The sequence below is a fragment of the Ochotona princeps genome, chromosome X (assembly GCF_030435755.1).
Source record: "Ochotona princeps isolate mOchPri1 chromosome X, mOchPri1.hap1, whole genome shotgun sequence".
NCBI classification, from domain to species: domain Eukaryota; kingdom Metazoa; phylum Chordata; class Mammalia; order Lagomorpha; family Ochotonidae; genus Ochotona; species Ochotona princeps.
The window spans coordinates 48835694-48907782 of NC_080865.1; the positions used below are offsets into that span (position 1 = coordinate 48835694).

The following is a 72089-nucleotide window of genomic DNA, read 5'->3' on the forward strand; positions in this document are numbered from 1 at the left end:
TAGGAACAGGGCGGATTTGGAATTAGGGATGCATATTGCGTTGTATCTTCACATCTGAATATGATAGTCTCTATTAACCCAACACTATACATTGATGCCTCAAATGAAAAGCCACAAAACAAAGTCAATAACATGTATGAAGTTAAAACAAAAAATTCAGAGCACCATGGAGTCTACAAATGCGCCACTGAACTATCATCGCATGGGTGAAGAAATGAAAGAAAACGCAAAAGCCTCTTGGGTAAAATGATACCACTGTGAAATCTATGAGCCAGAGATGAATTCGAGAAGTCAAAAGTTTTTTTGTAACCTGTTTTCAGAAATGATATCTCGGAGCCAGTGCGTAGTGTAGTAGGCTAATCCTCCACTGGCAGTGTCGGCATCTAATATGGATGCCAGTTTGAGTCCTGGTTGCTTCCTGCTTAGGGCTTGGGAAAGCAGCAGAGGAAGGCACAAGTCCTTCGACCCCTGAATCCACTTAGGATACCAGGAAAAAGCACCTGGCTCCTGGGTCCTGGCTTAGGACTGGCTCAGCTCTGGCAGCTATTTGGGAAGTAAACTAGTGGACAGAATCTCTCATCTCTCTCTCTCTCTCTCTCTCTCTCTCTCTCTCTCTCTGTCTCTCCATCCCTCCCTTTCCAACCAAAATAAAATAAACCTTACAAAAAAGAAGTGACATCCATTGCATTTTCTGTATTTTGTTAGAAGGAACAGAGGCCCTATGATCACAGTTTTTCTTGAATTCTATCATTCTAAAGGAGAAAGACAAACATTTTTAAAATGCTTAACCACCACAAATTTATCATAGTGAATTCTAGTATATCCAGAGTAGTTGGAAGTTAGTGTATTCTGATTAACCAGAAAAATAATTTTTTCTTCTGTATTCACATACAGTTTGTCTAGATGGTTAAAATGAAATGTTAACACTTCCAGTTAAGGCCAAGATAAAGTAGCACAAACCCTGACTAGATTTTTACTTTATAAGTGAAAATCCCTGGACGTCATATGCCAAACACATAATAAAAGTGAGAGAAGAATGAACTAGGGTCCTTGGAACTTGAGGAATGACCGGCAGTGAGTTCAGTGGTATTTAAGCGTTTTAGGGATAGTATATGAACAGCAGACTTCATGAATAGGATATAGAAATTTGGAATGTGGGGCTGGCATGCTGGCTTATCTGGTAAAGCCCTTATCTGTGATGCCTGAATCCCGTGTGGATTCTGGTTTGAAATCTTGCAGCTCCACTTTAGATCCAGCTCCCTGATAATACGCCTGGGAAGGCAGCTGGAGATGGCACAAGTCGTTTGGCAGCTGCCACCGACATGGGAGACCTGAACCAAGTTCCTGGTTTGGGGTTTTGTCTTATCTAGACAGTGAACCCATGGAACTTTCTCTTTTCTCCTCCTCCCTCTTTCCATCCCTCCTTCCATCTCTGTAACTCTTTTAAGTAAATAAGCAAAACTTAAAGGCAAAGAAATTTACAACGTGTCACTCTAACAATCTAAATGACATTTATTGGAAAACAACTTTTTTTTTCTTTTTGAAAAACATAACTCTGGGAGGATGTTTGTGTGTGGCCCAGCAAAAGCAACTCTTGAAGGAGCTGAGTGCATCAGAGGAAGAGAGCTTATCACAAGCCAGGGACACCTGGTAACCTTGGAACACCAAGCAGCAGACCAAGTACGGGTGCTATCTCTCTCCTTCCTGCCTCCTTCTGGCCGCAAACAACAGAAGAGTGCTTCACTAGCTTCAGTGCTATCTTTGCCAAGGTCAAGCAGATACTCCCATACAAAACTGTTTCAAAAGCCGAGTCTGCCCATATCAACGCCCGCCATGATGACACGTCACAAGCGTGTGCACACTGAGGAGCTGCTGCCTTCCCCCATGCCCCACACCTTAGATGCTTAAAAGTCCAGTGCTGTGTACTCTGGGTGGCCATTTCCCTCATGGGTGCCCTGCCTTGCGGAAGTGGTCCCAGGCTGTCTCCCACCAGGGAGCAGTCCGTAAGACTCCCTCTTTCTTTCTCTCTCATGATTAATAAAACCCTTTACTTCAACTAAATAGCTCTTTGTCTTTTTCTCAGTTGCCTTGATATCACTTTCATCCTCTACCAGGAAGCTGCTGTACTCTTCCACTCCGAAAGACAACCTTGTTGGTGGGCCCTGGATACTGATAGTAAATCCTCTGTACATTTTTCTAGCATCTGTGGTTTGGGTTTGTGGCTCAAAAAGCTAATAGTTTGATTCAGTAGCTAAGCTTCCGCATAGGCTGCATGTAGCTCATATTAAAGTTATTGGGTTTGGGCCCGGCGGCGTGGCCTAGCGGCTAAAGTCCTCGCCTTGAAAGCCCCGGGATCCCATATGGGCGCCGGTTCTAATCCCGGCAGCTCCACTTCTCATCCAGCTCCCTGCTTGTGGCCTGGGAAAGCAGTCGAGGACGGCCCAAAGCCTTGGGACACTGCACCCGCGTGGGAGACCTGGAAGAGGTTCCAGGTTCCTGGCATCGGATCGGCGCAGCACCGGCCCGTTGCGGCTCACTTGGGGAGTGAATCATCGGATGGAAGATCTTCCTCTCTGTCTCTCCTTCTCTGTATATCCGACTTTCCAATAATAATAAATCTTTAAAAAAAAAGTTATTGGGTTCAAGTCACATGTGCGTGCACACGCACACACACATTGTGTTTTCTTTATCCATCAGTTGCTGGACACTTAGTTGTTTCCATTTTTGGCTATTGTAAATAGTGGTTTTTTTTTTTGAAGATTATTTTTTTTTTATTTTCATTACAAAGTCAGATATACAGAGAGGAGGAGAGACAGAGAGCAAGATCTTCCTTCTGATGATTCACTCCCCAAGTGAGCCGCAATAGCTGGTGCTGCGCCGATCTGAAGCCAGGAGCCAGGAACTTCCTCCAGGTCTCCCATGTGGGTGCAGGGTCCCAAGGCTTTGGGCCATTCTCCACTGCCTTCCCAGGCCACAGGCAGGGAGCTGGATGGGAAGTCGAGTTGCCAGGATTAGAACCAACACCCATATAGGATCCTGGTGCGTTTCAAGGTGAGGACTTTAGCTGCTAGGCAATGGCGCTGGGCCCTATTGTAAATAGTTTTGCAATAAATATGAGGAGGCTGATTTCACTTTGACAGACTGCTTTCTTTTTCCTTGGATATATATCCATTAGTAGGAGTCCTGAATCATGTAATCCTTCTATTTTTAATTGGGGGGGCATCTTTATACTACTTTACACAATAGACATACTAATTTGCATTCTCACCGATTGAGTGCAAGTATTTCCTTTTTACCAGAATCTTGACAGCACTTGTTATGTTTTGTCTTCTAGCCTATGTATCTGGAGTGAGGGGCTATCTCACTGTGGTTAAGATTTGCATTTCCATGGCAATTAGGGATGTTATACATTTGTTCATGTACTTGTTGGCCATTTGTATGTTTTCCTTTGAGAAATGTCTGTTTGAATCTGCTGCCCATTTTAAATTGAATTATTTTTTCTGCTCCTGAATTTTTCGAGTTCCTTATGTATTCTGAGCATTACCCCCTTGCCAGATACACAGCTTGCAAATCTTTTTCCCCTCTGTATGTTATAGCTTAACTGTCTTTCCTTTGCAGAGCAGAAATTCTTTAGTGGGGGCCTGCATAGTGGTATAGCAAATTGATCTTCCACCTGTGCCACCGATATCTCATATGGGTGCCAGTTTGTGTCACAGCTGCTCCACTTCTCATCAGATTGCCTGCTTGTGGCCTGGGAAAGCAGTGGAGGATGGCCCAAGGCCTTGGGACCCTAGGCTATGTGGGAGACCTGGAAGAAGTTCTTGGCTCCCAACTTTAGCCTGGCCCAGCCCTGGTGATTTCATCCAGCCGAAGAGTTGAACCAGCAGATTTCTATGTCTCTCCACCACCCATCACTGCCTGTAACTGTTTCAATGAAAAGTAAATAAATCTTTAAAAAGTGAAAATATTTAGTGTGGTGACATTCCATTTGTCTGTTTTTAATTTATTTATTGTGCTTTGTAGGTCTGATCCCAAACTTGCTTATCCAATCCAGGTGTCTCCCCCTACGTTTTCTTCAAGTAGTTTTTTACTTTCAAGCATTGAACTTAGGTCTATATTCCATTTTGAGTTGATCTTTGTACATTGTGCAAAGCATAGTTGTGTACATGTTGATATTCAGAATATTGAATTTTCTCATCTACGAACATGAAAATGTCTATTTTCAGTTATTTTCATTAGTGCTTATTGTTTCATTATAGATATTTTCACCTATTTGGCTAAATTTACCCTGAGATCACATTCAAAAAAGATTTATTTGGGGCCAGCTCGGTGCCTTATCAAGTCAAGCCTCTGCCTGTAGCATTGGCATCCGATATGGGTGCTAGTTCAAGTCCCGGCTGTTCCACTTCCCATGCAGCTGCCTGCCTATGGTATAGGAAGGCAGTGTGGGATGGCTCAAGTCCTTGGGCCTCTGCATCTATGTGGGAGACCCAGAGGAGGCTCCTGGTTTTTGGCTTAAGATTGGCGCAGCTCTGGCCGTTGCAACCATTTGGGGAGTGAAGTAGTAAATGGAAGATTCTTTCTCTCTCTCTTTAAATTTGCGTTTCAGATAAAAACAAATTGTTTCAAAGGCAGAGGGGGCAGAGAAAGAGAGGGAGAGACAGACAAAGACATTTTCCAACTGCTGGTTCCCTCCTCAAATGGCTACAAGCCAGGAGATGGGAACTACATCTTAGTCTTCCATGTGGGTGACTTACAGAGAAGCTGAAACTGGAACTCTGATGTGGGATTCCAGCTATCACAGGCAGCAGTTTAACCCACTGTACCTTAGCACTGGCCCAGCTTAGTAATTTGTTGTTGTGGTTATCTTGTAAATAGAATTGCATTCTTGATTTCTTTTTCAGATACTATATTATTGATACATAATAATACTATTGAGTTCTGTACATTGACTTGTTATCTTGCAACTTTGCTGAATTGATTATTTCCGGGCCTGGCATTGAGGTACAATGGATTGAATGACTGACTGCAGGGGCTGTTGCTGTGCCCTAGTGTGTTAAGCTACCACTTGTAGCATCAGCATCTTATATGGACACGAGTTAGAGTCTTGTTGCCCCACTGCTGATCCAGCTCACTGCTGATCCAGGTCCCTGCTGATGTGCCTAGGAAAGCAGCAGAAGATGGTACAGGTACTTGGATCTCTGCCACATATGTGGGAGGCCTAGGAAAAGTGCTAAGACCTTGGCTTTGGCCTGGCATAGCCACAGCTGTTATGGTCATTTGGGGTGTGAACCAATGGATGGAAGACCTCTTTCTCTCTTTCTGTCTTTTAAAAAAGATTTATTTATTTTTTATTGCAAAGTCATATACAGAGAGGAGGAGAGACAGAGAGGAAGATCTTCCATCTGATGATTCACTCCCCAAGTGAGCCGCAACGGGCCGATGCGCGCCGATCCAAAGCCGGGAACCTGGAACCTCTTCCGGGTCTCCCACGCGGGTGCAGTGTTCCAATGCATTGGGCCGTCCTCAACTGCTTTCCCAGGCCACAAGCAGGGAGCTGGATGGGAAGTGGAGCTGCCGGGATTAGAACCAGGGCCCATGTGGGATCCCGGGGCTTTCAAGGCGAGGACTTTAGCCGCTAGGCCACACCGCCGGCCCTACTATATTTGATCTTTATTGTATCATTCCCTTCTATACCTAATTTGTTCAGGTTTTAGTATACAAGCTATTAGATTTTATCGAATCTCTTTTCTGCGTCTATTCAAATGATCATCTGATCTTTATCTTCCCTTCTGTTGATGTAGCATATCATATTTACTCATTCGTGTATATTGGAACATTATTGCATTTTCAAAAATTAATTATTTTTCTTTTTGATGATTTTTACATAGTTGATTAGGGTGATAGGACTACAGGAAGGTGGGTGAGATCACCATTTCCACATTCTCTTTTTTTCCTTCCTGTACCTTGGGGAAGGGGGAGACAAGGAGAGAAGCCACACCCAGCCTCCCAAAAGCCTCTGCACCCTGGGATGAAGGACAGCCACCCGACACCATGCTCTGTGGGGCATGCTCTGAGAATCTTGCTCACAGAGTTTTGATAGTTCAACAGTTCCAAATTACTGCTGATTCTGGCACTCCAAGCACGATGAAATCTCTCAGCATCCACTGGTTGACATAGTTCACCTTAGAGTCTCTGTATGCCCAGATTTTCACTGCCGATGACTGGCTGGGGTAGTTGATCAATGTGTTCTGTCCTCCGTCCTCTGTTGTGGTGCTAGATGTCCTCTGCAGGCTCCAATGTACTGCCCTATCCTCCATGTGCACCTGAATATGCTGTCCATTGTTCCGTCTAAGCCCCTGAGAAGGCCCAGCTCTGACATATTCACTCCATGATCAGACCACGGAACCTGCAACTCTCTCCATGGTTGGGGTTCTGAGTCCAGCAGTTCAGTTGGGGAGAACACCAAAGAAACTTCATCTGAGGTGATCACAGGTGTGATTCTTGTTTGTGCTTGCCAATACAGCATCCAGCACAGTCCTCGCTCCAATCAACTTATGCATATGCTTGTGGTTGCAATTGCTGGGTCGGTTCTCTTTTCAGCCCTGCCTTCCACTGGAACCAATGGGTGTTGCAGTTCAGCCTGATTCTGCCCAGCACACACTTGGCCCTCACATAAACCAGTGGGAGCTGCAGCCTAGTCAGAGCAAACCACAATAAACCCCACCAGGCCCGCCCCCTACCCTGGTTTGCCAGTATGTGCAGGAGACTAGTCCAGTCTGTCGCACATCCCATTCAGCTCTCATACATGTCAATGGCCATTGAAGCCTAGTTCAACCCAACCAGCCCCATTATCCAACCCACACATGTGTTGGCGGGTGCCACTCTCTACCTAGTCATGCCTGTCCCAATCCTGGTTCTTATACTCACCAGTCAGAGTGTCAACCCAAAAGGCAGGTGCCCACTATTTCCCTACTGGGCCCACTCCCACTCCTGGATCTTGCACTGTCCAGGTGGTTGTGCAGTTTAACTTGCCCCCTGTGCCATCATCTGCCAGCTGATGCTGTGGCAAAGCCCAACCAACCCACACTCATTCTGACTTGTGCATGCACCAGTACGAAAAGTCAACCCAGCTTGACTTTCCCCTGATGCAGCTCACATGAGGCCCACAGGTGTTGTAGCCCTGCCTGGCCTTGTCTGCCCTCATTACAACTCACATTCTCCAGGGTGAGTGGAGGTCCAGCAGGGGAGCCCACCACAGCTCCCAATGGCTTCGCACCCTCCCCTACCAGGTCTCACATGTGTTGGTTGGGTGCTGCTGCCTGACAGCCCAGTTTGGCATGGCCCACATCTCCTCAGCACTTGCCAGTGGGTGCTGTAGCCTGGCTGGGCCCGGCCCACCCCCAGTTCCAGCTCATGCTGTTGGGAGCTACAGCCTTGCCCAGCCGATCCTGGCCCTCATGTGAACTGGCTTGTGTTGTGAACCAATCTGGCCCAATCCACACTCCATTCTTGCACTCAGATTTGACAGCAGGTGATATGAACTGGCCCAACCTGGCTCACCCTAGATCTGAGCCACTTGTATGCTGGTGGGTTCCATTACCTGGCCAGACCCAGGCTGCTTCCTATTGTGGTACTTGCGCTCACCTGCAGCGACTGTGTCCTGACAGAGGAGTTTCCCAAGCACTTCCATCAGAACCTTTCCCAATGCCAGTTCTCGTGCATACTGGCGGGTCCATGGGCCAGCCCTGCTTAGTCCACCTCTTGTCCTAGCAGGAAAAGTGGCCTTTCCTGGCCATCCTTTACCCATTCTGTTTTTTACTGTTGGGTGTTACAGCTCAGCCAACCTGATCCACACCCAGACACAGCTCACATATGGCTCAGCAGGGGCAGAGACCTAGGCCAATCCATCCTACACCTATCTTGGTTTTCACGAGCACCAGTGGGTGCGAGAGTCTAGCCCTGTCAGGTGCACCCCAGACTCAGCCCACACTTCTGCCGAGGGACAGTGAGTGCAGCCATACCCAGACTAGACAATAGTCTCCACTCTGGCCTTTGCACTCATCAGTGGGAATCACAACCTAGCCACAGCATCCCCTTTGCTCCCCAACCAGATCTGTTTCCAGTCACAGATCTCACACGTACCAGTGCTTGCTCTGACCCAGCTTGGCATCTCTCCTGTCTTGGTCTTTGCCTTTGGATGCTGTAGTTTGGCCTGACCCAGCCTGCCCCCGAGTCCCAACTCTCGCTGGTAGGTATTGCACCCTGGCCCTGCTCAGTCTGTTCCCATTCCTGGCTCATGCAAACCTGTACGTGTAATAGCCTAGCTAGGCATGACCTGTGTTCCAGCCTGGTTTCTGCATTTGCCAGTGAGTTAAGGTTTGCTTGGCCCTGCCTGATCCACCCCCCTCCAAAACCAACCCACACATTAGCCAACATTTGGAGCTACCTTGCCCAGCCTGCCTGATTCCTAGGCCCGAACCACGTGCTCACCAGCGGGAACTGTGACCCACTAAGGGAGTTTCCCAAGTTCCCCTACTCGGCCCACTCTCAGACCCAGATCTCACACATTCCAGCGGGTGCTAGGCCTTTGCCTGGCTTAGCTTGCCCCTCCATCTTGGCCTAGTTTGAGCTGGTGAATGTAGCGCCCCAGCCTATACCACACCCTCTTTTCGGATACACATGCAGGTGTTGCAGCCTGAACCTGCCCAGACTATGCTTGGTCCCTGTACTCATGAGTGTTGGCAGGTTCCATGATCACACCTAGCTCAGCGCATCACTACGACAACTCTTGAGTTAACCTGTGGGACTTGCATTTGCACAGGGCTTGGCCCACATATCCCCCACAGAATCTATGCCCTGGACCTGGTTCTTTTGCATGCTGGTTAGTGTCGTGACCCTGCTTAATGTGAGCTGTTCCCTGTTCCGACATTCAGTCATGTTCTGAGATTGAGTCCTGCTAGACAGGCCCCCAGCCCTACCTTTCACGTATAGTGGTGTGTGGTGGTCAGCAATGTTCCATGCTAACAAGCCCAACTCAGGACTCCTATGTAGGCTGGTGCATGAGTCTGACCCATATAGATCTTCCAGTCTCTCTCCTCCTAACCATCAGGTCTCAGTCTCCTCGCTTATCTGCAAGTACAGTGGCCCTGTTGTTGAGTGTCACTCAGGATTCATTCCTCACCTACATGTATTGTGGCCTTATTCAAGCATGTTCCTAAGCAGTAATTCCAGTTCCATAAGACCCCAGAGCTTGCCACCTGCCAGCCAGTGAGTGAAGCTCTGCTCCATTGTCACTCTGGCTGACACAATCCCAGGATTTGCCTGCCACTTGGCAGTGTGGACAAGGAGCTAGGATACCTAGCAAGAAGCCTGGTTTGACACAGTTTTCCCAGCCACAGCCATGTGGCTGGGAGATTCAACACCTGCACCTCTGATCAGACTTACCTGGACTTACTGCATTTATGAGATGAATCCTGATCATAATAAATAATAATTCTAATAAACTGTAGGGTTCCATTTGCTGCTATTTTGCTGAAGATTTTTGTACCTATGTGCACCAAGTATATCATTTAGGTCTTTATTTTGTTGTTGCTTTGTCCTTATCTGGTTTTTGTATTAAGGCAATGTTGACTTTGTAAAATTAGTTTGAAAGAATTCCCTCCTTTTATATTTTGGAGTAATATAATAAGAATTGGTGTTTATAGTTCTTTAATTATTTGGTAGAACTAAGCAGTGCAGCCATCTAGTTCTGGGCTTTCCCTTGGTGGGAAACTATTAATGACTCAATCTAGTCACATACTACTAGCTTGTTTAGGTCTTACACTTATTGATGATTCAATGTAGAAAAGGCTTATTTGTGCAGGAAATTGTTTATTCTAGATGATCAAATCTACTGCTGTATGCTTTTCAGCTTAGTCTTTAATAAACTTTTTGTTTCAGTGCTGTCACTTTTTTCAGGGCTGTTTATTTGCTTGATTCTTAGTCTGTTTAAAATGTTTGTCAGTTTTTTGTCTCAAAAGAGCCATTTTGTTTCATTTTATCTAAAAGGCAGGGTTACTAAGATAGAAGGAGATACAGAGAAAAAGAGAGATCTAGTCACTAGTTGTCTCCCTGAATGGCCACAATGGCTGGATCTGACCTGTTCTGAAGCCAGGATACAGGAGATTCTTCCACATCTCCCTTGTAGCTATAGGGGCCCAAGGACTTGGGCCATCCTCCACTGCTTTCCCAGGCTACAAGCTGGGAGCTGCTTCGGAAGTGGAGCAGCTGGGATACACACCAGTGTTCATATGAGATGTGGGCCCCACAGTCAGAGGGCTAGCCTACTATACCATGGCACTGGTCCCATCAAAGAACCATTTTTTAGAGGTTGTTTATTTCTTTTTATTTATTTGCAACATCAAGCATGAAGAAAAGAGGAGAGAGATCGAGAGATTGTGTATCTACTGTTCAATCTCCAGTGGGGCTAGGCCAGGTAGCAACTCCATCTGAACCTATCATTTGAGTGCAGAGCCCCAAGTATTTGAGCCAACCTGGGCTGGAAACACAGAAAGGGCTTCTACCCAAGCACTGTGGTATGGTACGCCGGCACACCAAGTGGTAACTTAGACTGTTGTACCACAACAACTGCCCCCAAAAGATCAGTTCTTCATTGATTTTTTTTATATAGATTTTTGATCTGTATTTCTGGTCTTACTTTTGTTATCCTTTCTGTTATGAATTTGGGAATTTACTTTGCTCTTTTTCTATTTTTTTTGATATTCAATGGCAAATTATTTGATACCTTTATGAATTTTCATGTATAAACTGATTTTTAAAGATTCATTATTTTTATTGGAAAGCAGATTTTACAGAGAAGGACATAAAAAGAGAAAGATCTTGTCTGTGCTGGTTCACTCCCCAAGTGAATGCAACAGCTGGAGTTGAGCCGTTCCAAAGCCAGGAGCCAGAAGCGCCTTCCGGGTCTCCCACATGGGTGCAGGGTCCCAAGGCTTTGGGCCGTCCTCGACTGCTTTCCCAGGCCACAAGCAGGGAGCTGGATGGGAAGTGGAGCTGCTGGGACAAGAACCCATGCCCTTATAGGCTTCCGGGCAAGTGCATGGCAAGGATTTAGCCACTAAGCCACCACACCAGCCTAGAATTGATTGTTTTAAACTTCCCTCTTAGTGCTGTTTGTATCATATCCCATGAGTTTTAGTACATTACGTTTCATTGCCTTCATTTCATGAAATGTGTAAACATATTCTTTAATTTCATCTTTGTCCTGTTACTGTTTAAATTTTACTTTATTATTATTACTATCATTTTATGATAGAGTTCCATAGGTCCTGGGATTTCCCTTATCCCCTCCCCCTCCCCAAGATTCCCTATATTATTACTATAGTACAGTTCTACATACACAGTCATATGTCCATCATTGTGGGCATGGACAATGGCAGAGTCCAGCATTCTATTGTCAAGATATAGTAAACAGTTTCATTGGGAGTCCATCTTTGTCGAAGTAGAGATGCATACTGCATTGTATCCTCACATCTGGATATGACAGTTACTTTTTAAGGAGTAACTTATTGAACTTCCAATGATTTATATAGTTTCAATTTTTTTCTTGTTGTTGATTTCTACCTTTCTTACATTGTGGTCAGGAAAGATTCTAAATGTGATTTAAAACAATTTGTTGAGACTTTTTTTTTTTTTTTTGGTCAATCCACTGCTTTTTTTTTTTTTTTTTTTTTTTTTAAATCGTGGTGGGCCTAGTACTGAATTTCAAATCTAAAGTTTGATTTAATTCACTCTCCTACTCGGAAGCAGCGGAGATATTATTTCTCTATGCTGCATTACTCAGATCTGAGGAAATGGTGACGTGGGGTAAGACTTTTCTGCTTGCTTCAATGTGTGTTTTCCTATTGTACTAAAACCCTGCAGTTTGGTTTCCCATTTGCCCTTCCCGGCGCTTGTCAAAGTTACTTGCTGCATTAACAGCTGTTCAGATTGATTTCTCTGTGGAGAGGTGATCATCCACGTGCATTAGCTGTCATCTTGTTTCTCTATACTGTGCGCTGTTTCTACAACAGGTATTTGATAAATTGCTCATGCTTTGGCTAAGAAATGGTTAGAAGGCTCTTTGCTTGTTTGTTCACTTAACTGCTCGATTTCTGGCTGACTGCACGCCTTGTAAAACGTTCCCATCATTCACGCTTATTCTCCAGAAGGTTTTTATATATATATATATTAGATCTCCAGAGTTTGTAGAAAATTTTTTCTCCAAGTACACTAGTTCTTTATTTATTCATAAAAGAAGAAGATACTATGACACAAGCAAAATGTAAATACAAACTGGAAAAATCTTTTTAAAAATCTGGATATTGATAAACATGCGGACATTTAATACTCTTTAGCCAAGCAGGGGTTTGAGTTTTTCAGTTTCCAACCAGATGCTTGGAAATATGCCCATGTACCTGACGCTGAACAGGTTTAGAATTTTTAGTGTTCTCTGCTCTAATTTCAGACCGGAGAGTTTAAATTAGAATAATTCAGAAGATTGTCCTTTCTGCTTAATTATCTGCTGGATTTTGTTTTCTTCCAAATTAAAATGAAAATCATTATCAGCCCAGTCCTGTTTCTTTTACTAAACTCTTTTTTTAAAAATATTTATTATTTTTATTGCAAAGGCGGATATATATAGAGGAAGAGGAGAGACAGAGAGGAAGAGCTTCCATCCAATTATTCACTCCCCAAGTGAGCTCAACGGCCGGTGCTGTGCCGATCCGAAGCCAGGAACCTGGAACCTCCTCCAGGTCTCCCACACGGGTGCAGGAACCCAAGGCTTTGGGCCGTCCTCGACTGCTTTCCCAGGCCACAAGCAGGGAGCTGGATGGGAAGCAGGGCTGCTAAGATTAGAACCGGCGCCCATATGGGATCCCGGCGTGTTCAGGGCGAGGACTTTTAGCTGCTAGGCCACGGCGCCGGGCCCCTCTTCTACTAAATTCTTTTTTTTTTTTTTAAAGATTTATTTTTTTATTTTTATTACAAAGTCAGATATACTGAGAGGAGGAGAGATAGAGAGGAAGTGGAGCTGCCGGGACCAGAACCAGCGGCCACATGGGATCAAGGCGAGGACCTTAGCCACTAGGCCACGCTGCCGAGCCCTTCTACTAAACTCTTATAGATAAAAACATGTCTAGTCTATGAAGAACCACTTTACTTCATCAGTTTTTAAAAACATTTATTTTATTTATTGGAAAATCAGATTTACGGAGAAAAGGAGGGAGAGGGAGAGTGAGTACGAGAGAGATTGAGATCTTCCCTCCACTGGTCCACTCTGCAAATGACCACAACAGCTAGAGCTGTTGTCTGAAGCCAGGAGCCAGGAGCTTCTTCTGGGTCTACATGTGGTTGCAAGGGTCCAAGGCCTTGAGTCATCCTCTACTGGTTTCCCAGGCCACAAGCAAAGAGCTGGAAGGGAAGCAGAGCAGTTAGGATTCAAACTGTTTTTCAGAAATCAGCATTAATTGTATAATTGCTAAAGAAAAACAGCAATATTATATTTCTATGTAAGAACACTGCATCTACTTAATATTTTCAAATTACAGATAGTATCATGACGTGAAAATATAGCATATTTACATGCTATAAAACTTTATAGCTACAAAATTTTAGCACCTGCTGTAAATAAATGTCGTACAAATGATTTGTTATATAAATTATTTAAATAAAATCAGTATCTGCAAAAAGACTGTTGATAGTATACTATCAAATTGTGGGACATATGTGCAAAACACAATGCAAGCAATATTAATTATGAACATACTCTTATTACTACTCAATATTAATATACTGTTGGTGAATTAAAATACTAAACTTCATGAAAATTATAAAAGAATTCCTGTCCTTAGCAGTAAAAATAAAATTTAGTAACTGCTTAATCTGAAGATAGTTTAATTAATAAATGAATGCTACAAAATTATTTGCAGCATAGTCAATTAGTTCTTCTTAATTATGGCAGTCATAAGAGTACTTTATTTTTATAAATTTATGCCACTTATGACATAAACACACACAATCAATGAATATTGTAACCTATATAAAAGGAAGTCAAATAAAGGGGAAGCCTTTCAGATTAAGGGGAAGATAAGGCTGCCCTCTGAAATAAAACCTAAATAATTTTTTTTAAAGATTCATTTATTTTTATTACAAAATCAGATGTACAGAGGGGAGGAGAGACAGAGAGGAAAATCCTCCGTCCAATTATTCACTCCCCAAGTGAGCTCAACGGCCGGTGCTGAGCTGATCTGAAGCCAGGAGCCAGGAGCTTCCTCCAGGTCTCCCACGCGGGTGCAGGGTCCCAAGGCTTTGGGCCATCCTCAACTGCTTTCCCAGGCCACAAGCAGGGAGCTGGGTGGGAAGTGGAGCTGCTGTGATCAGAACTGACGCCCATATGGGATCCTGGCATTTTCAAGGTGAGTACTTTAGCCGCTAGGCCACGCCGCTGGGCCCAAGATAAAACCTAAATAATTAAAAATCAGAATGCAAATATCAGTAGCCATCTGAGGAAGTACTTTATACCAAAATGTGGTATGTAAAAATAGCTTTGTGGGGGCTTGGAAAATACTTCAGTTCAACCATAGCACATTCTTAAAACTGCAGTGTTACTTTAAAATTACTTCTTAACCAAACTGCTTAAAGACTAGAAATCTTCTTTTGTTTTGAAGATTTGTTTATTTTTATTGGAAAAGCAAATTTATAGGGAGAAAGAAAGAAAGATCATCCATCTGCTGGTTCATACCCCAGAATGGCTACAACAACCAGAGCTGACCAAAGCCAGGAGCCAGGAGAGTAAAGACTAGAAATCTTAAAAGAAGAATGGACCTTGTCTCTAACAATCTACCCTATGACAAGTGTTCTCATTAACAGTTTGCCTTATTTTGGCTTCTTTTTAGCCCTTCCCTCCAAAAACCATGCATAGTAATAGCCATATGTAAATGTATCAGATTAGATAATCAGAACATTACTATCAGATCATCAAAACATGTAGAGAAAGCTCTAACTAACTCGTTTAAATAATTGTAAATTAAGATACTGAATCAATTTGTTTTAAAAGCTTTATTCTTATTTATTTGAAAGGCACAGTGAAAGAGCAAGAGTAAGAGCGAGGCAGAGCAAGAACGAGAGCGGGACATATATTTTCCATTTTCTGGTTCACTCTCTAAACAATCTCAATGGCTAGTGCTGTATCAGGCTGAAGCCAGGATCCAGGAGCTTTTTCTGCATCTTCCGCATGATTCGAGGGGTCAAAGAACTTGGGACATCTGCTGCTGCTGCTTTCCAGATGCATCATCAGGGAGCTGGATCGAAAGTAGGGCGGCTGGAACTCAAAGTGGCGCACACATAAGGAAGGCCGGCATCTCAGGTGGCATGTTGAACTGCACAACACATCAAAACCTGTGGTATACAATAAAAAAAAAAAAAAGAATTAAGAGGGAAGTTTATAACTAAGTTCACACACTAAAAAGAGAAAGTTTTCAAATAAAAAGAAAACGTGATGCATGGTGAGAACTCAGAAAATCAAGAACAGACGAACCCCCAAATCAGTAGTCAACAAGAAACAATAGGGGCCCTGGAACTACCACACGAATTGTTAAACCATTGTTGGCAATGGCATCCCACACTGGTGTGCTGGTTCAAGCACTGGTTGCTCTGTTTCAATCCATCTCCCCGTTAATGTTCCTGGGAAGACAGTGGATGACAGCCCAATTGTTCCCTAATAACCACATCAGAGACCTCAATGGATTTTCTGATTCTTGGCTGGCTTTGGTCTGGCAAAGCTCTGTTTATTGCAGCCATTGAGGAGTGAACCAACAGCTGGAATCTCTCTCTCTTTTCTTTTCAAATCAATGACTAATTAAAGCTTTAAAAATAAAAAGCAGTAAGAATGAGGGCAAAAATAAATGAAATTGAAAGAAGAAAATTACAAAAGATAAAATGAAAGGCTGGCCTTTTTGAATTGAAAAGATAAACAAAACAGACGATCTTCAGCCAGATTTACAAACAATAAAAATGAAAAATTGAGATTAAAAAAAAAACAGGGATGAAAAAGGGGACATTATAGCTTATACAAGAAAAATACAAAGGACCATAAGAAATTATTATGAAAAATTACATGCTAACAATTTTGAAAACTTCAAATCCACAAATTCCTTTTTTTTTCATTTTTGAAATAGACAAATTCTAAGATACAAAGAGCCTACCAAGATAATGCAGAAGATAATTAAGATAATACAGAAAATCTAAACACAGCAGCCTGAAGGAAACAGCAATTAGTCCAACACCAAAGAACAATCCAGAACGTGAATGTTTTTCAACAGAATTGTACAAAACATTTAAAAGGAAAATGGAGAGGGAGCAAGGCAAAGGAAAGGGGAGGTCCCTATACCTACAAAACTATATCATGGAAAATAACAAAAACAATTAAAAAGTTAAGCAGCAGAAAGCAAAAAAAGGTGGGATTAGTGCCAATACTTTTCAACTATTTCCAAATACTGAAAAGAACGGAACCGAGCCAAACACTTCCAGAATTATGCTGATATCAGTATCAAAGCACAACACAAAGAGAGCTATAGATCAATATCCTTTATATACATATGTAATACAATGTATAATATATAATACAACCAAGTATTAGCAAATCAAATCCAACAATACACCAGAATGATCATCACGATCAAGTAGAATTTAACCCAGATACACAATAGTTCAACACCAAAAAATAAGTGAGAATAATCTGTCCAACAATAGAATGAAGAACCAAAACCATATGATCATCTCAGTTGATGAGAAAAAGCATTCAGTAATATTCAAATTCACTTCATGGTGAAAAGTGTTAACAAATTACATATAGAACGGACATATCTCAAAATTAAAGGTTTATAAGATAAACACATGCCCAACATTATCCTGAATGTGGAAAAGCTGAAAGTATTCATTTCCCTTGAGATCTGGAACAAGACAGAGATGTCCACTTTCACCACTCTTTCTTAGAATGATATTGTATTAGAAAGAGCAATTAGGGAAGAGGAAAAATAAAAGGCATTGAAATTAGAAAGGAGGAAGTCAAAATAGGCATTTCTGCGGATAACATGATTTTGTACATAGAATGCCCTTAACATTATACCAAAAAGCTATTAGAACAAATAAACCAAGTCCATAAAATTGCAGGATATAAAATCAACATACAAAAGCAGTAGCATTTTTATACCAATAATTATCTTACTGAAAGGGAAATCAATAAACAAATCCCAATCACAGTAGCTATAAAAAGAGTTTTTGTGCATATGTTTAGCCCAAGATGTGAAAGATCCCTACAATGAAAGTTATAAAACACCAATGAAACAAATCAAGGACACAAAAAAGCAAAAATATATTCCTCCTTCATGAATCATAATAATTAATTAATTAATTAAAATGTTGATACTACCTAAAGCAATCTACAGATTCAATATGATCCCTATCAAAATACCAATGACATTATTTGTAAAAATAGAAAAATGAATCCTAAGATTCATAGAAAACCACAAAAGATCCAGAATACACAAAGTGATCCTAAAGAGATAGTGGGGGGGGGAAGTAGGGGGAGAGGGCGGGGGGGCAGCAAAAGGCATCACAATACCTATTTTCAAAGCATATGACAAAGCTATACACACAAAGAATACTATGCAACAATAAAAACATAAAAGTCTTGTCATTTGCACCAAAATGGACGTAACTTGAGGCTATTTCTGTTTAGTGAAATAATCCTGTTATAGAAGAGCAAATATCTCATGTTTTCATTTATATGTGCAAAATAAAAAAGAACCTATCTGAAGACAAGAAGGCGATTACTAGAGTCTGGGGAGGGTTAGGTGAGCATAGGAGTTTGGATGATGGGTACTAAATCAGAGTCAGATGAAGGAATATACTCCTAGTGCTTCACAGCTTAGCGGAGAAATTGTAATTCACAATATCCCAGTGTATTTTATATAAATAACTGGAAGAAAGACGCTCCAAGACTCACCAGTGAGTGCAGCAGCAGGGCCCAGCCTGGCCCACTCCCAGACCCAGCTCTCATGTGAACTGGTGGATGTTGAGGTCCAACCCTGCCTGGCCTGCACCCTTCCTGGCTCTCACTGATGCCAATATGTGCTATGGATTGACCCTGCCCAATCTACTCCCTGACCAGGCTCACAGATATGCCAACAGGTGCTGCACCCCAGCCTGGTCTGGCCTGCTGCAAGCTCTGGCTCTTTTCAGCAGGAGGAGCTACGGCCCAGCAGGGGAGTTACCCAAGTTCCCCTACCAGGCCTACTCCCAACAATAGATATTGTGTGAGCTCCCTTGCTACCTGCAAGTGCAGTGGCAGGGGCCATGGGAGCCACAGAAGTCATTCCTCCCCTGTCCAACGTGCACTCAGCTGATCTCACTCCAACACACCCGCGGATTCCCTTCCCCAGGCTATCTGCAGCTTCTCCCGCCACGGGCTGCTTTCCCCCAGCAGTATAACACATGCCTACGTACAAGGCAACCAGTTGCCTGTAGCTGGGGAGAAGTCATATTGACTCAGATTTTCCTATTGGTTAACATTTATCCTATTAAGAAGAGTCTTGATATAATGCATTCTTTAATATTTTTCTATTGCAGCCTTATCTACTACAGATTTCTGAGGTCATATTCTAATTCATCATTTTGGTTTTCACTGTCTAAATATTTCTTTAACCTTTCTCAACAACCATAAGCTAATAAATATTGTCTGCAGGACAGACTTCAGACATTTTGGAATGTTTAAAAATCAGAAAAGTTTTATTGATGTAAATTACTCAAATCATATACAATGACGATTTTTTTTTTGAGTGGAAATACTTTTCTTAATTTTGTAGCCAAGAAAAGAATGCAAATGTAATTTTTATTAGCAATGTCTTTTTAAAATTTGCAATCCTTTTTCACAGAAGACATCTCAATCTTTTTAAAATGTAATTTAACAAAAGAGAATTGAAACAATCTTTAATTTCAAGATATTTTTCATGGTTTTAAAGCATCTATATAGAGAAAATGACAGAATACTGACCATATAAACAAGAACCAACATAACATTTCAGGATGGGAGCGTGTTGCTATGGTAACAAAATAATTTACTTTTAAAATGAGCCATGTATCTCAAAGCCAGAAAAACTGCTGCGGACTTCTACTATTATGATAAACACAAGGCATTTAATAGTCTTGACTTATTTGCTAGAATGGCACCTTTAGCCTCACAATTGAAGCTAAATCATAACAACCTAAAGAAGCTTGCAACACAATTTTTGCCATTTCACCGGGTTCTCAAAAATTTGTCCTCCTTTATTGTGAAAATGCCATAGAACATAAAAACGTACCATGATAACAATTTTTAAGTGTATAATTCAGTGATAAATCTATCCATACTGCTGTGAATTAAGCCTCCAGAATGCTACATCTGAAACTACCAATTGAACAACTCCACTCTCCAATTTTGCTAAACACAATTCTGATGATTTCTGTGACTTTTACAATTTTAGATTGCTCATTCAAGTGAATTCGTATAGTATTTTCTTTCTGAGACTGACTTGTTTAATTTAGCCTAATAGTCTCAAGGTTCATCCATTCCTTCCTTTGAAAGAACAAATAATATTCCATTGTGTGCATACATCACATCTTCTCTATCCATTCTTCAATGGACATTTACGCTGCTTCCGCCTTGGGTCACTGTGAATCATGCTGCTATGAATATGGGACTCCAAATGTCTCCTTGAGACACATTTAAAAAATAATACATGTAAAAGTGAAACTGCTGGATCAAATGATCACTCTATTTTTAATTTTTAGAGAAACCTTCACAGTGATTTCCATAGCCATTTCACAGTCCTACCAAAAGCATCCAGGAGGTTCAAATTCCACAATCCTCATCAAACATATTATTTTGTTTTTCTAAATAGTAGAGGTCCTAGTAGGTATAAAGTAATATTTCTTGTGATATTGATTTCTGTTTCTCAGGTGATTAGCAACCTTGATCATCTTTTCCTAAGATTTTTGGACACTTATGTATCATTTTTGGAGAAAGGTCTACTTAAGTACATTGTCCATTCTCAAATTGTTTTATTTGTTTTGTTATCTTGTTATAGGAACAATTAATATTCTTTTAAAAATATTATTCATCTAATTGAAAGTCATTGAGAGAAAGAGAGAAGGACAGGGAGGGAGAGAGAGTGAAAGAGAGAGCATGAGAACCTTTCCATTCTCTGGTTTCAAAAGTCATTTGGCTTGGGCCCGTCGCGATAGCATAGTGGTTAACGTCCTCGCCTCACAAGCGCCGGTATCCCCCATGGGCACTGGTTCCAATCCCAGCGGCCCTGCTTCCCATCCAGCTCCCTGCCTGTGGCCTGGGAAAACTGTCAAGCATGGCCCAAAGCCTTGGGACCCAGTACCCGCATGGGAGACTGGGAGCAAGTTCCTGGCTCCTGACTTTGGATTGGCTCAGCTCCGCCCATTGTAGTCACTTGGGGAGTGAACCACCAGACAGGTCTTCCTCTTTGTCTCTCCTCCTCTCTGTATATCTAATTTTGCAACAAAAATAAATAAAATCCGGTGGGGAGAACCCAAGTATCTATGTAATTGTGTCACATAATACAATGTAATTACTGAAGTTAAATAATAAATAATTTAAAAAAAAGTCATTTGGCGTTAGATATATTTTGTTGTTGGAAGATTTTTGAATGTTCATACAATTTCATTTTTCAAAAGATTTATTTTACTTATTTGAAAAGCAGTGTTAGAGAGGAGAGAGGGAGGAAGGGATGTTCTATTCACTGGTTCACTCCCCAAGTGGACACAACGGCTGGGGCTGGGCCAGGCTGAAGCCAGGAGCAAGGAGCTTCTTCTGGGTCTCCCAAAAGGGAGCAGGGGCTCAAGCCCTTTAGCCATCTTCTGCTGATTTCCTAGGCCATTAGCAGGGAACTGGACTGGAATGGAGTATTCAAAACAGCCCTACAGGTAGCAGCGTAACCCTCTATGCCACAATGCAGCCCCGTGTGTATTATACGCATTATATTCAGATTGTTTTATTTACTGTGATTCAGTGTTGGTACATAATGTGCTTCTAGGAATTTACCTCACCTTTCTAAATTATATAATTGGTTGGCATGAGGATGTTTTGATTCTGTGACAACACTTGTAATTTCCTTCATTTCTGATTACAGCTGAGTCTTTTTTCCTGTTTCATCAAATGAAGGTTTTGTCAATGTTGTTTTTAGTTGTGTTTTGTTTTTGTTGTTGTTTTTAAATCCAACTCAGTTTTGTTGATTTTTTTCTATAGTTTTTCCTGTTCTTTGTGTTATTTACCTATGCATTTTTTTTTATCTCATTACAATTTCCAACAGTCGGCTAAGTTTGGGTTTACTTTTCTATCGGTCCCGATGCAGTAGCCTAGTGACTGGGGTACTCATGTTGCACGCACTGGGATCCTGTGTGGGTCCCAGTTTTGATTGCAGCAGCCCCGCTTCCCATCCAGCTCCCTGCTTGTGGCCTGGGAAAGCAATCGAGGACAGCCCAAAGCCTTGGGACCCTGCACCCATGTGGGAGGTTGGGAGGAGGCTCTGGGCTCCTGGCTCCTGGCTTCGGATTGGCTCAGCTTCGCCCATTGTAGCCACTTGGGGAGTGAATCAGCAGATGGAGGATCTTCCTTTTTGTCTCTCCTCTCTGTGGATCTGACTTCACAATAAAAATAAATCTCTGGAAGAAAAATATATCTACCTATCAATAAGTTAGAGTTATAGAGAAAGAAGGAGAGACAGAGACCTCTCCCATTCACTGGTTCATCTGCCAAATGGTCACAACAGTCAGAGCTGGGCTGGTCCAAAGCCAGTAGCCGGGAGCTTCCTTTGGAGTTTCCCACATGGGTGCAGGGACCGAAGGGCTTCAGTAATCCTTTTATTGTTCTCCCAGGCACAGCAGCAGGGAGCTGGATAGGAAGTGGAACAGCCAAGACTCACACTGGTGTCCATAGGGGATACTTGCACTGCAGGTGGAAACCTAGCTTCCTAAGCCATGGCATCAACCCTGAAGATCTTTATTTTTTTTAACTCATGCATTTCCAGCTATAAAGTATACTTTTCAGTGTATCCCATAAATGTTGTTTTGTTGTCTTTTCAGTTTCATAAGTCTCAAAGTATTTTCTATTTTTCCTTTGTCTGTTATGACCTCTTGGTTGTATAGTAGTGTGTTGTTCCAATTCCACATTTGTTCCATACACTCTGATTTTCGTTGTATTATTTATTTCTAGTTCCATTTGATCGTGATCAGAAAAAATAATTTGCGTTATTTCAATCTTCTTGGACTAATGATTTGTTCTTCCACCTAACAGAAGATCTTTCCTGGGGAGTTATCCATGCACATTTGATAAGAATGCATATTCTGCTGTTTGGAGGCTGGGGTGTTTTATGTATGTCTGTTCAGTCCAAGAGTGTTATTCAAGTCCTGGTTTTTAGTCATCTTTTGTCTTGCTCGGCTACCCACTATCGTTACTGTGATACAGGGGTCTTCCACTATTATGTTACGGTTTATTTTTCCCTTCATTTCTGTCAAAGTGTTCTTAATATATAATTAGTATCTCTGACTTTGGTGCATAAGCATTTCTAATGTTATATTTATACAGATTTATAATCTTGGCATATTGACACTTTTATCATCATTTAATAACTTTGTTTTGTCTTGGAACAGCTGTGATTTAAAGTTTACTGTGTCTGATATTAAAACTGTCATTCTTTGTGTTTTAGCTGCTATTTATATAGGATATATTTTTTCATTCTTTCACATTTAGATTATGTGTGTCCTTGGGTGTAACATGAGTCTTTCACAGAAAACACGTAGCTAAATCTTGCTTCCTAAAAGTTATTTAATTTGAAAGATATATTTAAAAAGAGAAACAGACATCCTATTAGCTAGTTCACTCCCCAAATGCCTGAAACTGCCAAAAAGGAGCCTGCCGAAACCCAGGAGTTGAGAACTCAACTAGGGAACCTCTCATGGGATCTGACTTGAGGTGCCACACGCTACTTTTTGTGTTGGTATTAATATGAAAGTGAAACCAGTAACAGAGGCCAGTCTTGAATCCAGGCCTTACAATACGGCATGCAGGCATCCACACTAACACCAAATGCCCACCGTGGGTCCTTTTATTTTAGTCTAATAAATTAATTTTTGATAAAGGAGATTAATCCATTTCTGTTTAAAGTAGTCATTACTGATTAGGAAGCCTCATTATTGTATTATTGTCACTGTATAGTTAGCTTTTCTGCTCTCTTTCTCTCTCCTATTGCCTTATTTTTGTCCTTAATATTTTTGCTGGTGTCCCAGGCAGCAGCTTCATCTGGTTGTGGTACAGTGCCGCCCTCAGGTTTTCCAGTTTTACGGCATATAATTGTAGACAACAGTATCTAATGATTCTTTGTGTTTCTGTGTTGTCAGTTGTAATATCTCCTTCTTATCTCTGATTTCATTTATTTGAAAGAAAAAAACTAAGAATCTAGAAAACTTATATGGAAAGATAAGAAACTTTAACAGCTTCATGTCTATGTAAGAAATTGAGTCAATTAAAAAATTTCCTCCAGAGATAACTAAAAGCCTATTTGCATTAACCCATTAAAAGAAGAAATAACACAATGACATGTTATTTCATAAAAAGAAACACTTTCCAGTTTTTCTGCAGTCTATAAAAGCCTAACACCAAAACATAATGAGGAGGAGAAAAAAATTACAGAACCATAGTCCTAAATAATGCAGGTGCAAAATCTTTGAGTAAACACTAAGGGAGTCAAATCTGAAAAAAAAAAAGCAAAACTAAAATATGAATCATTCGATTTTTCTCTTCTATCTTTTATACGTATGCACTACCCTTGGGATTTGTACTGTCATGGGCTCTCATAACGGCACTTATCGTTTCTCTTCTAACGTTCGAGCATGTCTTCTGTGATTATGATTTTACTTGAAAAAAGCATGTCCTATAGGGCCGGCCTTGTAGAGAGAAATTCTTCCTGCTTTTGTTTCTCACAGAAAATCTTTGCATTGGCAACTCAAGCATCACCAGCTGTGGTGTCATTAGTGACACAACTTTGCAAAATGGTTAACAAGTCTGGCTCAGTTTTTGGCATGCAAGATAAATTGTTATGCAGTAGTTGCATATCTGTGCAATTTATTATAGGCTGGAAATATTCAGAAAATGCTTGACTTTGTGAGAGAAGTAGGTTTGACCATCTTTACCAAGATATTTTCAGCCTTAATGGACATTCAAGATTCAAAGGGACACGAGGCAGTATTTCATTTTGTGACTATCCACTGCATGACATGACCCATCTAACGCCCAAGAGAGCAAATTGTTCAATGTCAGTAATGCTCCAGTCATCATGACAACAAGCCCAGCCAACCTTGTAACTTTGTCAACCAACTTCTCATAGCTATGCTGCCCATCACTCCAACTTCCCCCCTCCTGAGACTAATCTTGATTCATCTTTTAGAATTCTATACACTGCCTGTAGCTGAATAAAAGTTGGATATGGTTAGCAAGAATAAGATATGGCAATCAGCGAGGCAACCAACAATATCTGAAAAAAAAATAGATATTCAGCTTTTACCTCTTTCTTCACTTCACCTAAATTTTCTCTGCCATTTACCAGGTAAATCTAACCTGTTATGAAAAGCACCATTTTCCATGTGTGATCTTAATACCTGACAAAAGAAAACTTATTCATTTAAATCTTTTACTGAGATTATTGGATGTTAGTTGTTTGATGAGTAACATTCATTGTGTAAATCCATATCCCAATTGATTCCTCCTATCAAAGAAACAATAAATCTTTTTAAAAAAGATTTATTTTACTTTCATTACAAAGTCAGATATACAGAGAGAAGGAGAGACAGAGAGGAAGATCTTCCATCCGATGATTCACTCCCCAAGTGACCGCAATGCCCAGTGCTGCACCGATCCTAAGCCAGGAGCCAGGAACTTCCTCCAGGTCTCCCACGCGGATGCAGGGACCCAAGGCTTTAGGCTGTCCTTGACTGCTTTCCCAGGCCACAAGCAGGGAGTTGGATGGGAAGTGGAGCTGCCGGGATTAGAACCGGCGCCCATATGGGATCGCAGCGTGTTCAAGGTGAGAACTCTAGCAGCTAGGCCACGGCGCCAGGCCCCAAAGAAACTAAATCTAATACGCTTAGAAATATTTGGTGTAAGTAAATCAAGCTTTCTGTAAAATAACAGGACCAAGCAACCAGATACGGGCCTAATGAGGCTGATTTTAGTTTAATTTTCTAAACCTGTTTGCTTATTCATTTTTCTATTCCTCTTTCCATGAGGAAGATCTCTGAGCTCAGGATTCCATATTTTTTTGGGTCTTTGAAGAATGCAGATTTTCTCATTTTTTAAAAAAGATTTATTTTCTGCATTTCATTTTTTTAATAGCTGAATAGTATTCCATGGAGTAAATGAACCATAGCTTTCTTATCCAGTCTTCTGTTGATGGGCATTTCGGTTGCTTCCAAGATTTTGCAATTATTGATTGTGCTGCTATGAACATAGGGGTGCATGTTGGTTTCTCGTGTAACAGGTGTTTTGGATATATTCCCAGGAGTGCTACTGCTGGATTTTTGTGGCCAAATGGGCCCAACTGGAAACCATTATGCTAAGGGAAATGATCCAATCCCAAAAGATCAGATACCACATGTTTGCCTTAGTTTAAGATGAAATGATGTCAATCTGAAAAATAATACCTGTAAACTGTAATATTCCAACACCAAACAGCCTGTATCTCATGCAATAAGCTATTGTGATGTAACCAATGAACCAACAATCAATGTGAGTCAGACTGATTATTATCTACATCAAAGAACTGTAAAACCCAATATACTCTTAAGACCCTAAGCAACTCGGAAAGGGGGTGGGAGAACAAGGAAATCTTCCCCCCCCCCTTTGTAGGAGTGAGGAACACGTGAAGTATAACCTATCAGGAACATAACAGGTAACTCATAGACAACAGACTCGAATCAGTATTAGACAATAGTAAAACTACAAAGACATATAGGGGGAATCAGGAGCGATCCCGACAACCTCTAAACAGGAGGTCATGTGCTCAGAGCAGGGGGGGATCCCAGAGTGGAGCAGGTGGACAGGAGGAGGCTTGTATCCCAACCCTGGAGACTCCCAGATCCTCAACAAGGACTATCAGTATGGACACCAAGGACTATATCCCAACAGCCAAAGAGACCACGGGGAATTGGAGTGCCTTCGAAGGCCGAGAACTCTGAGGTCATCCACCCCCGTTTGGATCTACCACATGGATGGAAAAAGCCCAAATCCTTCCTCGCAGGATCCAAGGTCATCGGAACAACAGCCAGGAACCCTGAGTGGTCCGCAGAAATGAAAGAACCATAAGCTTCCTTCGGGGCTAGGGAGAGGAGCTTTCTCTGGTCCTTACTTAGTTCCCAACTTTGGATCATCACCCTCTCTTGCAATGACCATCAGGGTTGCTCTGGAGCCCCCCGCCCCAAAACACACACACACACACACACACACACGAACAGAGAACAACAGGAAAGCCTAGAACCAGACAGGAAATGGTCAGCGTGGATTCACTTATCCCTTACTAGGTAGGACACAAAGATTAGTTACTCCTCACTAAGGTATTGAAGATTTCTCTGCACATCCCTCCTAAAACTGTTCTATAAGTCATCTATTGATATATGCCTTGTTAGAGTTACAGACCAGTTTGGACTATCCTAAAATCTGCCAGGTTCAGTAAAATTATGCTTCAACACAACAAACAGCTAAATACTGAAATGAAAATAGACACGAGACAGCTGAATAGTACCCTAGAACCATTTTAAGGTGTATAGAAGCTGGTTGTATATAAACTAAAATTGAAATGTCAATGAAGTAGTCACAGGATGTGGTTAAGAACCTGCATTTTTTTTTTTAACATATTGGTTACTCAATACCATGTCAAATGATTCCATAGTGTTGTAAATTGCTGTCGGTGTTATGTTGTGGCTTTTAATTGATCGGGATGATACTCTGCCGGCTCTACGATCAGACCAGAGATGGTTTCCTCAAGAAACCGTTGAACTTATCTGGACAATAAGATGCTTGACTTTATGCTCGGTATATGCTTGCAATGAGGGAAACTTTACTGAATTTGAACTGTAATATTGCACCAAATTGGAGGAATCCACCATGGGGGGATGGTATGGGAAGGGGTGGGGGGAATCCCAGAGCCTATGAGACTGCGTCACATAATGCAATGTAATTAATATTAAATAAATTTAAAAATTTTTTAAAAAAGAAAGAATAGTAGGATAAAATAAAATTTGAAATAAAAAAGAGGCTATGATGAGAAAAAAAAAGATTTATTTTCTCATTCTTTTTTAGTAAAGAGATTACTCAAAACTTAATGTTACAAAAATTTCCAGGATATAATATTTGAAATTATTAGTAATAAATAATAATCATCATGATTTGTGCCAATTCTCTCACAATGATTTATTATTTTGGGGAAGGCACAAAGACATCTCTACATGCCTTCGGCATCCCTTCTACATCCTCAAGCAACACAGTGTGAGAGAAGACCCCATTCACTAGGAAGTTAGGCAGGCAAGAGAACAAGGGAAAGATACTCAGAGCAAGGACATACATACTGGCTTTAGCTATTGTAATAATTTGGGAAAAATAATAAGGGGGTAAAGGGAAAGGTGAGTATGAGGGGAGGGGGGGAATCCTTAAGCTTCTAAATCTGCATCACAAAAAATTGAAACATACTCATTTTATATTAATGAAAAGAATAATTTAAAAAGAAGGGGATTAGGCACATAACAGCAGTTGTGACATCTTTCAAGATCAACCATGAACCAAAAAGGACTTTACCAGTGGAGAACAGATAAGCAGGAGGACTCAGGACGTCTCCATTCATGCCATACATAATTACAAGTTCCTCTGGAAAACCCTGGGACCACACAGGCCCTGAGCCAGTCTGGGAAGCTGCTGAGTTACCACAACACTGCATGGCTAAGACGTAGCTAAGCCTGTGTTACACCCTTCCCCACATAGGATGTTGCTGCATAGAGCAATCTTTAAAAAAAAAAAAAAGATTCACTTACTTATTAGAGAGAGAGAGAGAGAATTCTGTTTGTTGGTTCACTCTCCAAATGATCATAACACTCAGTCTTTGCCAGCTTAAAGCCAGGAGCTTGGAACTCCATCCTTGTCTCCCCCACAGGTGGTGGGAGAACAAAGACTTGAGACAACCTCTGCTGTTTTCCCAAACACATCAGCAGGGAGCTGGATCACAAGTAGGGCAGGGCAGTGCTCATTTAGGATACTGCCATGGCACAGTGGCTTAATCCCCTGCTCCACAATCCCAGCCCCCACAATGCCATTTTGAGTCCCAACAACCTGAGGTGGTATGAAGCACCTCCTTCTAGAAACTCCAGCCCCATGTATACCAGCCAGGAGGCTTTTCTTACCCTTCCTCACCCCCAGTAAGAAGCAGGGCAGCATGTCTTATATAAATGTCTCAGCTTGTGAACAACTCAGAAAAAGTTGAGTAACCCTGCTTGTCTTCTTTCCACCCCTCTTAGTAACTGTTTGGTCCCACCTTTTCCCTCTTGGCCTAGGGAAATAATTAGACAACTAGGCTGCCCACAGAGGCCTAGGGAAGCAGACAAGTAGCCCAGCTCACCTACTTGCAACCCCAGGAAATAGCGGAGTGGCCTTTTCTGAGGGGCTTGGACTGCCAAGTTCCATGGGAAGACTGGAAAGCTCTCCCCACTCTCCTGTGACCCCAAGAAGCAGCTAAACTGCTATTTCTTGGAAGCTTGGTGCACTAAGGCTCAGAGAAGCAAGTATTTGATCATACCCACCTCCCTTTGGCCCCAGGAAGTAGCTTGGCAAACCTCTCTGAGTAGATCAGTCCCGGTAAGGCTCTGGAAAGTTATCTGTACAGTTCTCAAATACTAACAGGTATGCCACATAGGTCCAAGGTTTTGTTCCAGCCACTGTGCAGGACTTTGATATAAATAAGCACACCATTCTGCTACTGGGCACACTGATCTACATCCACCTTGTTCCACAGCGATGGCCCCATCCTCACAGCACCCACAGAAACTGGTAGGAGTCCCATACTCTTATCTGGGTGCTGCCAATGTACATGCCCCGCCTAAGAGAGCTGCATCACAATTGGTGACGCAATCCCACACCCCCTGCAACCTAGGCAACAAAGATCTCCCTGGGCACCACGAGTGCCGATCACAGCTAATGGAGCTTTGTGGACACTATAAAAGAACATCTACTTGTAACAAACGCCAATACAGCATATACAATCAACATTCCAAGTCAACGCAAAATGTGTCCTTTTACTACGAATGTCTCTCTATAAACTGGTGGCGGCAATTCACCCAACAGATGAACATAAACCAACACAGGGGCACAAGCAAGATGAAACAAGGCAATATGACACCTCCAAAGGAATATAACTCTAGGAAAAAAACTACAAAGATGGAAATCTGTGAATTGCCAAAAGAATGATTTTACAGAAACTTAACATGATATAGGAGAACACAGAAAACTCAATGAAATCATTATGATAATTTATAATATGAATAAAAATTTCAGAAAAGTAGAGATAATAAAAAATAATACTCAGAAGTCTTGGAGTACTTAGCTAGTGGTTAGGATAGCATTTAAGACACCTGTGTTTGGGCTCAGTGTGATGGCTCCGTGGCTAAGTCCTCAGCTTACAAAGGCTGGAAGTGTCCCAACTGCTCCGCTTCCCATCTAGTTCCCTGCTTGTGGCCTGGGAAAGCAGTGGAGGACAGTCCAAAGTCTTGGGACCCTGTACCTGCCCTGGGAGACCCAGAAGAAGCTTCTAGCTCATCTTTGGCCATTGTGGCCACTTGGGGAGTGAACCAGTGGACGGAAGATTTTTCTCTGTGTAAGTCTGCCTTCCCAATAAAAATAAATCATAAAGAAATGATTTTTAAACAGATACATGTATTTTGCAAACCATCCTATAATACACTTCTACATTGCAAATGGTGTTAAGGGCCATATTATCCATTTCTTTGCATTACTGTGTGAACTCTTCTCTAAAAGTTCTTGCCTCAGAATTAGTGGCACAATGAAGAAAATCGTAAGTCAATTCATTTAGTTTTTCTGAAAGTCATGAACATTATAACTAACCATGCTGTAAGTCATTATCAGTTAGTTTAAGTGGAAAGATTACTTAGCTATGTATTTTGAACGTATCCACACATGAACAAACAAAACAGTGCTGTATACATCTCTAAGTTTGATTGTTTCTGTGTGACAGAAAATTTGCTATACACCCTCCCCATCATCTAAGACATTTCTATAAACCTAGGGACATACATTTTTTGTTACAGAAGCGAAAAGGCTTGTCAGGAAATAAAGTAATATCACTATGAAATCATGGCTGTTGGTCATATAATCACTTGCAAATACTAGCAGCAACATTGGCAGGTGGATGAATTTAGAAGTTTAAAATGTAAGAATATAGTAAATAAATGTTTTGAGGGTACATGCACATAATAGTATTCCATGACATGTATAAAATATGTATTTAACATATTATGTTACCATTTAGTAAGAATGAAGTGCAGAGAAAGCCTAGTACATTTAGTATTTTGTAATCTTTTCTTTTTATAGATAAAGAAACCAAGAGTCAAAGAGAACAAGTGCCTGACTGAGATCTTACACTGCCTGTGGGCCGAAACAGCACTGGGATTTGGGCCTCCAGTGTTTTTCCATTGTTATAGCATATAGCATTTGAACAGAAGTAGGATTGCTTCAAACTTTTAATCATTTTTATTTAAACTATTAGCTTAATAATCTGAAGTAGTTATTTTAATTCATGCTTTTATCATTCTACTAAAGCATTATGTAATTTTATTGACTCATCAGCACCTTGTATCTGATCACACTTTATGTTACAGTGCAGAAAATGAAAAACAGTCATGATAACAGTTTGCAATTTTTCACACAAATTTGTTAGGATATAGTTGACATTAAAAAAGTACATTTTAACATATACAACTCGACAAGTTTGGAGATAATTATATTCCTCTGAAATCATCATCATGATGGATGCTGTAAATATATTTATATCACCTCCAATTTTTCCTAGCTTCTTTGTTCACTATTACTATTGTGTATTACTGACATAGAATATGTTAAACATATAATGCAATTTTGTTCACTATAGGCCCTGTGCTTTTCAGTTGTTCTCTGGCACTTATTTATTTTTTTTTAAGATTTATTTACTTTTATTGGAAAGGCAGATATACAGAGAACAGAAGAGACAAAGATCTTCCGTCCAATGATTCACTCCCCAAGTGACCGCAACAGTCAGTCGATCCGGAGCCAGGAGCCAGAAGCTCTTCCGGGTCTCCCACGTGGGTGCAGGGTCCCAAGGCTTTGGGCATCCTCTACTGCTCTCCCAGGCCAGAAGCAGGGAGCTGGATGGGAAGCGGGGCCGCCGGGAGTAGAACCGGCGCCCAGATGGGATCCTGGCATGTTCAAAGTGAGGACTTTCACTGCTAGGCTACCGCACCAGGCCCCACTTATTTATCTTAAATAAGTGAACCCTTATATTCTATGGCCAAAATCTTTCTGCTGCAACTGTTTCTTATGAGGGACAAGAATTACATTAAAGTTAAATAACTTTATAAAGATAATTTTCATATGTTCTTCTAAAATCATCAAGAGTTGAAAGTTGATGTAACAATTTATATTCTTGTAAGTCAACAAATTATTTGATATCTTGCTTTAAATCTCCTGTATTAGCTCCCTTAAATGTACATATTGCTGTAGTGCCATTCAGTGTCTTTTTTCCCCTTCTGTTTAACTGAAGGAACAACCAGTTAATCTGACTCAGGTTAGTGAGTCTACCCCCCAGCAATTAAGATATATTGTATTAGCATCATTTACAGCAGATGTACATTGATTTGCAGATAAGAAAGATATTTGTTCCATCTGTTCTATGAAATTCAGCTTCGAGCCTCATCTGTGCTTTCCATTTTTTCTTTACTAGATTTTGGAGTTAAGATCTGTGGTAGGCCAAATTAACGTCAGAGAACTAGCACAATGCTAATCGCAAAAATAGGTGGGAAAACTAGTATTTGCAATTAATATAATCATTTAATAACTGATCTGAATGATTCCTCAAGTGTTCGCTATAGTTCTTATATGGTAAGTTATCTTCCAAATAATGTAAGGGTAAAGTAAAATAAATTTAATTGCTGTTATAGTGGTTTTTATCTTCAGCTGATGTGATTTCTGATCACTGATCAGGAGGATTCACATTATTTCCTTTTCTCTTAGAAAAGTTATATATGGCAATTTTTCATGCACGTTCTTATGAATCAAAGGTTTCATTTTAGAAACTACATTATTTGAAAATTTTTATGCATAAAAGCACAAGTAAAAAATAGACTGAAATATTACCATCGTCTATCCCTGAAGAGTGACATTATGGAACCATCTAGTTTCCTTTGTATTTTGAAGAGTTAAAATCATTTTAAACAGTGAACAAATAAAAACTGTATTACTTTATTTCAAACACACAACTAAACAGCATGCCTGATTTTCCAGTTCCCACACTTTCCCCAAATGTTTGCTGCTACATGTTAGCCTGTGAATAATTTGATATTTTGTTCAATCCAAAATTCCAGGACAGTTGTACTACCCCTGACCTCCCACTCCTGCTGCAGGTGAGGCAGTCTGGGGCCCTCTGACCTCAGCATGTCGGCACTTTCTGGGGCAGGGCTGACCAGATGTGATTCCATGTATCCCATGCAAACAGAATATTGGCTGACCTGTGGTACCTAGCTCCTCAGGCCAGTCACAGGGCCCTGCACACCTATAACGGAACTATCCTTTTTGGTCTAAGCTGCTGAAGCAGCCCACCCCTCTGAGGAGTGGGATCACTGCTATGTTGGCCCTTACCAACCTGTGTCCAAAGTACAATGGTAGGTTGTCCCTTCATTTTTCGAAAATTGCAAAGAAGAGAAACACGTTAATAAAAGCTACTTTTTAAGAGATTTTGCACCACCATGAGTACCCTTAAAGTAGGAGGGTTAGAAAGGCTCTCCACCTTCCTTTAACGCTTAGTAATGGGCCTTTCATGAGAACAATTCAGGGACCTTAAACTATTTTGCCTACATTTCTGAGAGCACAGAGGCTCTGAGGCTGGCTTACACATAAGACAACAGGCCACAGAGGCAGATAAGAGGTGACAGTATTGGTATTAAGACAGATGATCCATGAGTATTTTCTGTGTACCAAATATCCGTCACATGCAAGAGGTTGCAAGAAGTAATATCGGCTATCTTCAACAGGATTGGCTCAGGGGAATAGTCATGGAACCTAAAGGTGATACCAGATTCATATGAAATGGATAGTTATGCCTGTCATCCAGTCAAAACAATTGCAAAAGAGATGTTTTAAAGAAACCAAGAAAGCTTAAATGAGAGAGCATTAGCGCTAAGTATCAGCTGTAGTCACCAAATACTAAGGCACTATAAGCGTCAGCACAAGTGCATCCCTTACCCAGGTACCTATCTCCTTTCTCCCAAATGCCCCAATCCTGGAATACTCAGAAATTTTTTTGTGAAACAGGGAATAGGTGCTACAGAACGTGAGGGTGGAGCAACAGTACACAGCAGATAAACACATTAACCACATCTCCTGCCCACTGAAGGATTTAGTTTTGGAGTAAGGTCAAAGGTGACGAAGAGTCAATCTGGATAATGCAGTTTCAAAGAGTTGTACTTACGACTTAAAGTCCAACTGCACTTTCTATTACCTACGGGTGGTTAAAAAAAGTGTGCAGCCTGGTGAAGTATTTTTTAAAGAAGGAGGATGATAACCTTCACTAATAAAACCAGATAATAATAATAGACTTTTAAAAATTTTATTTTTTTATTTTTTTATTGATTGCATTGCATTATGTGACACAGTTTCATAGGCACTGAGATTCTGCACACCCCTGCCCAAACCCTCCCCCCATGGTGGATTCCTGCACCTTGTTGCATTACCACAGTTCAAATTCAGTTGAGATTCCTTCATTGCAAGCATATACCAAGCATAAAGTCCAGCATCTTATTGTCCAGATAAGTTCAATGGTTTCTTGGGGAGACCATCTCTGGTCTGAAGGTAGAGCCGGCAGAGTATCAATAATAGACTTATGCTTTGGTTATACTGAGTGGTGCTTGCTGAACATGTTAGTCATACTGCTACTAAGGCAAAAAAACTATGCTACAAACAAAATAGAAAACTTGATAAAATCAGAATGCCAACATGTGACCTATGATGCTATTTTTGTTGGAATTAAATTGGATATTCAACTGACTACCTCAGCAAAAGATTGATTCGAGTGCAGCTTGCATATTTTGGCACATGCATAAATATTCCAATTCTTCCATTTTTTTCTATTTAAACTCCAGTAAAATCTCTTATATGATACATTTTGAGAAGGGAATCAACAGGTGATGAAATCACTGAAAAACTGAGCCAGGGTGGGGAACAATGAAAAAGTATCTTGTCATAGTTGACACAGGTATCATTCTTCTTGAACTTATTGCATCATCTTTCAAGACATTTAAGTAAATTATGTCATCATATTATGTATTATATATGAGTTATACAGATTGTAACAAGTGGACATAAACATGTTTATAATACAGTTCTCTATTAAGAAGCATAATTTCACCTTAAAAATAATTTCTATCATGAATACCCTTAAAGGACCTGCATTTCTCAGTGGCTTATAGAGATGAATAGATGCTAATAAAAACTGAATATTGCTAAAAATCTGAGAAGCTAAAGTGACTGTGTATTGGAGACTTTGAGTGTGCTAGGAAATTACACTCTCAAAGAAATCAACTTAGAAATATTTTATGAATCTAAGCATATATAATGGAGGTGAAACTTGGACAAATGAAAGTAGTTTAATAATTCTGGCTCTGTAAGAATAAGTATGCCTTAGTCCTTGACATACTTGTATTAAATGTAATATAAGCATGCATTTTTATTCTACTCTAGTACATTTTTCCTAGCTTTAGGCTGATTAGCTGATCAATTAAACTAGCATTATTTCTATTTGATGTTTAATATTATGAAAATGTAAATTTTCATTTAATTAAACAGAATCAATATTGTTATGAACTTCACTTCAACAGTATTTATGCTTTGCAGTAAATCGGCTTGAAGATAATTTTCAAGATCCTTAGTTAACTTAAAATCTTGGTCTAGGGGCTGGCGTCATGGCTACATCCTTGGTTATTTAAAAAAAAAAGATCAAAGTTCCTCTTATAGAGGAGAACTAAGGTTCTTTGCATTCATGTTATCTTCTATTTTCATTTTTACAACTGTTACTGCTGAAAGACATGTGTCATCTCTCAATTACCTGTGGTCTCATCTTAACTTGATTTTTTTCACCCCAAAATTGAATTCTAAATGCAAAATAAATTAAGGTACTGATATATTTTGCATCTCAAACTACTTTTGAGATTTCTAAGAGGGTAAGCACAGAAAAGGTATGCATTTTTCATTTTATAAAATGAGAAGGGCTAGGAATAAACATATTTGGTATATTATTGATGAGTTGCATGGGCAGAGTTGTCAAATCAGAAATGTTTGGCTTTTCTTGACTTCACCCATTTGTATGGGTGAAATATTCTTACTTTAAGTATTCTAGAAACCATAGGTTTCATGGGAAGTCCCTGGCTATTTCTCAATGCTTTTAATAAGATATTTTAATCTCTAGGAAAATTCTAAAACAATATTTAAATGTTCTGTTAAGTTTTATTATATTATCAGAGCCCTGAGGATTCTTTTCTTCTGATATTAAACAACAACAGTATAAACAGCACTAAAAACGTTTCCTTGGTCTCTACTTCTTTAATGTGAATCTAGAATCTTCTCAGACATTGGTTTTCAAATAGTGTTCACATCGTGTACTTATTGAGAACTTACATATATTTAGGGCTCGGCGGCGTGGCCTAGCGGCTAAAGTCCTCGCCTTGAAAGCCCCCGGGATCCCATATGGGCGCCGGTTCTAATCCCGGCAGCTCCACTTCCCGTCCAGCTCCCTGCTTGTGGCCTGGGAAAGCAGTTGAGGAGGCCCAGTGCATTGGAACACTGCACCCGCGTGGGAGACCCGGAAGAGGTTTCAGGTTCCTGACTTCGGATCGGCGCAGCACCGGCCTGTTGCGGCTCACTTGGGGAGTGAATCATCAGACGGAAGATCTTCCTCTCTGTCTCTCCTCCTCTCTGTATATCTGGCTGTAATAAAATGAATAAATCTTTAAAAAAAGAAGTTACATATATTTAAGTCCTATTTTTCTATTATTGACTATTTAATATACATATATTCTTGTTATGTTTGGTATATTAAGTATTGGGATTATAACATATCTCAAATTTTTATCAGATCTTAAAACTGTATATATCAAATACATGTAATCTACTGCCTTTACAAAATAGAAAAAGCTAAAAAATGTGAACGTTTTTATAATCAGATGTAACATCCACTGAATTAAAGATAGACTTACCAATTATTCCTGTATATATTTTGTCTAAAACTTTGTATTTAACTTTATTGTATTATTTTGCATACTACAGAATCAAACATTGCCATATTCATCACTCTTGTTACAAACTGCCTCAGGTCTCTCACAAAAATTATAGGTAATACATGAACCACAGCCATTTCAGTTACTGTGGTTTTCAGATGCTTTTTACTCCAATGTTTTCTTAAAGATTCTGCAATTAACTAAAGGCCCAGATTTTTTTGTGTTCAAGCAAGGACTGTCTAACAGCCCTGTAGGAAAGGGCTCTCCCAGGTACTTCAAAGTGTTGACATTTCAAAGAATGCTCTTGAGTACCTTTAGAATATTTCATAAGCACCTTAAAAACCATACTACTCAGCTGATGGGCTGAGTCAAGATTTCAAGAACTCCTTCGTTGAGAAGCATGTGGGTTTATGAATCTGCGAATCTACACTGCAACAAAATAGTAATTAATTACAAGAAACTGAACAAATTGATGAAGGGTGGTAGCAAATAATTAGAAAAGCATTGCAGGAATTCTATAATAAATAAATATGAAAGCATAGTATCATTTAAGTAGCCACGGATTGCTTGGGCTACCACTGATTTTCATGATTATTTGAGTTTCCCCAGTGGCTTTAAGAGATAAACTGAGGAAGGGGAATAGTTGAACCAACGAGACAGCTGCTGTTTCTCTAGATAATAGTAGCCTCACAAAAACGAGAGAGAGGCTAGGAAATTGAAGGAACTGATGAGAGTGGCTGACTTCATTCACTATTTTAAAGTACATGTTGAAGCAGTTCATTGTCTGAAATGAAATTTAGTATTTTACATACTAAAATACCATTACCGCATCTTAATAAATTTGATACCTCTCCAAGCTATCAAAGATTCAGTGTCAGATTTCTCATTGCATTCTAAATACAATAAGCCTCTAGTAACTTTCTGTTTGAATCCGAATCCAAATAATGTCCATACATTGGAGTTGACTGATGAATCTATCTAAATTGGTAAATTTCTGCTCCATTTCTCTTTTCCCCCTTTTAAATATGTTTTTGAAGAAACTATGTTATTTTTCTCACAGATTTTCACAACGTTTTCACATCGCAGCTCAGAGATGTCATTTAGTACGTTCCTCTAACTTCTACAGTACCAGTAAATAAGCAACTGAATCCAAAGGTTTGATGGGATTCAGATTTGATGCTAGTTTTTTTTTCTGGGAGGGATAGGAACAATTCTTAGATTGTCTTATATTCCTCCATCAGGGACATTATGTGCCTTTTTCCATCTCATTGAGATGCTGGCAGCCATTGGTGTTAAATGTCTAGCTTCATCACCATTATGGTAGACAGCTTGAAGATTCGTCAGAGAACTGAAAACACAACTACTGTATGATTTAGCCATTTCACTCTTGAGAGCTTCTCCAAACGAAACTAAATTAGTATATGAGACCGTAATCAGAACCCCTATCTTTTTAGCAGCTGTGTGATATATGGAATTAATCCAGAGGTTCTACAATTGATGACAGGATAAATAAAACGTGGTATAGATGCACCATGGAATACTACTCATGTAGAATACTAAACAAGAATGTAATTTTGCCTTTTGCAACTAAATGGATGCAATTGGAAATCATTATGCTTAATGAAATAAGCTGTTCCCCAAAGTACAAATATATTCCCCTGAACTGTGCTCAGAGTATAAAAAATATAATCTATGAGTGAGATCGACATACTCAGATTTGATTATTGTTTCCAGCGTTTGTCTATACTCCTGAGGAAAAGTAGGGTTTTTTTTCCCCTACTTGCTACATGTTGGAATCTTTACCTAATGGATTATTAAGTCTATGATTGAAAAGTGAAATGAAAATATGTGATGGCAAACAATGGGAAAAGAATGATTAAGGGAGGAGGAAGAAGGAGGGGGGGATGCAGGCAGGTAAAAGGGTAGGGTGGGAAGAATCAATCACTATGGTCTTAAATTTGTACCAAGAAATATGTGCAATTTGTTCACTTTATATAAATAAAAATAAACAAATCACACACATAAAATGCCTACATTAATTAGGTTTATCACATGGCAACTTTCTCATTGTAACATTATTACATGGACTACTTTTATGAAGAGGATCTTAATTTCATCTATCACACGAGACATTTTAGGCAGGAGAGACAGGATATCTTCATTATTTCTCTTCACCAAGTTTTTTTTCCTGTTTACCAACTTTCTTTTTAACACTTCTTCTCTAGCAGCATCCAATGATAACCAACTAATTTTTCTAAATTTTCACTGTGAGCCAACTGATCGATGTGTTTCCATCAATGACACATATTACCTTTATGAGTGTTCCAATTGTCCCTCTTTGACTTGTGAGTTTCTTGTACAAGCTCCTGACTCCTGTTGACACAGTCCACAGTAATCTAATAATAGCTTCCTTATTTCTGTTATGACAAGATGTTCCAGGCTCATCTCGTACATTTCCTGTCCCAAACCTTGAATTTCTCTGAGTAACGCTGTTTCATTTTAGAGGGAATGTTTTTTTCAAGGCCACAACCTGGGTATTAACGGTGCTTCTTGTTCCTGGGTCGATAATTATTTCCAAATATTTTCAGTGGACAGAGATAGGAATTCACATTAAAGATAAAATTCATCATGAGTTCATACTGATACTTAAAATTCAAATACCAGACCGCAAATATTAATTAGACTCTTTGATCTTACATCTGTATCCGTTTTCTCCAATGTTGAGAATCCTGACTCTCAAAGCCACCAGGAATGATAGCATTAACAACATCTTGCAGTTATGTTTTTCTGTGAACTGACCATTTCTTTAGCTCATTTTTAAAGGTGGTTGATTTTTTTTTCTATTCAAACCATGTATAAATGAAAAGTTTACCTTTTGTTGGGGTTAAAGATTGAATATTGCTTTCTAATTTTGCCATTTTCCCTTGCTTATGGAGCATTTTGTGTCATACAAACTTACAAGATGTGTTTAACAATAAAAATGTCCCTTATTGTCTTTAGATTTTAAACTATCCTCATTCTCAAGATACAATGTCATCTACTTGTATTTCTTACAGTATATGCCTTGTTTCATGTTTTGCATGTTAAGTATCTGATTTGTAGAATTCACCCCATTGCATCACTTGGAAAATATCCATTTTTTAAAATTTCTCTCATACAGCTTTCCAGTTTATCCTCATGCTAATGATTAAGTCTACATATTCTTTACTAGCTCAGGGTGGTGTCTGAAGCAGAAATCACAAGCGTCCTGCCTACATGCCTTCACCCTTTCACTCTAATGTTTGCCTGCACAACTTACTATTACCATTCAACTCCCTTTCTTTACCTGAGAGATTTTCTCTATTCACTAAAACTCACTTTGGCCACAGGTGGTAGACTGGAAGTAGCTGGGAATTAGCAACCAACAGGAGCAACCTATAATCAATAACTAATAGCAGTTCCTGACACAGTAAGTCTTTCCTACTATACCTGATCTTAGCCAAAAGACCGAGAAGCTATGAAGTATGTCCTTTAAAATTACAAAATAAGGGCCTGGAGTGGTAGCCTAACGGCTAAAGTCCTAACCTTGCATGCGCCAGGATTCCAAATGGGCATCGGTTTGTGTCCTGGTAGCCCTGCTTCGCATCCAGCTTTCTGCTTGTGGCCCGCGAAAGCAGTCAAGGCAAGCAGATCTTCCGTCTGATGATTCACTCCCCAAGCGGCTGCAACAGCCGGTGCTGTACCGATCCGAAGCCAGGAGCCCTGAGTCTCTTCTGGGTCCCCCATGTGGATGCAGAGTCCCAAAGCTTTGGGCCATCCTCTACTGCTCTCCCAGGCCACAAGCAGGGAGCTGGATGGGAGGTGGGGCCACCGGGATTAGAACCAGCACCCATATGGGATCCTGGCATGTTCAAAGTGAGGACTTTCACTGCTAGGCTACCGCATCAGGCCCTATGACAAGTCTTTTATTAGTTTCCCTTTTTTATACTTTCTGACTCCTAACTAGCATTACCTAGCATTAATGCAAAAATAATCATTTTATACTCCAATCATTGTCTCAGGAGCTCCTTCTGAGAGAACTAAACTAAGGCATTTACTTTATCATATGCTACATTTCTATACTGTAATTGAATTAATTATTCGGTCCGTTTGCTCCTGTTTCAAGATAACATTGCTTTAATTACACAAGCTAAAGGAGTATCACACTCTGGCATCAACAACTCCATGCTGCTCTTTTATCTCAGGGTTTCCTAGCTGTACTTGATTGACCTTCCATATGAAATTGTTAATTATCTTGTCTACTGTTAGGGGGAAAAGACATTTTTATTTAGATCGCATTAAATTAATGATGTAGTTGAAAGCTGAAAATATTACGGTTTCCATCATTATCATTCTTACCTGTATTCATTTGCTTGGACTAGGTGCGATCAATAAGGGATGGCGTATTTCTCATAGTTCTGGAGGCCGAGAGATCCTGAAACAGCAGGATATTTTGCTCCCTACAGGGGGCCCCTTCCTTGCTTGAAGACACTGTGTTCTTACGTTGGGGAAGGGACAGATCTCTTCTATTTGTCTTATTTTGTTTAAATATCTATCTATTTATTTGGAAGGCTCAGTTACAGATTGAGATGAAGAGCCAGGGGGAGACACTTCACATCTACTCCCTGAATGGCTACAACCTCCTAAATCAGAACTCCACCTTAGGTGTAACATGGACCAGGCATTCAGGCCTGCAGCTTTACTGGGTGCATTAGTGGGGAACTGATGCTTATATGAGATGCTGGCATTGCAGGCAGTAGGGGAACCTAATGTGCCACAACAGTAGCCCCTTTCTTTCTCTTGTATAATCATCTATATCTGAAGCCAGCATTGTGGTGTAATGGGATAAGCTGTTGACTATCACGCCAGCATCTTATATGGGTGCCAGTTTGCATCCTGACTACTTCGCTTCTGACCTAGCTCCCTGTTAATGTGCCTGAGAAAGTAGTGAAAGATGGTCCAAGTGTTCAGGCCCTTGCCATCATGTGGGAGATACCTGGGATGAAGCCCCTGGCTTCCAGCTTTGGCCTGGCCCGGTCCTAGCCATCATGATCATATGGAGAGTGAACCAACGATGGAAAATCTTTCTTCTACCTGGTAATTTTTCCTTTTATATACATTAAAACCTCCACTAATCTCATCATGAGGAACCTATTTGTAATAACCTGATCTTACCTTAATTATTCCCTAAAGGTCTCATCTTCATGTGTCATAAATATCATTATTTAACATATGAACTTGCAGAGAACATAATTTGGTCTATAGCATTCTGCCCCTGAACATTCAAATTCAAATTCTGATATACAAAAAATATATTATCTCTATACCTAAAGCTCTAGAATTCTTAACTCTTTCCCGTATCAATTCTGAGAGGTAAATTCCAAAAGATCCATTTAAGTACAATCAATAGGTGAAACCTGAAATATAGTTCATTCCGTGACAACATTCTCCTCTGGCTGTAGAGCTGTAAAATCAGACAGGCTATGTGCCTCCAAAGTAGGATGCTGGCAGAGGCAGAGGATAGACATTCATATTCCAAAGGGAGAAAGAAATGAGAACACAGGAAAAGGTAATATGTCCCAATCAAGTTTAAAACTTAATACAAATCTCACCATATCTTAAGGCTAATGAATAATTCTGCTTGGTTCCAAATACCATCTTTCAGTTCCACAAGGGCTCAAGTACTTCCTCTGAGGCTTTTCGGTTTGAAGGGCATGACCCTAAGGTTCTTGTCAGTCCTGTCCCCAAGAATCTTCTCAAATGTGACTTTGATGGTCTATGAATCACCTTGGACTCCTTTGTATTTTTCACAAATAAATAGCTTTCATTCACAGTCAAATCATTCTGTAGTCTCAACTGATACTGAAATTCAGGATTATTTCACATAATCTCATTTTTGTAAATAATTCCCTGTTAATCAAGTGACTGCTCAGCCACATTATTAGTGTTTTCTTCCGAAAGAAACTTTTCTGTTTTTAAAATTTGAAGAGGCTGGGGCCCGGCGGCGTGGCCTAGCGGCTAAAGTCCTCGCCTTGAACGCCTGGGATCCCATATTGGCGCCGGTTCTAATCCCGGCAGCTCCACTTCCCATCCAGGTCCCTGCTGGTGGCCTGGGAAAGCAGTATAGGATGGCTCAAAGCTTTGGGACCCTGCACCCGCGTGGGAGACCTGGAGGAGATTCCTGGTTCCTGGCTTGAGATCGGCGCAGCACCGGCCATTGCAGCTCACTTGGGGAGTGAATCATCAGACGGAAGATCTTCCCCTCTGTCTCTCCTCCTCTCTGTATATCTGATTTTGTAATAAAAAATAAAAATAAATCTTTAAAAAAAATTGAAGAGGCTGAAAATATTCCACATCTTCCAAGTTCTGGCTCCTTCTTGCTTAACAATGCCTCTTTAAATTCACCTTTCTTCTTTCATGTTTTACTACAAGTGGTTGGGAGGAACTAAACTATTCCATTAACCATTTGCTTAGAACTACTTAGTTTTGGAGAAAGACTGGTAAGAGTGGTCAATAGAGGACCCCAACGATAGCCTCTTCTAGCCTCTTCGTCTACTCAGAAGAACCTGCGGCTGCACCAACCCTAGGGCTATCAATTAAAGCTAAGGATGCTACAGGGAGACTACACAAAGTAACCTACCAACATGATACCTTCACCTTCAGAAGAAAACCATTTATTATGAAAGCCATCTTAAAAACGTGTTAGGGACAACTGATCCCCCTGGTTCAAAAATCTCAACATAGGGAAGGATGCTAGAAATATGAAAATACAAACAAAATAACATGACACTCATAAAACAACTCAAGAACTCTGTAACAGTAATCCCAAACAAAAGCAGATTGACAAAACTCCTGATAAAGAAGGCAGAAGAATTTTTATAAGCAAGCTCAAGGATATGTGAGAGAATGCAATTGATAAAATCAGCAAAGCAATGCATGCTGTGAATAAAAATTTGATCAGTATTATGAAGATACTGAAACAGGAAACTTTAGAAAAGAAAATTCAAAAAACATAAAAAATACAGTTGAAATCCTGGGCAGACTACATCAAGTGAAAAAATTCTATCTTAACCTAAAGACAGTCTTATGAAATACACCAAATAGGCAAAAAAGAAAAATTAAAAAAGAATGTAGACAGCTTCTAAGACCTCTGACACACTATTCAATGAACAAACATCTGTATTTGGGGGAATTCTTGAAGGTGAAGAAACTGAGAAAGGCACAGGGAACCCTATTCAGCGAATTAATAGCTGAAAATTCTCATAGTATTGATAACTATATGGACATTCAGGCATAGGAGACACGAACGACTCTAAATAAACATGATTAGAAATTGTCCTCACCACAATATATTATGGTCAAAGTGTTAAATTTTAGCATAATGTCAGAATACTAAATACTGAGAAAAGAACTGAATCTCATTTCAGGGAACTCTCGTTAGAAACTAATAGGAGATTTCTCAGGAAAAATATTTCAGGACAGGAGGGATGAAATATTCAAGCTTTAAAGAAAAAACAAAACAAAACAAAACTCTGACAGCCAAGAATGTTATACCCAGAAGAGCTATCCTTTATTTAAGAAGATAAAGACTTTCCCAAACCAACGTCATCAAAGCAAATTAATAATCATCAAACCAACCTTTAAAAAAAAAAGCTTAAAGAAAGCCTACACTCAGAAATCAAAGAAATCCATTAGAAGACACACAAAAGAAAAATAAGGAAAAATCAAACCTTACCACTACAATAAATGTCCAAACCAAGCAAGTGAACAAAAAAATAAGAAACAACAATGCATATTAAAAATAAACAGAATTTTTTTTTCTTTTTAATTATAGGTCCAAACCTTCTCTAGTCAATAGTAACCCTAAATTTTAAGTTGACTAAATTGGCAAATTAAAAGATACAGAGTAGGGCCTGCGCAGTGGCATGGTATTCTAATCCTCAACATGCTGCATCAGCATCCCAGTTAGGCACCAGTTTGTGTCCCAGCTGCCACTTCTGATCCAACTTCCTGCTCATGGCATGGGGAAGTACTAATGTGGGACATCCAGAAGTTCTAGGCTTCTGTCTTCCAATTGGTCTAGCTCCAAAATAAGCCAAACCCAGAAAGATGTACACATATCATATGCTTTCTCTCATTGGTGGAAATTAAAATTTATAGGATTAAAAATAATGCGAATGTCGTATCATTTGGTCGACAGTTACAAACATTGCTTCGCTGAATCATGCCATATACGTTATAGATCCTTATCATGAATCCCTCTTTCAATATTAACATCTCTGAATTTAACAAAAAACAAATTTTAAAAATTTATCTATTTTAGTAATTACTCCCCCTTTGTCAGTTCTGTTTTTATTTGCCTCCTTTAATTTTAAAAAATACTTTGAAAATATTTATTTATTTGAAAGTTAGAGTTACAGAGAAAGAGGTGGACAGATAAATCTTCCATCCATTGTTTATCTCCCGAAAAGCCATAACGACCAGGCCTGAGCCAGGCAGAAGCCAGAAGCCAGGAGCTTTCCCCAGGTCTCCCATGGGTGCAGGGACCCAGGTACTTGGGTCATCCTCCACTGCTTTTCTAGGTCATTGTCAGGGAGTTGGATTGGAAGTTGAGCAGTTGGGATCTGAACCAGTGTTTGTATGGGATGCTGGCTTTGCAGGCAGAAGCTTTACTGGCTACACCACAGCACTGGCCCTTTTTAAAATTTTTGAATAGGATAGCTGTGCTTTTCACAAACAAAATACCTTGAAATAAATTTAACCATGGACACGAGTGATCTCTGCAATAAAAATCACAAAACATTAAATAAAGAAGCAGAAGAAGACACAGAAACATGGAAAAATCATTCGTGTTCATGGATTGACAAAATTAATAATATCAAAATGTCCATATTACCAAAAGCGATCCACAAATCCAACGTGATCTTAATCAAAACGCCTATGGCAAAATATATAATCAAAATACCTATAACAAAGCAAAGCAAAACAAAACAAAACAAAAAGAAATACCTATAACATTCGTCTCAGATCTAGAAAAAAGTGATGCTATAATTCATATGGAAACACAAGAACCCTCAAAACAGCTAAAGCAAATTTTAACATAAAAACAAAGCTGGAGGCATCACAATATCAGAATTCAACATTTACTGCAGAGAAGTTGTAATCAAAACAGCACGAAAACAGATATGAGAGACTGGCACAGTGGCATAGTACGGTAATCTTCAGTCTGTGGCCCAGCATCCCTCATAGGTGCCAGTTCAGGCTCCACTTCTTCTTTTTTTTTTTTTTTTAATTATTTATTATTTAACTTCATTAATTACATTGTATTATGTGACACAGTTACATAGATACTTGGGTTCTCCCACCCCTCCCCAAAACCCTCCCACCATGGTGGATTCCTCCACCTTGTTGCATAACCACAGCTCAAGTTCAGTTGAGATTCCCCCATTGCAAGCATATACCAAACATAGAGTCCAGCATCTTATTGTCCAGTCAAGTTCAACGGCTTCTTAGGTATACCCTCTCTGGTCTGAAGACAGAGCCAGCAGAGTATCATCCCAGTCAATTGAAAGCTCCAACATACCATCAGCAAAAATTTACATCATTATGGAATTAATTGACATAGTAATGAGTAACCAATATGTTAAAAGTAAATGCGAGTTCCCAGCCACCTTCTGTGACCACCTCACCTACACTTCAATTTTAGTTTATACACAACATATGACATTCAAAACATAACATGTTATATATAACATCATATCATCTTAAATTAAGGCAAACATGTGGTATTTAACCTTTTGTGATTGGCTCATTTCCCTTAGCATTATGGTTTCCAGTTTGGCCCATTTGGCCACAAAGAACTGCATTTTGTTTTTTTTAATAGCTGAGTAGTATTCCATGGAGTAGATGAACCATAGCTTTCTTATCCAATCCTCTGTTGATGGGCATTTTGGTTGCTTCCATGTTTTTGCAATTACTGATTGTGCTGCTATGAGCATAGGAGTGCATGTTGGTTTCTCATAGAACAAGTGTTCTGGATATATTCCTAGGAGTGCTATTGCTGGATCATACGGTATGTTGAATTTGAGTTGTTTGAATGTTCTCCATACTGATTTCCATAGAGGCTGTACCAGCCTGCAGCCCCACCAGCAGTGGAGTAGGGTTCCCTTTTCCCCGCAACCTCGCCAACAAGTGTTGTTGGTGCTTTTATGCATGTGGGCCAGTCTTACTGGTGTTAGGTGGTACCTCATTGATGTTTTAATTTGGATTTCCCTTATTGCCAGGGAACTTGAGCATTTTTTCATATGTTTATTTGCCATTTGGGTTTGTTCCTTTGTGAAGTGTTTGCCCATTTCCCGTGCCCATTTCTTGAGTGGCTTGTTTGTTTTGACATTTTGGTTGTTTTGTAGCTCTTTGTATATTCTGGAGATCAGCCCTCTATCACCTATGTCGTGTGCGAAGATCTTCTCCCATTCTGTGGGTTGCCTTTTTACTTTGTTGATTGTTTCTCTAGTTGTACAGAAGCTTCCTAGTTTGATGAGGTCCCAATTGTTTATTTTGGTCTCGATTTCTACTGCATTTGGAGTCTTTTTTAGGAAGTGAGGGCCTACCACTTCTGATCCAGCTCCTTGGCTCTAACCTAGGAAAGCAATGGAGTATGGCCCAGGTCCTCGGGCCCCCGGCACCCATGTGGGAAACCCCAGGGTAAGCTGCTGGCTTCCAGCTTTAGACAGCCAACCTATGGCTTTTGCAACCATCTGGGAAGTGAATCAGCAGATGCACGATCTCTCTCTCTCTCTCTCTCTCTGTCTCTCCCCCCACCCTCTCCAACTTTGAAGTAAAATACACAAATCTCTAAACAAAACAAGACAAAGCAAAAACAAACAAACAAAAAAATCCCAGTGATTGAGATCAGTGGAACACAATAAAAATCTCAGAAATGCACACATGTACAGTCAACTAATTTTTGATAAGTAAACTGAATTCAATCCAGGCAGAAAGCACAGACTCTCCAACAAATGGTGCTGGGAAACAAGACCCCAACAGCTAAGACACGGATTCAACCCAGATGCGCATCAGCTGCTGAATGAATAGAGAAAGTCTCTGTCTCTCCTCCTGTAAATCTGCCATTCAAAAATCTTTAACTAAATCTTGAGGTTAAATATGCATTAAATATACTTTACTGATTATGCTGTTTATTCCAACTACATTGTTATCATTTCTCTCCACTTGATATGTAGTGAAGAAAAAGATATCTTAAAAGTCTTTTCTTGACAGGTTTCTTTCTGCTATTCCTTGCATAAGCTGTGAGTATAGTTTATAAAATTAAATAATTAAAATTATTGCTGCTGTATTGTTATATAAATATCAGTAACTATTACGACACTGCTGTGATTTTTTTTTTTTTTTTGGTCATCTGTATTAAGCATCCTTTTCCTTTCTGAGACATTTTGTTCTGGTTTCTACCTTGTCAGATATCACAAATGTGATTCCTGCTTTCTTACTCTTTTACATAAGTATTCGTTTTTTCTTTATTCTGCTTCCCTTTTCTTTCCTTAGACTTGGAGGAAATATTAGTCTATATTTTAAAAAAACTGATATTATCCCATAGGTCATTGATGCAGGCTTTAAAATTTTTTACTTACCTATATTCATTTATTTGAAAGGGAGGGAGGGAGGGAGAGAGAAAGAGACAGAGAGAGATAGATAGATATCTCCCTTGCACAGGTTCACTCCCCCATACGTCCACAACAGCAGTGGTTAGGTCATGTTGAAACTAGTAGCCATGGGCCCGGCGGCATGGCCTAGCGGCTAAAGTCCTCGCCTTGAAAGCCCCGGGATCCCATATGGGCGCCGGTTCTAATCCCGGCGGCTCCACTTCCCATCCAGCTCCCTGCTTGTGGCCTGGGGAAGCAGTCGAGGACGGCCCAATGCATTGGGACCCTGCACCCGTGTGGGAGACCCGGAAGAGGTTCCAGGTTCCCGGCATCGGATCGGCGCGCACCGGCCCGTTGTGGCTCACTTGGGGAGTGAAACATCGGACGGAAGATCTTCCTCTCTGTCTCTCCTCCTCTCTGTATATCTGGCTGTAATAAAATGAATAAATCTTTAAAAAAAAAAAAAAAAAAGAAAAGAAACTAGTAGCCATGAACTCAATGCAAGCATCTGGCATGCTGGCAGGGATCCGATTACTCCAGCCATTACCATTGCTCAACAGGTTCTAAGAAACTGGATTGAAAATGGAGGCAGGACTCAAACTCAGATACTCTGTTTTGGGTTGTGGCAGTTCAAAGTGGCATCTTTTTAAAAATGATGAATTTATTTGAAATGCAGTATTACAGAGAGTAAGAGGGAGAGATGAGAGAGATCTCCATCTGTTTGTTTGGTTTCCAAATGGTTGCCACAGCTGGGGTAGACAGAAGTCAGAGGCAGGCTCCTCTTCTGGGTCTCCCATATGGGTACAGGGTTCCAAACATCTGGGCCATCTTCCACTGCCCTCCCAGGCCACTAGTAGGGAGCTGCATCTGAAGTGGTGCACCTGGGATTTGAACCTGTGCCCACATGGGATGCTGGCATATTAGGCAGTGGCTCAACTCACTATGCTACCACAACAGTCTTCTCAAAGTGACCTCTGTTCATTTTTTAGCTTTTCCTGTGTTTCACTTTACAGGTTATATACCTGCATAATTAAGATTTTATGGAGTTTTTCTTCTTTGCTGTACAGCTTGGCAGACTACTCTTGTCCAGGGAAATATGAGAGTCATCTCACATTGTCCTTCTCTGAGAGATTGTTCTTTTGTGCATTAATACCCCAAACCTTAGAAATAATTGTTTCGTATAATTTGACCATTGTCTTAATTTTAGCTGTTTGGTGCAGAGAGGTAAATCCAGTTGATGTTACTTCATCTTGGCCTAAATCGGAATTATTCAAGTAAACTGTTTTTATCATCTTGATGACAACTATAAAACCTTACTGGTATTTTGATTGACTATACTGAATTCATAACATAAGTTTAGGGAAATAGACATCTTATCCAGTATTGACTCAACTTTTTCTTCAATTGTTGCTGTTTTCGGTATACACCTTTTACAGACATTTTAAATTACACAGGTAATTATGTGGACATCTCTAATGCATTGTTCTTAGTAAAGGAAATCAGATGCAAAACGCTAAGTTATATGTGATCCCCATTTATAACATATACTGGGGAGAAACTACTATAGGAATGAAGAATAAAGCAGTAATTCTGAAGTGTCAAGGGTGATTGGTGGGTTTTGCTACCAGAGGCAGTACAGAAAAGCTTTCTTCAACAGGTTTTTTTCCATACTTAATATATTGCAAAAGTTGAAAATTTGTTGGAAAATGACTAGTAACATTGGTGCAACATTAACACACTATAATTCTGGTCCCTTTGCAAAACTCAACAGTTTAAAAACAAAGTAAAGTTCGCATCTGTCAAGCCAACAAAAGCAGTGTGACTTTTATACAAACTACACATAAGATTTCACACCTAAAGGTCTTTTAAATGCAATGTGCTGGTTAGTGTTTTCCAGAAGTTCTGACTGGTGCTTGTCTAAAGAGAAACATAAAACCTCTAAATGCAAAGAAACTGGATTTAAGGTGTCTTTAAAAACAGAAAAACAAAACAAAACAAAAAAACACCAACCAACTAACCAACCAAACAAACAAAAAAACAGGAAAAAGAAAAAATGGATGGCTGTTGGCAATGGAAATTGTAAGGAGACCATGACCTCCCGGCCAAGGGCTTGTTTATTGGTTAGAGGCTTTAGGAGGTCCAGGCTACTTTGTGGTCACATCAACTATAGCCGTTACCTTGCGCTCTCTCTTTCCACATATATTTAATTTATATCATATATATAAGTGTGTGTATATATATGTTATATATATTACACTTTTGAGGGTATCCCTTTTCGAATTACTCATGTATGAACACAGGTGTGGTCTCTATTGGATTTAAATCTGTCCGTATTTTATCTAAGTTTACGCCTAGGACTTGCTTCATCGTACCAACTTCATAAAAACGGTCCCTTTTTACTCGCCTACTTTATTGCGTGTATAAGAAATAAGAAATAGAAAAAGATGTTTTTGCACAAGGGCTCTTACTTTATCCAGCTGATACAGGGTGCGCGGGGCTTTTCTTCACTTATCGCCCAAGGACATACTCGCTGAACTGGTAGGAATCCACGCCTCCTCCACAGGATCCCACGATCGCGAATCCTCTTTGTTGCAGTCTCTCGAGGACCTGAACGGAGTTGAGGTGACAGTAGCCGTTCAGCGGGAACCTGATAACGTGGGTGAAGTTGTAATTCCAGCATGCACTGACGGTGTTGCACAGCACTTCGCGAATCTCCGGGAACACCTCTTCGATCAAGGACTTTGCGCCGCTGAGCATGATTCTTTCCCCGAGGTCAGGGACCACACGCACCACGAGACACTCACAGGGCCGTGAATAGCGACCATTTTCTCTATCCTGCTTCCATCTTTCCATCTCCACTAACATTGGCTGAAGCTGGAAATACTTCACCTCTTCATACAGCAAACTATAGTCCTTGAAATCGTCCGGAACGAGTAGTTTGGAGGTGCGCAGAAAATTCAGGATGTAGCGGAACATTGCCCCATCTCTATCGATGAAATAATGCTGCTTCAGAGAATCCAGGACAATGGGCTCCATACCTGCGAAAAGTCTTCCGATTCTTGAGTCAGGATATCTAGTGAGCGTAGCCAGGCAGCTGGTGTACATGTGGCCGCCCACATCGATATGGACGGGCGCGTTGAATTTCGTGATGCGCGCTGGGGCAGGAATGCCCAGGTAGTTGAACGGATGCACAGCACGGACGAACAGAGGTCGTGACATACTGAGCTTGAGTGAACCGCGGGCGGCAAGACCAGCTGCGGTGCGGCGCCGGTGCGGTGCGGTGCGTTGAGGCGAGGTGCGGCGAGGTGCGGCGAGGTGCTGCGCGGAGCGGAGCCGAGCTGCGCCGTGCGCTGTGGAGCGGAGCGGAGCGGCACTGCGCGGTGCGCGGCTCGGAGCACGAGCGAGGGAGGGCCGGCGGGAGGGCGGGGCGCGCTCGCCGCTCCAAGTCAACGCCGCGGGCGCCGCGCCCCCTCCGTCGCCCCTTTCTTGCTCCAGGAAGCCGGGGGTTTCGGGCGACCTCGGCTGGTGCGGCGAGGAGCCCGTGTCGAGGGTGTTAAAAGAAAACAAGAAACTTTTTTCAAGTAGAGGATGGGACGGCTCCGAAACTTGATGGTGCTGCATTTCTTCAAACTCATAGAATTCTACATAAAAAAAAAAAGTTTTTCTTTTCGTAAGTTAAACAAGCAAACATCCAGCAGTGAACCTTTGTTTTAACAGTTGATGAAACCAGCTAGTCTCTTGACTGCACATTTGCTCCCATCTTCTGTGCGTAGTGGTGCGGATGCGCGGTACGGTTATAGAACGCAGAAGCACAATCCTTGCTTTACGCCAACTTTATTTTCTACCACACGTGCGTTTGAGATGATCCCAGACTTTTTCCACACTCATACGCAGTACTGGAGGTTACTGCCTTAAACGCTTCCCTTCTCTCCATGAAATTCCGCTTCTACTGTCTAAAGCCTACAAAGGACTTTTTTTTTCTGGTCCCCTGACCGGGGGAGGGGCGGGGGAGGGGCGGGGGGAGGGGGAACCTGTTCTCACTTTAGCTGCCCGAGGTGCTACAGAACTATTTGGAAAACGCGGCGCCGGCCATGAGTGAAAGTGGCTAACAGAGAAAAAACAAAAACAAAAATAAAAACAAAAACCAACCTCCCTGGTATGGATTGTTTCCCCATTTATTAAAACACAATCTATTTTTTCCTCACAGATTTAACGGTCCATTAGGTAACGATATTAATACATGGAAAGTAGAAAGTAATAATAACAAAGAACAACATTTACAAAGAAAAAAAAAGTAGAAGAAGCAAAGAAAAATAATGGGGCTATTTCCCCCGTGGTGAAACACTAAAGATTGCCTTAGGCGCTAACATCCCAAGTGGGGGTTGCTGGCCAGGTCAGACAGCCCTGCTTCCCATCCAGCTCCCTCCCTTTGACCTGGGAGAGCAGTCCAGGACGGCCCAAAGCCTTGGGATCCTGCACCTGTGTGGGAGACCCAGAGGAAGCTCCTGACTCCTGGCTTCGGATCAGCTCTGCTCATTGTGGCCATTTTGGGGAGTGAACCAGTGGATGCAAGATCTTTATTTCTCTTTCTCTGCATCTCTGGCTTTCCAATAAAAATAAAATAAATCTTAGAAACAAAGAAAAAAAAACAAAAAAAGTCTACTGTCCTCAATCTGCTTGCTTTTTAAAAAAATTCCCTATTGTACATGTACTTGCTTTGTGTTATTCTGAACTTTTTTTTTTTTTTTTGGTATAATCTAGACTATAAATAGTATACATTGCTTATATTGGAAAATTCTGACAATTTTACCTAGCATCTATGTGTACCCTTTTGTTCTGGGCAGGATGCACATGAAGTTGCCCAGGCTGTCTGCCTGCCTGAGCTGTCCTGTAGCATGAAGACAGAAGCTGCTGCAGAGCCCGGCCGGACAGGCAGGCAGTGCGGTGCTTTCCCTCCTATTGTTGCTCTCTGTCCATAGCCTCTCTGCCCCATCCTCCTTGGACAATTTCCTTCATTAAACCTTAATATCATTCCTATCTATCTATCTATCTATCTATCTATCTATCTATCTTCAATTTGGCATTTTTTTTCTGCCTCTGAAGAATTTTTTTTGTTGTTGAAACACAAGTAGCTTACCAAAATACGTGTTTGTGTTTGTTATTCTGTGTTTCCTCCAGCGCGTGGTGTGCCCTTTCAGTATATAGCTTCAAGCGTTTGGATGTTTCAGAAATGGTTCTCTTACATTGTTGAGAGTGTCATCTATACTTGTCCTTTCTTTTTGGAGGACTCCTTTTATTTGTATGAAGGATTTTGCTCAGGTCATACGTGTGTCACTTTTTTTTGCTATTTTATCATTTTTTAAATTGGAGAATTCTTTCCTGAGTTTCTTTTATTTTTTAAAATATTTATTCGAAAGAGTGAGAGAGAGGGGTGGGGAGAGAATCTCCTCTGCTATGTCGCTCCTCAGTTGACTGAAATGACCAAGGATTTGGGGCTAGGCTGAAGCCAGGAGCCAGAAACTTCATCTGGCTTCCACATGAACCCTGCAACTGCGTGGGAGACCAGCAAGAAGCTGATTCCTGGCTTCACATCAGCTCAGCTCTGACCATGGTGACCACTTGGGGAGTGAACCAAACAGTGGAAGATCTTTATCTCTCCTTCTCTCTGTAAATCTGACTTTGTAAGGAACATAAAAATAAATCTAAAAAATACTTTTAAAATTTATTTGAAGAACATAATGAAATAATTTGAAAGGCACAATTACAGAGAGAAGGAGAGACAGAAATCTTCCATCTCCTAGTTCATTCCCTAAATGGTCACAACTTCCAGGCTAGTGCCAGGAGCCAGGGGCTTCATCTGGGTCTGCTAAATGCATGCAGGGACCCAAATAACCTGTGCTATTTTCTGCTGATTGCCAAGCGAATTAGCAGGGAGATGAATCAGAAGCAGAGCAATGTGGTGCTAAATGGGGCCTATTTGAGATGTTGGCATTACTAGACAGGAGCTTAGCTTGTTGCACTGCAGTGCTGGCTCCAATATTTCATTACCTAAGCACAGTCTAGGTTATTGTTTTTATTTGTAGGTCTTTCTAGCATGCTTCTTTTCTGAATATTCGTATCCCATTCTGTAAATGTTCATATTCTCTCTCTCCCTCTCTCCCTCTCTCCCTCTCTCCCTCTCTCCCTCTCTCCCTCTCTCCCTCTCTCCCTCTCTCTCTCTCTCTCTATATATATATATATATACATATATATATATACATATATATATATACATATATATATATATACATATATATATATACATATATATATATATATATATCCCTTCCATGCCCCTCACTCTCTTTCTTGGCAGTTCTATGTGGATTAAACTACAATATTTCATTTTGCTCATGTTAATATGCTATTACTTTCACCAGATTTGAAAGTGAAGAAGGAGAACGTTTCCAGCTTCCTGGCTCTGGAGTACACTCTGAAGTTTTTATGACATGATAATGAAACACATACATAGGTTGTTCTCTAGCATCTCTTGCTTCTTCTCCTGAAATCTACATTGATCTGGAGGTTGTTCTTGCTTACTTTGAAGAATATTTTCTTTGAAAAGTTGCTCGACTTTGGTATTTTATTCGACATGGGGCCCTGTCCTGCACAGGGGTTTTAGGTGGTTACTTTCAAGAGTCCATAGGTCATAGTTCTACGCTCTTTACCCTTTCTTTGGAGGCTTTTACTTAACTGGCAATTGAAAACCTGTTCAGTCTCAGCTGCTGGTCTCAAATTGGTCTAATGCAATTTATACTAAGTAGCTATTGGCTATCTGGGGGTTTTTCTAGCTCCCACAGGTGTTAGATGCTCTCACCCCATTCCCCTAAGATGCCTTAAGCATCAGTTTACCTGTGGGTAGTTTTTGTTCCTCCTGAACTTCAAGAAGGAATTTCTTGGTTTCCGTTTTTGTTTTAGGTTTTCTGTGTGTCTTTATTTGCTTGCTTACCATTCTGCTTGCTTTGTTCTTAGGCTTATGAGCTGATCAATTATATAGCTACTGTCATCATCCTTCTCAGAATCATCCCCCAGCAATTTCATTTTATATAGATCATTTCATGGCAAAGAAACTTTGATTAAAAAAACTAGGGAGACATTAAGCAAATGAAACTCAAGTTAAATTTTGGTATTCTTTTCTAGGAACTGCTGTTTTCTAAGAAACCGGATCCATATTTGCAATGTATTTATATGAGCCGAGTTATAGGCGCTTATCACATACTTTTCGATAGAAAATTTTGCAAATCTATTAAGGCTGTATTTTGTAGGTCATCAGGTTGAGGTCTAGGGTCTACTTTCAGTGCTTTTCTCTGGGGGATTTTGGACAGTTTCTGTAGCTGTCACGGTTTTGGTGAAACCATGAAAAGTAAAGTTGAAAACATGCAAAGTGAAGCAGATTCTTGGCTCTGTTTAGTATCGAAGAGATTTGGAAGTAATCCAGTCTTACTTTTATTTGGCAAAAACACTGTGCACACTTGTTGGTAAAAGTAAAGAGAAAATGTTACACTCAGAATTCAGTCCATTGGAGAAGGTTCAATCTAATCATTTCTACACGTGATCTTAGCCAAAAGGCTGAGAAGCGATAAGCTAATCATTTCTAAAGCTGTTTTACTTTTGTTTAAAAAAGACTCTATCTATCTATTTATTATCTACCATCTATCTATCTATTGATTACAACGGGGAACAAGAGAGAGTGTGTACCCCCACTAATGCCCGCATCAGTCGGGGATAGACTGTGAGATCAGCCCTGGTGCTATACATTAGTAGTAGCAACCCAACTACTTGGTACATCCCCAGAATACGCATTAGCAGTTATGAATTGGGATAAGAGACAGGACTCAAACCAAGCATTCTGATATGGAATATGTACAGGCCAAGTGGTATCTTAACTGCTGTGCAAAACATCCCACTCCCCGAGTTTTACTTTGATCAAGCATTCCATTTCTTACTTTCACCCAAGATTTCATAAATAAAGGGACAAGAGTATTTGGAAACTCTAGCTTCTGTGTTGGCATGATGCAGTTAGCCTGCACATTTTTCCTTACTAATCTAGTTTATTTCAGATATATTCAGTTTTGTGATTTATATTGCATTCTGGATAGTTTCCTGGAAAGAAAACAGTAGAAAAATGACTGAACTATCATTTTATGCTTAACACTTCCTGGGATTACAAAAAAGGAAAAATCTTCACTTATGTGCTAAGGTGCTATCCAGCATCATTGATCCTGAACTGAGCTTTGGGCAATTTTATGTCTTTTGTCTTTTCCTCCAAACGTCTTGGCCCCATAGTGTCTTATATAAAAAAAAAAATTGGCCTCAGATAAAAGACCCTGGAAAAGATAGTTCATTAACTTAAATTCGCATTTAGTAGTATATGAACAGACTTCTCTGATTGTGGCCTAATAATTAACTGGAAGTGCCTTGAGATCAACAGAGTAAACCTTAAACCTTAATATCATTCCTATCTATCTCTGTCCATTAAACGGAAGTACCCACCTGGCATCAGATATCAGCTTCAGCATTATGCGTTGGAGGGAAGTCTTGTCTGGCAGACAGGCACGGGCACTCACTGTATCTGAATGACATGTCAACATACAATCATTTACATAAATAGTTAGCAGGAGACAGACTAACTGGAAAAAAAAATAGCCTGCTTCTCAAAGTAGGTCAGAGTACAAGCCCGTGTCTGTCAGAACGTAGGTAGACATTTATCTTCAGTAAATAAGTCACCTGATAAGAAGTCAAAACTTGAGATTTGGGGAAGAATACTGAGATAACCCAGACTAAAGAAAAGGGAATAAGATTGGTATTTGGCTGCCAAATCTGGGACAAAATGGAAATAGCTTTTTTTTTTTTTTAAGATTTATTTATTTTTATTGTAAAGTCGGATATAAAGAGAGGAGGAGAGACGGAGAAGATCTTTCGTCCGATGATTCACTCCCCAAGTGACTGCAATGGTCGGTGCTGAGCCAATCCGAAGCCAGGAGCCAGGAGCTTCCTCCAGGTCTCCCATGCAAGGTGTGGGGTCCAAAGACTTTGGGCTGTCCTAGACTGCTTTCCCAGGCCACAAGCAGGGAGCTGGGTGGGAAGCAGGGCTGCCGGGACACAAACTGGTGCCCATATGGGATCGCGGCGCGTTCAAGGGGAGAACTTTAGCCACTAGGCTACAGCGCCAGACCCGGAAATAGGTTTTGAGATGATGCAGAAGTCCAAACAGAAGCCAGAACAGAGGAAACAAGAATTTCAATGTCTTACAGTGTTTACGTCAGGCGAAGTTCTGATGAACTAGAAACTGTCACATCCAAAGCTATTAAAATACAAGTGGTAAAAATGTTTGTCATACCAACATAGTAAGTCTGCTAGCCATGCTGAGCTTACAGGCTACCGATTTCTGGATCCTTAATAAATACCGATAATCTATTCATGAAAGGAAATTTTCCTGGTAGCAAATAAACACAAGAGTGAGTGTCCAGATAAGTTCAATGGCTTCTGCAATGAAAGAATCTCAACTGAACTTGAACTGTGGTTATGCAGCAAGGTGGAAGAATCCACCATGGGGGGAGGGTTTGGGGAGGGGTGGGGGGAATCCCAGTGCCTATTAAACTGTATCACATAATGCAATGTAATTAATAAAAAAAAGAAAAAGAAAGAAAAGACTACAAAACAAAACAAAAAAAAGAGTGAGTGTCAGATGGTCAAAAATGCATAGAAAGAGTTTGGAATTATTGAATACATGTTTCACAAAGTTCACAATTTTTCCACAGGTCAACTTTGTATTATAAAAACTTAGTCTAAGAGGAGAAAAAATATGCAGAGGAAACTGCATATATAATAAAGAAATAAAGTATATGCAGAGGAAACTATATGAAGCATGTTATTGGTAAGTGAAAATTAATAAGAACTGAGAGGATGCTGAATATATTTGTCATCAGAATCAGAATGACCCGGAAGTCTCTCTATCTGTCTAAAGTCTATATAATTACGTTTACGCTTATATGTTACTCCATGGAATACTACTCAGCTATTAAAAAAAAAAACAAAATGCAGTTCTTTGTGGCCAAATGGGCCAAACTGGAAACCATAATGCTAAGGGAAATGAGCCAATCCCAAAACGTTAAATACCACATATTTGCCTTAATTTAAGATGATATGATGTTATGTATAACATGTTATGTTATGAATGTTATATGTTGTGTATAAACTAAAATTGAAATGTAAGTGAGGTGGTCACAGAAGGTGGCTAGGAACTCGCATTTACTTTTAACATATTGGTTACTCATTACTATGTCAATCAATTCCATAATGATATAAATTTTTGCTGATGGTATGTTGGAGCTTTCAATTGATCGGGATGATACTCTGCTGGCTCTGTCTTCAGACCAGAAAGGGTATACCTAAGAAGCCGTTGAACTTGACTGGACCATAAGATGCTGGACTCTATGTTTGGTATATGCTTGCAATGGGGGAATCTCAACTGAACTTGAACTGTGGTTATGCAACAAGGTGGAGGAATCCACCATGGTGGGAGGGTTTGGGGAGGGGTGGGGAGAACCCAAGTACCTATGAAACTGTGTCACATAATACTATGTAATTAATGAATTAAAAATAATAAATAATTAAAAAGAAACTCAAAAATAAAAAAAAATTATATATAATATATAATATATGTTATATATGTGCAGGTAGTAAATATCAAGAGAAATTTTGAAGGAAGTAATGAGCAGACTGAAAGATATTTTGAAACAGTAACGGTAGTAGAACAAATTACTCACTCAAAGACATAGAAAACATCAATAGTTTTAAAGACCTGAGCTCTAAGTATTGCTTTTTGCTATGAAGTCTCTGTGTGCTCTTGGAAGTTGGCTTCCCTCTCTAAGTTTAAATTCCCCACTTGGAATTCAACCAAACTATAATTCATACATGCCAATTCCTGCAATGTTCAACTAGCTGGACTGAAGGGAGGGGGTGGGATCTGTCTGATTACATTTAGTGCAAAGCCTTTGTGACTTCGGGGCACAGTAGATCAGTCGTCAGATTTTTCTAGACTCCAACAATTCCTGATTTTCTGTGAAATCTTTCTGCCTTTGTTTTTTTTTAAAGACTTATTTTTCTTTATTGGAAAAGCGGATATACAGATAGGAGGAGAGACAGAGAAGATCTTCCGTCCAATGATTCACTCCCCAAGCAGCCGCAACGGCCAGTGCTGCACCGATCCGAAGCCAGGAGCTTCCTCCGGATCTCCCACGCAGGTGCAGGGTCCCAAGGCTTTGGGCCGTCCTCGACTGCTTTCCCAGGCCACAAGCATGGAGCTGGATGGGAAACGGGGCTGGGATTAGAACCGGCTACCATATGGGATCCCGGGGCGTTCAAAGCGAGGACTTCAACCACTACACTATCACACCGGGCCCTCTACCTTTAATTGTTAACAAGAGATTTAAATGAAAGCAATATGAAAACAAGCAAAAAGCATTTGCCAGCTATATTTTGTCTGTGGTCTATTGCTTTTCTGTCTGTGGACTACATAATTGCTCGAAATTCTGTCCAATCCTTTTTGTTTATAGTTCCATGCCACTAAAAATAAGATTCAATAATGTGAAGGAAAATATCATAAGCTCTTGGAGATCTATTGGATAGTAGAATGGTTAAATGTGTGGGAGTCCAAGTCAGAGACCCTGTGTTTGAATCCTGGCTTTGCCTGGGAAGTATACACCCTGAGGAAATTGCTTAAGCTCTATACCTACGTTTTATGCTATCTTCTTAAAAAAGATTTATTTATGTTTAGTGGAAAGGGAGATTTACAGAAAGAAGAGACAAAGAGCAATATCTTCCATCCGCTGGTTCACTCCCCAAGTGGCTGCAACTGCTGGAGCTAAACTGATGCTAAAACAGGAACCAGGAGCCTCTTTCGGGTTTCCCATGCTGGTGCACAGTCTCAAGGCTTTGAGTCATCCTCTGCTGCTTTCTCAGACCATAAACAGGGAGCTGGATGGGAAACTGGAGCAGCCGAGGCGCGAATCAATGTCCATAAGGGATGCTGGTGCTTGAAGGTGGAGGATTAGCCAGCTGAACTATTATGCTGGCACCTCACGTAAAATAAGGATAGAAGCAATAATTAAATGATACTGATGTGGGGATAAACTGAGATGATGCATGTAAATCACTTAGAATAGTGCCTGACCTGTGGTAAGTACTTAGTGTTTAGTTATGATTAACATGAAAATGGTATTTGAGCTGGACTGGATGTAAGATGAATTACAGAGAGTGGGATGGGCCGGAAGCTTACTAACGAGAAAGTTACTAGAGTAACTATAGAAATGGAAGAAAAACACCAGATGGGAGAGACATAGGAAGAAAATTGTTAAGATGTGAGTACAGGTTGAATGTAGGGATGCTACTGTTTCTTTTTTTTTTTCCTAGCTTCAAAATTCATATCAGTTTCGTTACTCCTTACACCTTCAGGTTTTTTTTAAGTATCTGTGAGAATAAGTTTGTTGTCTCAAAAAGACCAATTTTGAGTCTGAAACAAAAACAATAGACAATACAATGACTAGGTCTGATTATCATGTTGTTGTTGCAAATAAGGTTATATCCGTGGTTGTTGAATTTTAGGCTACTTTTCACTATTTAAAATCATTTAATTCATATTATTAAGCTTGTAAAATGCATGTTAAAAGCTGAATTTTATGATGGGTGTAATAGGTTACATAACACCTGCCAGGTATTTTCTTGTAGTTTTAGTCTTTTCAAAGATTTATTTATTTATTTATTTTTATTGGAAAGTCAGATATACAGAGAGGAGAGACAGAGAGGAAGATCTTCCGTCTGATGGTTCACTTCCCAATCGGCCGCAATGGCCATCGCTGAGCCGATCCAAAGCCAGGAGCCTTTTCCAGTCTCTCATTTGGGTGCAGGCTCCCAAGACTTTGGGCCATCCTCGACTGCTTTCCCAGGCCACAAGCAGGGAGCTGGATGGGAAGCAGGGCTTCCGGGATTAGAACTGGTGCCCATATGGGATCCTAATGCATGCAAAATGAGGACTTCAGCCGCTAGGCTATCGCACCGGGCCCATCTCTTTCAGTTTTTTAACAGAACTGCTCAGTTCCATATTCAGTCCTGGTGTTGATCAAGATTTTTTTTTTTTCTAACTTTGGAAACATGGGGACAGATCCTTTGCCTTCGCTTTTAGTCAGATAACTGTCCTAACCTTCTCTTCCTGTCCATTGTTCTGTGAATCAGCTTTTCTCATTTCTCTCTTGGAAGGTCCATTCCCTTATCAGTTCAGTTTATCTAGCCAGCCCTTTGACCACTGCACGTATCAACTTAAATCTGTAACTTAAGCTCTGGTGGACTATTAACACGAAAGCCATGACACAAGAACTAACCAGATGAAACATGATTTTGGAAAGAGCAAATGTCAGAGGCTACGAGAGTGGAAGAAAGCAAGACACTATATTAGGAATACAAAAAAAAAAAAAAGAAAGAAAGAAAAGAAAAAACATCCTAAAGGCAAAGCCGTACAGAGACTTGCATTTGTTAACAAGTTCCAGAGAGGCAGAGGGAGTTAGTCTTCTCGTATCTTGATTATAATTTGTAATAATGTTAAACTGAGTGTTTGCTGAGTGGGAAGACCATGTTTTCATAATCTCCGTGTCCCTCAGAGTTATTACCACGGTGTAATGGACAAAGGTGTTGAGTAAATATTTTGCCAATAAGTTAAATATTATTGTTTTCTGATGCTACACTTCTGAGACCGAAGACACATCCAGGGGAAGGAAATTTAGCAGTTTCCTTTTAGTTTATCATGTAATAATTCTTTTTCAAAGTTTATCATTTTTAGCTTTAAAATGTAGCATTTTTAGCATTTTGCCACATTTGGTTTATACGTAAAGATTACATAAATACACATATAGGCTATTATTTTCTTGAAAGCGGAACTATTAATATCACAAAGGGAGAGATTCAATATGATGTTAATTTTAGAAGGGGCATATAATCATTCTTTTACCGTTCCTTGTTTATTAAATTCCAGGCATGGGGTAAGCACCGCATCATCTCATATAACCCTTGTGGCAATACAATGAAATAAAGAATATTATTTAGAAAGGTGAAATTATAAAGGGTAAGGACACATAGTTAATACATGATGAGATTAAAATGCCATTTTTTGAGCTGATCCCATAACTTATTTTCATCATTCCTTGTTAGATTACTCTCTGTGAACATTCCCATTAGACTAGACCAACAAATGCACAAATATTTCTGCTAAAACTTTTGTTTCCTTAAGAGACCTACGTATATGGGCCCAGTGGCGTGGCCTAGCGGCTAAAGTCCTCGCCTTGAAAGGCCCGGGATCCCATATGGGCGCCGGTTCTAATCCCGGCAGTTCCACTTCCCATCCAGCTCCTTGCTTGTGGCCTGGGAAAGCAGTTGAGGACGGCCCAATGCATTGGGACACTGCACCCGCGTGGGAGACCCGGAAGAGGTTCCTGGTTCCCGGCTTCGGATCGGCGCGCACCGGTCCGTTGCGGCTCACTTGGGGAGTGAATCATCGGATGGAAGATCTTCCTCTCTGTCTCTCCTCCTCTCTGTATATCTGGCTTTCCAAAAATAATAAAATCTTAAAAAAAAAAAAAAAGAGAGACCTACGTATAATATGTAACCCTATGGAATGTAGTAAAATTATGATTCCTCATAGTGAAACATCCTTTTTCATTGTTTTTTATATACTCTTAATTAAACTATTAAAACAGCTATATTTTTCAGACATTGAAATAACCTTTTTTTGGATATATACTGTAGAAACAGAAAGGGAAGACAAAGAGGAGGAAAAAGAAAATGAAAGTATCAGAAAATTAGAAAATTTTTGAACTGAGGAGATCAATTAAGCAGGTAGGAGTGGAATTAGGAAGAGAATGCTTGAACGGACAGGCAGCTGAAAAGTCAGCAAAGTTATTAACACGTGTGTGTGTGTGTGTGTGTGTGTGCTCTCTTGTTTCATTTACCATGCAGTAATAAGTGCTCTGCAGTTGGCTGCCGTCTTTCCAAAAAGGAACACCCACGAGTTCTTTCTGTAAAAGTGTTCCATGTCAATGTGTCTTCATCTTCTTTACATTAGAGATCCTTTTGAAAGTCTGGTGAAATTTCTGGACCATTTTCTGTTTTAAAAAATTATTTGACTGCATTTCTTAGTTTGAGATACAGGAAGATTGCTCATCTGCTGGTCCACTCCCCAAAACCTTACAACAGGCAGAAATGGCCTGGGGCCAAACTTGGAGTTATGAGCAAAATCCACATCTCCCATGTGGATGGCGGGAACTCAAATGCTTGAACAGTCACTCTTGTTTTCCAGGAATTGACAGCAAGCTTGAGTCAGCAGCTGGATCAGGGACTTGAATACAGGTAGTCCAGTGTTGTGGTGTGGGAGCGCTTTAAGCACTTAAGCTTAAAGCCGGTGAACCTTCTCTTCAGATGAACTCAGGAGAACATGCTAAATCTTACACATGTTTTGTTGAAGTTCCCAGATTGCCTGAATCCCACCTGCAGATTTTTTTTTAAAGGTTTATTTTATTTTTATTACAAAGTCAGATATACTGAGAGGAGGAGAGACAGAGAGAAAGTGGAGCTGCCGGGATTAGAACCAGCGGCCATATGGGATCAAGGTGAGGACCTTAGCCACCAGGCCACGCTGCCAAGCCCCCACCTGCAGATTTTACGCTATGAATTCATAGCTAGCTCTAGCTGGCCTCAAAGTGGGAAAACAATTAAGAAGATTGCCTGCAAGTATAGCACAGAAGAGACTTATCCTGCAAATACTTTGATGAGGATGAGGGAGAGAAGAAAATGTTTGTTTTTAAGACAGGTTTATTTTTATTGGAAAGGCAGATCTACAGAGAAGGGGAGACGAAGATCTTTCATCTGCTGGTTTATCCCCCAAGCAGCTGCAAGGGCCAGAGCTGAGCCAACCCAAAGCTGGGAGCCAGGAGTCTCTGCCAGGTCTCCCATGTGGGTGCAGAGTCCCAAGGCTTTGGGCCGTCCTCGACTGCTTTCCCAGGCCACAGGCAGGAACTGAAAGAGAAGTGGAGCAACCCAGACATGAACTGGCGCCCAAATGGGATCCCGCGGCACATGTAAGGCTAGGATTCCAGCCATTAGGCTACCATGCTGGGCATAGAAGAAAAACCATTAAAAAAAAAAAAAACAGATATAAAGACAGACTGCCATTTAATGACATGGAATTAAGTTGACTTAAAAGATTCCTTTGCAAGATTCAGCCTATATCAATATACATTTTTAGATTTTACATAAGGATATCTATTGGCCAAAAACTTATGTGGGAGCCCAATGACCTTTAAGAAACATACTAATAGAATTTTGGAGGATGGTACCGAAGTGCATGTTGTTGTCATTGTGGTGGCTAGTCAAGGGTTTTGGATGGGAAGGACAAAATATAAATGAGCTTGGTCTTTGCATGGGCAGGACTCTGTAACATTCATGATGTTTAAAATTCTTGTGAAGATGAACGAACAGAAACAGATGATTTCATTCAGAAATTCTTACTTGAATTTCAAAATGAATCTTTAAGGTATCAGTCATTATGTGACCTGGCCACATCCTAATATTCCTTCATCATCTGATTCTATTGTGGATTGAAAAGATTAATGGGGCTATACTAAGAACACGAAGATGGGATCATTTGTATTCATTTCAGTGGCTATGGGAGAATAGGTACAATTTGTACTGCAGATTATATGTGGAATTTACTAAAAGCTGGGAAACTACCAGAAGAGTCTATTATATTTAATTTAATATAAGAGGACAGAAAGGCATTCTTCAGTACAAAGAAACAATATGAGCTTGTTCATAGAGTTATCACAAACTGCTTAAAAACAAAGTTTTGAAATTCAAGGATTATGGAAAGTTGCGGATTAAAGTAAATTTAGTTGATGTTTAAAATATAGTCATCTCTCTAGATTATGAAAAACAAATTTCTTCTCCAAAACTCTTAGGTTTTGCTATTGCCTTATAGAAAGGAATGCTACGGGAGAAACACTACAAACACCAAACATCACCAAGTGTCACCATCTTGACATCTTCTTTCCTTTTCATTCTTTTCTTTTCTTTTTGACTTTCACTTTCTTTTATTATTGTATTTTATTTAAAATGCAGAGAGAAGGGGAGATCTTCTACTGGATATTTCCCCCATGATGCCCTGAGAAGCTGGGGCTCAGCCAAGCCAAAACCTGGAGTCACTAACTCAGTTTAGATCTCCCATGTGGGTGGCAGGGACCAAGTGCTTAAGCTGTCACCTGCTCTGTCTCAGGTTGCACGTTAGCATGAAGCTGGAGCTAGGAGCAGAGCCAGGACTTGAATTCAAGCACTCTGATATCAAGTGCAGGCATCTGAAGCAGTGGCGACCATCATACCAAATCCCATTCCCTCTTCAGCTTGTTCAATGGCCAATATTGTGTGACAGGAGAATTCCAGGTAACATCAAGTGTCAGTATCGGCACATGCTTACATCAGAAAAAGGTTCAACAGATCTCAACAGAAACTATTCATAACAAACCTTCAATGATTGAACAGATACATAAACATTTGGAACAAAATTTAAGTTTTGAGATGTTAAGAGGGTTCCTCTCCTAGAGATCCAGACATTTTTTTTCAAATTGGAAATGGTTATTATTTATATAAAAATCTGTAGGTACATGGCATTAACCCATTATATCATTCATTCACCCATTTATTCAAAGGGTAAGCATTTACGTTTTATTGTAAATATGATCTTATTACATATGCAACATATTTGTTTTATGACTTCTAGAAACATGTCTATTATCTTTTTTATATATGTATATCTGAAATCGTTTTATTTTGACAATCTTTACATAGATGATTAGGGCACAAAGGGTCAAAGGCTGCAGGAAAGTGGGTAAGACTATTATTTCCATTTTTTTCTCTATTTTGGGGTAAAGAGGGAAATACAGGGAGAAGCCCCACCCAGTCTCCCACCCATCCCAGGTCCCCGATGTGGGGTATGCTCCAAGGGTCTTGCTCAAGTGGTTTTGGTAGTTCAACAGTTCTGAATTGCTGCCAATCTTGCCCTTTCAAGCACAAGGAAATCACTGCAAAATCCACTGGTTGACATAGTCCATCTTAGACTCTCCATTTGCCCAGACTTTCACTGCCAACACATGGCTGGGGTAGTTAATTGATTTGCTCTCTCCCTTGTTCTCTGTTGGGGTACTATGCGTCCTCTGCAGGTTCTGATGGACTGCCATATCCTCCATGCGCACCTGGGTATACTGTCCATTGCTCTGTCTGAGCCTCTGAGGAGGCAAAGCTTTGACACTTGCACTCCATGGTCAGACCATGGAACCTTCACTTCTCTTCATGGTTGGGATTCTGAGTCCGGCATTCGATTGGGGAGATCCCAAAAGAAACTTTGCCTGAGGTTATCCCAGACCAAATTCTTGTGTGTGCTTGCCAGTACAGGGTCTGGCTCAGTCCAACGAGCTGGTGATTGCAATTGCTGGGTCAGTTCTGTTTCCAGCCCTGTCTTCCACTGGAACCAATGGGTGTTGCAGTCCAGCCTGGTTCTGCCCAGCACACACTTGGCCCTCACATAAGCCAGTGGGAGCTGCAGCCTAGTCAGAGCGACCCACAATAACCCCCACCAGACCCACCCCCTGCCCTGGTTCTGCTTGCCCGTTTGTACTGCAGACTGGTCTGGTTTGTCCCACATCCCACATACATGTCAATGGACATTGAAACCTAGTTCAACCCAACCGGGCCCACTATCCAGCCCATGCGCATGCTGGTGGGTGCCGTTCTGTCCAGCCAGGTCTGTCCCTGTCCTGGTTTTCATGCTCTCTAGTGGGAGTGATGACCCAAGAGGGAGGTTTCCCTTCTGGGCCATTCCCAGATCAAGCACTTCTCCAGTAGTTCTGCAGTTTAACTTGACAGAATTAGCCCCCAGTGGCAGTATCTGCCAGCTGATGCTGTGGCAAAGCCCAGTCAACCCTCAACCATTCTGATTTATGCATGTACCAGTAGGGACAGTCAGCCAAACCTGGATATTCCCTGATCTGGCTCACATGAGGCCCACAGGTGTTGTAGCCCTGCCTGGTCTGGTCTGCCCCCATCCCAACTCAGGCTCCCTAGTGGGAGTGGTGTTCCAGTAGGGGGGCCCTCCACATTCCCCCTACCAGCTTTATACCCTCCCTCCCTCCCTGGTTCCTATATGTATTGGTTGGGTGCTGCGACCCAGTCTGGCATGGCCCCTCTTGCCTCACATTTGCCCGTGGGTGCTGTAGCCTGGCCTGGCCTGTCCACCCCCTCTTCCAGCTGACACTGGTGAGGGTTACAGTGTAGCCCAGCCTGGCAGGCACCCAATCCCAGCTGTAATGTGTACTGGTATATGTTGCAACCAAACCTGGCTTAGCTCACATTGTTCTGGTGGTCGGATTTGCCAGTGAGTGATGTGAACTGGTTCAGCTTGGTCTGTCCCCAACCTGTGCCAAGTGTATGCTGGTAGGTACCTTTCCCTGGCCTGGTTTGGGATGTTCCCGATCGTGGGTCTTGTGCTCACCTGCCAGGACTGTATCCCAACAGAGAAGTTGCCCAGGCTCCTCCATCAGAACCTCTCCCAATGCCAGATTTCGCGCATATCAGGGGGTCCATGAGTCAGCCCTACTCAATTTACCTTGTGTTCTAGCAGGAACAGTGGCTTTCCCTGGCTGGCCTTCAACCCAATCTGGTTCTTACTGTTGGATGTTGCCACCCAGCCAAGGCTTGTCCATACATACCCACACACAGCTCACACATGGCTCAGTAGGGGCAGAGACCTAGCCTAGTCCATCCCACATCTATCTTGGTCCTCCAGAGCACCAGATGGTGCTGGTGTCGAGCCCAGCTTGCTGCGTCCAGTCCCAGTCCACACTTGTGTCAAGGGAGACTGCAGCCATATCCAGACCAGAACGCAGCCCCTACTCCAGCCCCCACACTCGCCAGTGGGAACCCCAACCCAGTTGGGGTGTCCTCTGAGCTACCCAACTGGGCCAGTTTCCAGCCATAGATGGCGCACGTGCCAGTGGTTGCTGTGACCCAGGAGATCCAAACATTTGTATGGTAATACATTTTGAATAGGAGGCATGTATTTAAAACTAAGTCTGTCTCAATTTGCATCATTAATCTAATCTCTGAGAAACTAGAATGAAGTTCAGGAAATCTAAAACTTGATGATGTTTCTCAGAATTCTTGTGAGAATTGTGACACAACATATTTACTCAACCAGAAAAACAGACGAAAGAATTCAGATACACTTTCACAGCCAGATCACTTGCCTTCTTGATGAGGAAAAAAATAAAACTCACGTGATCAATTCATGGACTTGAAAATGCTGTATTCATTCTTGATTCATTCAAAGGCTAATTTTCAAATAGTCCCTATAAAACCAGGAATTTCAGTTTAAATCAGTTGAAACCACTGATTCTGTGAAATTCAGTTGAAACCACTGATTCTGTGAATCATCATACCAACTCACCTATATTCACAGCATCTCACAGTTACAGTAATCTGCTTCGCTCTAGTTGTTTGGACTCAGGTGGAGGTATGACCAAGAATAAAATGTTTATTTCAACAGTAAGTTCTATAGTTTTTATTGAAACTGGTATTGAAAATGTTCCATTCTAGGAAAGTGGCATCAATGTCCATTGACAGACATAATATTACAGGAATAAAAAAATTAGATGCTGAAAACAGTGTTGCTGTTAGTGAAGACCCACCCCCTCTCCATCCTGAGAACTCTTGAATCTTTTGTGTTAGCAAATGAACCTACTTGTAAAGATCCAAATGAAATAAACTTCAAAGTAGGGAACAGTCTGAACAAAATAGTCTGAAAGCTTGATAACCTCTGAAAATGCAAACTGTAATCATTCAGCAGGAGATATTTGCAGATACTTGTACAGAATGTCCATTTACTTTCAGTGACTAGAAGGATCCAATAACAAAAACAACAGAAATCACAGGTATACTCAAAGGCCTGAGTTCCGCCTTCAGAATTGACATGATTCGGGGAATTAAAAGACTATTTAAATTATATTGGAAAATTCAGGTGATATAAAGAAAGCTATATTCACAGTATTCCATCTTGAAAATGTGGGACTAATAGCACTGAATGTTGTTCTTAATTTTTTTGCCTAGATCATCTACCTGCCTTGTATTATATTAGGGAAAAACAGTGCATGTGTTATATTTTGTTGCATCAAATATGATTGTCTTAATATCTATTATCCCTGTTATACTACTGCTGCGAACATGTCAATATAGTAACAATTTTATACTAAATTGAGTGTAAAGACTCAATTTGTTCTTTTGTTCATATGTGTATTATTTTGTGTGTGTATACAGGGCAAGCAGGTGTATGATATGATAAAGTTAGTCTTAAAACATTATTAATGGAAGATACAAGAAACTTCTGCAAGATCTAAATCTTTGTATATTGTTACTTGTAAATCTTTTTGCCCTGGAGTTTTACAAAATACCTTCTGAATTTGAAAATTACTGGATTCATTCAGCCAAAATTGTAGATACTCAGAGTTTAAAGATTACGTTAATAATATTATTGTATAAATTGTTAGAAAAACATTAATTTTAAACCTGGGCATTTGGCTTAGCCATAGAGGCTGGCTAAGATTCTGCATCCCATGTCACAGTGCTTTGGTTTGACTCCTGCCTTGGGCTCCTGATTCCAACTTTGTCGCTGTAGACTCTGATAGGCGTTGGTAACAGCTCACGTTACTGGATTTCTGTCACCAAAGTGACAGACAAGTATTGAGCCTCTTGATCCCAGCTTAATCCTGATCCATGCTCATCCATGTATAGGTATTTGGGAAATGAACTAGAGAACTAACGAACTAGTACTCTTTTTCTCTCCTTCTCTCTCTCTGTCTCTCCCCCTTCCAGCTTGCTCTCAAATTCCAAAAAAGTTATCTTCACATTATTTATCAACTTTGTATCCTAATTGTTCTTGTTTTCATCTTGCTGTGAAGATTCAGTATGTGCCTTAGAAAAATACTGAATTCTACAGCTTAGGTGTGCTATTTAAATAATTGAACTTAACTGCTGTTAGGAGACTGCTGAAATATATGTACATCAGGCTATTTGATCTGCCTTTAAATATTTGAAAGCAGCTTTATAGTTAAAAGAAATTTGGGAAACTGACAAATATTAGAACATTTTAAAATGATACTTCTAAATAATCAAAGAGTAAAAGAAGATATCAAAATGGAAAATTAAAAAAAATAATTGAAGACACAACATACTAAAATGAATGTGAGGTACTTAGATCATTATACGCAATTTTGTAATTGTAAATATCCATATTAAGAGGCCAGTGTTGTGATGCAGCTGTGACAGTGCTTCCGTATCAGACCACTGATTTGAATCCACCACACTCAATTTGTGATTCAGTTTGCTACAAATGTACCTGGGGAGGCAGCAGAAGATGGTCTAAGTGATTGGGACCCCACTGCCACATCAGAGACCAGGGTGGAGTTCCTGGCTAGTGAATTCATGCTTAGCCCTGGCTATTGTGACTGTTTTTGTTGGGGCGTAAACCCATGGATGGAAGATTCTCTCATCCTCTCTCTGTCTCCTTTCAAATAAATGGCTAAATATTTTGAAATATTCACATTAAAATGAAGAAAGATCTCAAAACAGCAGTCCAACTTCCCCTTTACATCACTAGAACAAAAAAATGAAATAAAACATAAAGCAAGCAAAGGGATAATATAATAAAGATTAGTGTTAACTAATGAATTAATAAATATAAATATGATAGTATCAATGAAAGTATAAGCTGGATCCTTGTATACATATGTATTTTTCCAATTTTATTTATTTTTATTTGAAACAGAGTCACACATACAGAGAGAAAGAGAGAGAGAGAGAGAGGCAGACACAAACAAAAAGAAATCTCCTATCTGCTGATTCACTCCCTCAAATGCCTGCAAAAGCCAAGATGGGGTCATACTGAAGCCAGGAGGCCTGTGTTCCATCCGGGTCTCCACATGGATGGTAGGGATGCACGTACTTAAGGACTCACCTGTACCTCGCAGCACGCACATTGACAGGCAGCTGGATTGGAAACAGAGTACCTAGGATTTAAACCAGACTCTAATGTGGGATGAAGGCCCCACAAATGACCATTTAGCCACTACAACAAACACTTGCCCTGAAGAAGGTTTTTAAATGACTGGACTTTAGTGAGATTATTCAGGAGTAAAGAAAGACATAAATCGATAAAATAAAAAAAAAAAGAAGATACGTTACTATCTATTTTTCAGAAACAGGAAAGAATTATGACACTCTTATCCACAAGCGTGTCATGAATAATTATTACAATAAAATACATAGGTTAGAGAGCACGGACAAATTCATAAAAGATACAAACTACCAGAAGGACTGAAAAAATAGTATTAACTGAGGCATAATAAATAAAGGTACTGTATTTGTAATCACAATATTCTGCACAAAGAAAATGCAAGATTCACATGGCTCTGTTGTTGAATTGTAAGAAATATTTTTAAAATTAACTTTAATTCTTCATAAACTTTCCAAAAAATTTAAAGAGGAACATGGCACAAGTGTCTAAAACTAATAATAACCAGATCAGACAAAGACATAGAAAAAACAGTGTGA

The 72089-nt window shown here is 40.4% G+C and overlaps 1 protein-coding gene across 1 annotated transcript; it reads right to left on the bottom strand.

Annotated features, from left to right (window-relative positions):
• Window positions 1-15087: 15087 nt before the first annotated feature.
• On the bottom strand, window positions 15088-51638 carry LOC101527585 (BTB/POZ domain-containing protein KCTD1-like). Its single transcript, XM_012929132.3, has 2 exons — window positions 50822-51638; window positions 15088-15441 (listed from the first exon to the last, which is right to left on the bottom strand). The coding sequence occupies exon 1, from the start codon at window positions 51570-51572 to the stop codon at window positions 50862-50864; it is 711 nt and encodes a 236-aa protein (XP_012784586.1). The 5' UTR covers window positions 51573-51638; the 3' UTR covers window positions 15088-15441; window positions 50822-50861.
• Window positions 51639-72089: the final 20451 nt, after the last annotated feature.

Excerpts from the sequence above, each read along its gene's own strand:
- LOC101527585 (XM_012929132.3), bottom strand. The coding sequence starts at position 51,572 with ATGTCACGACCTCTGTTCGTCCGTGCTGTGCATCCGTTCAACTACCTG.